General features: G+C 43.6%; 1 protein-coding gene across 4 annotated transcripts; it reads left to right on the plus strand.

Moving 5' to 3' along the window:
- The first annotated feature begins 1800 nt into the window (after positions 1–1800).
- Positions 1801–55558, plus strand: PRR5L (proline rich 5 like). 4 transcript variants are annotated; one of them, XM_051621507.1, is made up of 9 exons: positions 1801–1911; positions 17766–18030; positions 18595–18675; positions 21867–21915; positions 30718–30775; positions 33794–33885; positions 37211–37351; positions 44703–44829; positions 52879–55558. In XM_051621507.1, the coding sequence occupies exons 2-9, from the start codon at positions 17861–17863 to the stop codon at positions 53259–53261; spliced, it is 1101 nt and encodes a 366-aa protein (XP_051477467.1). In that variant the 5' UTR covers positions 1801–1911; positions 17766–17860; the 3' UTR covers positions 53262–55558. The 4 variants fall into 4 exon arrangements, with proteins under 4 accessions (XP_051477467.1, XP_051477469.1, XP_051477466.1 ...); XM_051621506.1 differs by lacking the exon at positions 1801–1911 and adding an exon at positions 2455–2834; XM_051621509.1 differs by lacking the exons at positions 1801–1911; positions 18595–18675 and adding an exon at positions 2454–2834.
- The last annotated feature ends 489 nt before the right edge of the window (positions 55559–56047 follow it).

Here is a 56047-nt window from a genome sequence, read left to right on the forward strand (position 1 = left end):
TTTCACTGCAACTCTATTCCACTCAGGTAAATTTTAGGACAGGATTTACCTTACCTAACTTTGAAAAATACGTGTATTTTGCATAATCTCAAATAGCTAAAGTTAGACAAAATTATTCCCATATAAGTATTTTATCTGTCTCTTCTAGGCTAATGTTTCTAACTGTCTTTCTTGTCTGCCCTTGCTGCATGTTACAGTCTCGGAAGTACCCATGTTTCTGCATAAGGCAACTGGGGACCCTTACTCCCAGGGACACAGACTCTGTTCTTTCCACAGAAGCCTCACTTCTTCCTAATGAGTAAATCAAAGAGAACATCTCCTTTCCTCCCATTGCAGTGGCAGCAATCTTTTTAGGTCTATGCTCCCTCTTCTCTCACAATTAGGAGTCCAGCCATACAAGAGGATAGTCACATTAAATCTATGTTGTGTGCAGTCAGTCTACCCATAGTGGTGGTCATTTCCCAGCTGTATCATGAGCCACAGATTGAGACCACCACTCAAACTCCACTTCAGCAATGCTGTATCTGAAAAATTAGGAACTGTTGCCTTAAAAAGCAGGTGCAGAATGAATGACAATAGGCATTTCTAATTGTTAGTAGATTAACAGATGCACTAAAATTTTATGTGCTGGATAGTATCAGCTCCCATATGCCACATCAGTCTGGGATGGGAAACATGTTTTTGTATGTGTTCATATACCCTGCAATAAAGTCCTCTCTTCAAGCCCCAGGTACTAATTTCATGTTCATAACAGTAAATCCCATTTGTATAACAAGCAGTAGCAATGAGTAGAAGGTGAGGTTCACAGTACCACATTGAGTCTTTGTGGTACACATCTAGAAATAGCATAAGAGGAAGACAGACACGACAATACCTCTTTTACACACAAATACAGCAAGTCTTCTCACCTAAGCTGGCTATGGTTATCTACAGAACAAGTTAAAAGTGTTAGAGGATCCCAGCATGGGCTGATGGATTAACATACTGGCTCCAGAGTAGCATTACTTTTCTCATTTTAAAACCAGATGCAACTCAGTTGTAAAGTTACGATTTGAATATCTTAACAAGCATTGCATTGTGTTACCCAGAACCAGCACTACCATGCACAAATTAATCAACAAAATCCCCTCAGGGAAGACATGGAGCTGTTGGAGCATGTCCAGAGGAGGACCACAAAATTGATCTGAGGGCTGGAGCACCGCTCTTACGAAGACAGGCTGAGAGAGTTGGGGTTGTTCAACCCGGAGAAGAGAAAGCCCTGGGTAGACCTTATTGCAGCCTTCCAGTACTTAAAGGAAGCCTACAGAAAAGGTGACAAACATTTCAGCAAGGCCTGTTATGATAGGACAAGGGATAATGGTTTTAAACTGAAAGAGTGTAGATTTAGACGAGGTATTAGGAAGAAGTTTTTTACAATTAGAGTGGTGAGACACTGGAACATGTAGCCCAGAAAGGTGGTAGATGCCTCATCCCTGGAAACATTCAAGGTCAGTTTTGACAGAACTCTCAGCAACCTGATCTAGTTGGAGATGTCCCTGCTCACTGCATAGGGGGTGGACTAGATGACCTTTAAAGGACCCTTCCAACACAAACCATTCTATGATTCTATTCTCTGACACTAAGCAGTTAGAGGAAATGATACTACTTAACAAATTTAGTTTGTCCTCTTTAAACATGTAATAATCTCTGCACTTTAAATTAATAAATAGCTTTCTAAAAGTTGGCACCACTATTTGAATTATACATTCCATTTGAATGCTCGCTGACTGCAACTTATTGTGGGATTTTAATCTCCTTAAGGACTCCGAATTACACGTGGGGGTTTTTTCAGCAGTTTCCTGTCTGGTATCTGCTGTGACAGCTGAACGGAGCAAACTGCACAGGCTTCGGCTGCCAAAGGAACCTTGAACGGTAAGAGCAAAATAAAATAATCCCTATCTTTAAACGGCACATGCCCTTCCCCCGTGCTGGACGTTTTATTGGCTATACTGACCCGTTTCTTTATATGTATCTCTCTGTGAACACAAATTCCGTGCCCCGAGCCACGCCTGCGAGGAGCAAGCGGCAGGTTCGGCATCCCCCGGCCGACTCGGGGAGAGAGACCCCTGAGGAGAGACGGAGTCGAGGCTGGGGAGGCGCCTCGGGTGGAAGCGGGGAAGGGCCCCGCGGGGCTCGGCACGGCCGTCCTGCCCCGGGAAAGGCCTCCGGTGCTCCTCCATTCTTTCCCTTCCCTTTTTCTCACTAAAGGTCAGAAGAATGTAAACTTCCTGACTATGCCGGGACGGGTCGGGGCGGGCTTCCCCCTCACCGCAGAAGGCTGGGAGTCCTGGACCGGCAGCTCCCGCTGCCCCGCGAGGCCAGCCCGGCTGCGCCCCCTCAGCCCGGCCCGGCGGCCTTTTGTCTGCCGGGAGGAGCCAGCAAGAGGCAGATTGTAAAAATCAAGGCTGGCCGACAGCCAGGAAGTGTAAAATCCTGGCCAGTTGGTGAAATTTTTTGACAGCGGCTAAGAGGCGGCACGTCCCTCTCTCGGCGGCGTAGGGGCGCGGAGTGGCGCGCCCACCGCAGCCGCCCGCTCAGCAGCCCAGCGGGGGGCAGTGCGAGAGGCTCTGCCGGGCGCTGGCCCGCTTGGAGAGGGCTGCGCGGCCACGGGGGGTTCGGCGACGGCCGGGTGGGTCTGCCTGGCCCGCGGAGGCAGCGAAGTGGCAGCATCAAAAGGGCGCCATTGCCGGTGCAAAGGGGATGTTTGCCGCGGAGCGGCTTGCGGAAGGGAGCAAGCTGAGCCGGCTCCGCTCGTACGGCTGTGCCTCTGACGCAAGCGCAGACATAGAACCTGGGTAAGTTCCCCCTTTAAAAATACTAGAAATAGACCCTCTGACTCCCTAGCTCTACCGAGTAATTTCCAAACCAAATGTCTAGTTCTAACCCTTCCCTCCAGAAGTCACAATAATTCTGAAACCGGGAGTGAAAGAAAAGGTATTTTTTTCCCCTCTTCCTCTAAATGAATTAGCATGTAGCTGCTGCAAGAGGAGACAAAAGAGTAGAAATCTGCCTGCTTACAAAAGTGTAGCTCCATCCCTTTCTCTCTTTCCTTGGGCCTCTCCCCCATGGTGATGCCACCCGTGTTTCCCTGGCTAGCACGCAGAGCCTCTCTGGCCTAGGAATGTTTATAGCGCTTTCCATTTTTGTGAACATAATCTACCTCTCTGTTCCTGCCAAACCCCATTCCCTTCTACCTTCTTCTCTGCGTGACGTCAGCCATAGCTTCACATCATGCCAGCAGTGACACCAGTCAACACAGCTCCTGGCTGTCTATCCTGAATAGTCTAAAGCACTGCTATTTTTTCCCTGCCTTTTCCAGTCAGATGATGATTTGTTCATATAAGTGGGCTGTCTCGACTAGGGGATTTTTTTGTCAGGAACAAGCTCTGAGCATATTTATAGGCAATGCTGCAGTTTTGTGATATAAAAGGTTTCAGTTATGCAGAACTCATCAGTACCTGAATCAGCATGCAAGAGCTGTTTACATCTTGCATATTGTACTGTATGTGCATGCATATTTAATGTATATACCCAAAGATCTTATTTCGTGGTAAAGCAGCATGCACAAGGCACAGAGGCTGATGTGTAGCCTACATAGTTTTTTTCTAAAACAGATAGCATAGTCCCACTGTGTATTAGTCCCTAATCTATAAATAGATAATGGAGACCCAATATTGTGCTCTCCCAATAAACTTACTTTACCGAAACTTAGGGAACCACCTAGCTAGGGGTAAAATACTGTCTTCTGACCCCTCTGAAGAACTTTGTTAGCATTTTGGATCTATAGCTAAAATATGTGCAGTAAGTTATGCCAGCTATTTTACAGCTGTGTGAAGGATGTAAAATAGGCTGAGTGCTGAGACATTCCTCTAGGTTTGCAATCTTTCTTTTTTTTCAGCTGTTACATGTAAAAGATTCATTAACTTAAAAGTGCTATCAAAGTCCTGAACTAAAAAAAAATATGATGTTCCAAACACAAGAAAAAGCAGACTTCACATTCCAAGTGAACTGAAATTTCACAGTAATCTCAGACAATGTATGCTCTTGATACAGAGTTCTTAGACAACGTATGGCATTCTTTCTAAGGTTTCAGTGCTGTGAACTTCTAGAACATATTTAGATGGAGGAGAATTCTTGGACTTGGGTCAAAAAACAGCTGCTTTTCAGTGAAGCTAGGAAGAAACTTTTCCAGACATAAATTATTCCATGATTGTTTATGATGGAGGTGTCCTGAATCTCTGACTGAAATAGCTGTCAAGTCAGGTATAGTGCATTGCACTGGGTACTATATGGATAGTAGCTGCAAATTGGCAGTGCCAAGGGTTGACAGAGAAGTTCAAGCACACTCAAGCTCATATAGGAGTATTTTTTTGCTAATTCAATTTAATAGCCATATTTCCTACAAATTGAACACAGTATTTGAGGTGCCGCCTCACCAGTGGCACAATCACTTCTCTACTCCTGCTGGCCACACTATTTCTCGTACAAGCCAAGATGTTCTTGGCCTTCTTGGCCACCTTGGCACACTGCTGGCTCATATTAAGCCATATGTCGACCAACATCCTCAGGTCCTTTTCCTCTGGGATGCTTTCCAGCCACTCTTCCCCAAGCCTGTAGCGTTGCCTGGGGTTGTTGTAGTCCGAGTGCAGGACCCAACACTTGGCCTTATTAAGCCTCATACAATTGGCCTTGGCCCATCAATGCAGCCTGTCCAGGTCCCTCTGCAGACCCTTTCTACCCTTGAGCAGACAAGTACTCATGCCCAATTTGGTGTCATCTGCAAACTTACTGAGGGTGCACTCATTCCCTTCATCCCGATCATTGATAAAGATATTAATAAAAACTGGCCCCAGTACTGAGGCCAGTAGTGGGGAACACCATTTGTGATTAGTCACCAGCTGGATTTAACTCCATTTGCTACAACTCTTTAGGCTTGGTCAGCCAGAGCCAGCCAGTTTTTTACCCAATGAATAGAACGCCCATCCGAGCCATGCAATGCCATTTTCTCCATGAGAATGCTGTAGGAAAATGTATCAAAAGCTTTACTAAAGTCAAGGTAGATAACATCCACAGCTCTTCCCTCATCCACTTGGTGGGTCACCTTGTCACAGGAGATCAGATTTGTCAAGCAGGACCTGCCTTTCATGAACCCATGTTGAATGGACCTGATCACCCAGTTGTCCTGCACATGCTGCATGCTGGCACTCAAGATGATCTGCTTCATAACCTTCCCCAGCACCAAGGTCAGACTAAAAGGCCTGTAGTTCCCTGGATCCTCCTTCTGGCCCTTCTTGTAGATGAGGGTCACATTCGCTAACCTCCAATCGTGTAGGACCTGGTCATGGAATGTGGCATATTGAGCACTTCTGCCAGCTCTCTCAGGACCCTTTAGGTGGATCCCATCTGCCTTCATAGAGTAGTGTTTGTGTCCAACTGGTGTAGCAGGTCACTAACCATTTCCCCTTGGATTATGAGGGCTCTGTTCTGCTCCCTGTCACTGTCTTCCAGCTCATGAGGCTGGGTACTCAGAGAAAAACTGGTCTTGCTATTAAAGACTGAGGCAAAGAAGGCATGAAGTACCTCAGACTTTTCCTCATCCTTTGTCTTCGTGTTTCCCCCAGCATCCTATAAAGGATAGACATTATTCTTTGCCCTCCTTGTATTTGCTTTATGGCAGTAGACAGATTAAGTTCTAGCTGGGTTTTGGCCTTTCTGCTTTTCTCCCTGTGTAGTCTAACATCTCTGTAGTCCTTGTGAGTTGCTGGCCTCTTCTTTCAGAGGCCATAAACCTTCTGTTTTTTTCTTGAGTTCCAGCCAAAACTCTGTTCAGCCAGGCTGGTTTTCCCCACTGGCTTGTTTTTTTGACACACAGGGACAGCCTGCTCCTGCACCTTTAAGATTTATTTTTTTAAAGAGCATCCAGCCTTCCTGGACTCCTTTGTCCTTCAGGACTGCCTCCCAAGAGACTCCATCAACCAGTCTCCTAAACAGGTCAGTCTGCCCAAGGTAGTGGTTCTGCTTACCGTCCTACTTACTTCTCTGAGAATCAAAAACTCTATAATTTCATGTTTGCTATAACCAAGACAGCCTCCAACCCTCCTTTTCTGTTCACAAGCAGCAGGTCCAGTGGGGCACCTTCCCTAGTTGTCTCACTCACCAGTTGTGTTCCACACACTCCAGGAGCCTCCTAGACTGCTTCCTCTCTGCTGTATTGTATTTCCAGCAGACATCTGCTAAGTTGATGTCCCCCATGAGAAGAAGGGCTAGTGATCATGAGACTTTTTCGAGTTGCTTATAGAATATTTCGTCTGCCTCTTCATCCTGGTTGGGTGGTCTGTAACAGATTCTCGTTGTGATACCTGCGTAATTGGCCTTCCCCCTGATTCTTATCCATGAACACTCAACAGTGTAGATGCAATTCAGTTGAGCTGATGATGCCACCATCTTTCTGAGGGGAGAAGTCCAAATTCCTACCTGGTCACTCTCAGGTGCTTCAGCAATTTCAAAGCCATGAATAACCCTGGTGTATTTGCTACTGCATGGCTCTCCATCTCCTGCCTTCACTGAGACAGCAGACTGAAGGACCTTGCTAGCACATGATCACACAAACATTGGCATGCCACCCCCAGTCTTATCTCTAGTGAGCCTGATTTTATCCCCTTCACCTTTCTAATCTACTTTAAAGCTCTATTGATGAGCCCTAGTAATTCCTATGCTAAAATCCTTTTTCCTCTTTGAGACAGGTGTACTCTGTTGCCAGCAGCCCTGGTGTCATGTAAACTGACTTGTGATAAGAAAAAAACCAGAATCCTTCTGGTGATACCAGACTTAGAGCCAGGTATTGATCTGCTGGCTCTTCCCATTCCTTCTCTCATCATTTGCTGCAACTGGAGGGATAGAAGAGAACACCACTTGTGCTCCTGATCCCTTAGCCCAGTCCCAAGGTCTTGAAGTCTCTTTTAATTTACCCTGGACTTTTTGTAACAATTTTATTGCTGCCTCCCTGAAAAATCAGTAATGGATAATAATCTGAGGATTATTATACCCACCAGGGTAGGGGCTTTCTCTTCGTGTCTAACCCAGGCTCCAGGGAGGCAGCAGACTGGGAAGTGGGCCTATTCTGCATGTTGGGCCTTCCGTTCCCTTCAGAAGGGAGTCTTCTATGAAAATGACTTGTCCTTTTTTTCTTTATGGAGGCAGTTTTGATGATGCAGGCTGTAGGATAACAACCTCGGTGACACCTCCAAGCTAGAGTAACACTTGTCTTCCTCATTGTTTGGTGCCACTTGCAGACCCTCATACCTGTTATGCCACATGGTGTAGTCACAGAGCAGATGCATCTGCTGCGCCAGTCAGGAACTTGTTGTCCCCTATCCTTTACATCACTGTGTTTAGCAAGGCAGAGAAAAGATAGGGAATTCTCCGTAGCGTTCATCCTGTCTGTCTACTGGGTCTGTGGCAGGGAAGGTAGATTCCAGTAGTACATCTCTCTCTCACACTCCCCTCAACCTACTCATTTCCTCCTAGAGCTCTGTCACTAAGCAGAGGAGTTGCCCTTTACCTGGGCAAACAAATGACTTGTTAGTGCATCTAATTCAAATTTCTCTCTGACTTCATGCTGATCAACTAACTGATTCTAATGAAGTGTACTCCTCTATTCTCTACCCAAGCATTTTTCAGAGTGTTTTGCAAACATGTAGCACCTTTTAATGGTCATAGCAATTTTTTCCATTTTTGAATGATGTGAGTTGGAAGAATTAACTAATATTTTTGAAGTAACACAGAAAACCTGTGTTGGAGAACAAAATAACTTTATCATCTTAGATGCTACTCCTTTATTACAAAATATCTTTTTCAGTATGGGGTCTACTATGACCTGATCACATTGAACTGGCTTGCTCTGTGCTGCTGCTGTTTTGTTACATTTTTTAATAAGGAATTGTACTATCATGTATATAGATGTGAAGGAGCAGTCTTACTTCTAACTGGCCATCAAGTACAAAGGGGTTGCAGTGGTCTCTGAATTCCAGAGAAGCTTTCTTAGACCATGATGGGATAAATGCAAAAGTTTTCCCCCCTTCCTCTTATCATACAGTTCCTCTTAGTCTTAGCAGAGTTTCGCTTTGAGTTTCAGATTTGCTTTAACCTCAGGAACTCAAAGCATAACTAAGTGGAAACCACTAAGGTGTTTTTTTTTTTTTTCAAATGTTGCATGGCTCTATCAAAGTCAAGTTAGATCTGTTTGTGAATTTGTTTGAAATGTATTACGAATAAAGACATTATGTGGGCTCAATTTGAAGAGGGAATCTCAAAAAGATGGGGGAGGATGGCAGGGATGCTAGGGTCTCATTGTGAAGATGAGTGTGTACTAAGAAGAAAGGGAATGTGAGATATTGTTTTGAGTAGTCAAAGAATATCAGTACACTTGTTGGTTATATGAGTGTATACCAGAGTGTCAGCACTTAGTATTGAGAGGGCTATTTTCCCATATCCATAGAATCATAGAATTGTAGAATGGTTTGAGTTGAAAGTGACCTTAAAGATCATCTAGTTCCAACCCCCCTGCATGGGGAGAGACACCTCCCAATAGATCAGGTTGCTCAGAGCCCAGTCTAACCTGCCCTTGGACACTTCCAGGGATGGGGCTTCCACAACTTCCCAGGGCAGCCTGTTCCAGTGTATCACCACCCTCACACTGTAGAATTTCCTCCTAATGTCCAATCTAAATCTCCCCTCCTCCAGTTTTAATCCGTTACCCCTTGTCCTCTCACTACAAGTCCTCATAAAAAAACCCTCCCCAGCTTCCCAGTAGGCCCCCTTCAAATACTGGAAAGCTGCTATGAAGTCTCCCCAGAGTCTTCTGCAGGCTGAGCAACCTCAACTCTCTCAGCCTGTCTTCATAGGAGAGGTGCTCCAGCCCACCAATCATCTTTGTGGCCCTCCTCTGGACTTGCTCCAGGTGCTCCATGTCCTTCTTATGTTGGGGGTTCCAGAATAGGACACAGTACTCCAGGTGGGGTCTCACAAGAGCTGAGTAAAGTGGGAGAATCACCTCCCTTGACCTGCTGTCCACGCTTCTTATGATGCAGCCTAGGACACAGTTGGCTTTCTGGGCTGCAAGTGCACACTGATGGCTCGTGTTGAACTTCTTGTCCACCATCACCCCTAAGTCCTTCTCCTCTGGATTGTTTTCGATCCATTCTCCACCCAGCCTGTATTTGTGCTTGGGATTGCCTCAACCCATGTGCAGGACCTTGCATTTAGCCTTGTTGAACTTCATGCAGTTTGCACAAGCCCGCTGCTGAAGCCTTTCAAGATCCCTCTGGATGGCATCCCTCCCTTCCAACATGTCGACCTCACCACACAGTTTGGTGTCATTGGCAAACTTGCTGAGAGTGTACGCAATGCCACTGTCCATGTCACAGACAAAGATGTTAAATAGCACCGGTCTGAGTACTGACCCTGGGGGAACACCACTCACTTGTAACAGGTCTCCATCTGAACATCAAGGCATGGATCACCACTCACTGAGTGTGACCATCCACCCAGTTCCTTACCCAACAGGTGAATCCATATCATTCCAGTTTCAATACTATGATGTCATGCAGGACAGTGTCGAAAGCTTTGCACAGGTCAAATAGATGACATCGGTTGCTCTTGCTTTATTCACTGATGCTGTGACCCCATTGTAGAAGGCCACCAAATGAATCACACAGGATTTGCCCTTGGTGAAGCCGTATTCTGTTGATATAACTTGTTTCACACAATTCATCTTGATAGTTAAAATCTATCAAGTTTAATTAAGTATAGCTGAGGCCAGTAGGACACCTCTAGACTATTTGTGAGGCACCAAGTTGCTGCCTTCATGGTGGAGTAGCCCAGCAAAAGAATAATTATTTTAAAAACTGATACCTTTCGATATTGAGTCAGCTTTGGAAAGGAAATGTGTTAGCACAGATGAATCCTTGTTCTCTCCAACTCTGTGGAATAATTTGAAAAGCTACATTAAAAGAGCTTAGAGGGGTATTCTATGGTGAATAGGATCCTGTCTTGGGAGGTGGAAGACCTGGGTAACTCACTTCATAGAATCACAGAATCACACAGAATCACAGTATTGTTCTGGTTGGGAGAGACCTTTAAGATCATCAAGTCCAACCGTTAATCTGACTCTACCAATGATTAACTTAACTCTACCTAAGCACCACATCTAAACATCTTTTAAACACCTTCAGGGATGGTGATTCAATCACCTCCCTGGGCAGCCAGGTCCACTGTTTAATTATCCTTTCAGTGAAGAAGTTTCTTCTAATGTCTAATCGAAACCTCTCCTGACATGACTTGAGGACATTGAATCTTCTATTGTTGCTTGTTACTAGGGGAAAGAGACGAGACTGAACAACCCCAGTTCCTTCAGACACTCTTCATAAGACTTGTCCTCCAGACCCTTCATCAGCTTTGTTGCCCTTCTCTGCACTTGCTTCAGCACCTCAACATCCTTCGTGTAGTAAGTGGCCCAAAAATTGAACACAGTATTTGAAGTGTGGTCTCACCAGTGCAGAGTACAGGGGCACAATCACTTCCCTACTCCTGCTAGCCAGAGCACTTCTGCCAGCTCTCTCAGGACCTTTAGGAGGATACCATCTGGCCCTGTAGAGTAGTGTGTGTCCAAGTGGTGTAGCAGATCACTAACCATTTCCCCTTGGATTATGGGGATTCCATTCTGCTCTCTGTCACTGTCTTCAAGCTCATGGGGCTGGGTACCTGGAGAGCAACTGGTCTTGCTATTAAAGACTGAAGCAAAGAAGGCATGAAGTACCTCAGACTTTTCCTCATCCTTTGTCTCTATGTTTCCCCCTCCATCCAATAAAAGACAGACATTTTTCTTTGCCCTCCTTTTGTTGTTATGATATTTAGCAGCATTACTTGTTGCCTTTGACTGCTGCAGCCAGATTGATTTCTAGCTAGGCTTTTTGGCCCTTTTGATTTTCTCCCTGCACAGCCTCACAACATCATTGTAGTCATCCTGAGTGGCCTGCCCCTTTTTCCAGTGGCCATAAACTCTCCTTTTTTTCCCACCATCTTTGCAACTTCATTTCCTCAGCCAAAAAATGGTGATAATTATTCTTGCTCTTATTAGTAATCCTCCAAGAATGCTTAGTGAAAGGTGTGCTTTGTAGGACTGAGTGACATGTCCACTTTGGGCTGAGCCTGCATGGGATATTTCTGTAACGTGCACAGAGAGCTTGAAGAAGCACCTTGCATTCCCCCATGGTACAGCATCTGGGGCACAGCTGAATGGAGCACTGTCCTTCCTGTCTGAATCCTGCTGTTGTGCTGAAGAGTAGGGGTATGGACCCTGATTGTGCCTACGGCCTGCAATCCCTGTTCACAGCTTCATTAGAGTTTCATATTGCAAAATTTCTGAAGTGGTTTTGTTGGTGGGATTACAGAAACAAGTGGCATTGATATATGGGTAGAAGAAGCTATCATTCAAGGTCTGCAACTGCTTACAAGACAAAGCATCTGCAGTTTTCCTTGCTGTTTCCGGGCTTGACTCAAATCCTATTATCATCAATATGTAGATTCCTATTGTTTTTGATGGGCTGTGGAGTAAGCAATCAAATTTTCATGAGCTAGATTTCCAGAGGTGTGAAGGCATGAAAAGATGAGGGTGTAGAAGAACCATGCCATGAGATTGGGCACTAGACTGCCTCCCAATATTTTTTACACTCTTGCTTACAATAACTTCTGACATACATCTAAGACACAGCTTCTGATCAATGTTAACCAGAAAAATAACTGTTATTGAATAAATCTCAATTTGATAATCTTCTCTCCTTCTGAAAAGCAGACCTTGTTTATTTTTAAGAAACTGAGCAATTCAGGGCTATAAGAGGGATTGAATATGTTGTAAATTTAACAGTGTCAAATGCTGTGTTTTCTTAAAATATAAACCAAGTTCATATGTAGTAGCGATGACCTAAAAGATTTGAAGTTACAGGTTGTGGGCTGCTTTTCCACTTCTAAGTATGGCTGTGTAGCAAATAAATGAGGAATTTGTGTCAGAAATAGTGCCTTCAGATCTTGTCAGTTGAATTTGAATCAAGGATTTTGACAATCACATACTTTGTTGAGGATTTTCTGGGCTGAAAGTGGAATTGTTTAAGAAGAATCTAAACAGCTTCCAACATATTTTTTGGGTCTGAGGAAGGATGAATCTGCTCCTAATGGGTCTCTAGACTTAGTGCAAGTGGGGGATTTTTCTTAAGATTATACTTCTTCCACACACAAAATAATTACAAAAAATTCTGGCGTGTGTTGCAGTTTATGTATTTTATGGTCATAAGTCATCGCTGTCACAATTATGCAAAGCATATAAGGGATGGAAAATGAGCAAGTAGATATCTATCTTCATGAAGGGAGTTGTTTTTTATAACTAAGAAATGTTTAGATGGTAAAACATCACATATCTGGATAACCCCCATTCTCTGTTCCTTTGTTTCAGGAGACTTTGAAAATGCTCATTTGGATTAATTGAGGGTCCTGTGATTTCTCCACTTTCCCTTTCATTCCATTGACATCTGGTTTAAAGTTACTTTTTTACTTGTGGTGTTTGGTGTGAATTTGGTGTGAAATAGCATTGGTGCAAATTTTCTTCTAAGAAGCAAAAGAAGTTTTTAAGTTTTTGCTGCCCTGTCACTTCTGTTAGCAGCTGTTGTTGAGTCTTCCAGGGAAGGCATCAGAGGAATTTAAGTCTGTTCTTTTGTTAAATCTCAGTTACCATGGGCTTTTTGCTTGTTTGGCCCAAGATTATAATGAAGATTCATAATTTAGGGGAATTGTTTCCAACTTTTTCTTCAGGTTATTCTTTCTTTGGTAAAGAGAGATGGATCTAGGTTTTTTCATTAAATAGTTTTATAATTATTTCTCTGTTGGTTTTCATGGCTAATGGAAAACAAACAATAAGAAATTCCCGGCTTGATGACTGTCCTGTTTTTTATAAATGCCTGTCTTTCTGTGTTTGATTCTTGTCTTTAAACATTCAGATTAACCTTAAAGTATTTACTCAGATGTGATGAATGAAAGTGGATGAAAATACATTGATGTCAGTTTAAGTCATCATTCTGATTTTATCCCCCAGTTGAGAACACTGACTTCCAGCTCTGAAGAGTTTGCTCACTCGAGAACCTGGGTTTTACAAAGATGACAGACATGTTAGAGATAAAGAGGGTTTTGATAGCTGGGTTTTGAAATTATAATCAAATATAAGAGAAAAAAAAGACCAAGGGAAGGGAAGGAAGAGCAATATCTATGTTATGATAAGGTTCTTGCAAAAGAAAGACATGCCAGGTCATTGAGTGAGATGAGGAGAGGAGAGTGGGGAATGTTTTAGGATGTATCAGCTGGCAAGCAGTTTGAAATGCCCTGATACCACAAAAAAAGCACTGCCACAGCAGCTGGAGCATTGTATCAGTGGTCAAAGAGTAACAGTCAACAGCTTGATGTCCAAATGGAGACCAGTGATGAGTGGCGTTCCTCAAGGGTCAGTATTTGGATTGGTGCTGTTTAACATCTTTGTTGGTGACATGGACAGTGGAATTGAGTAGGTTTGCTGACAATGCCAAGTGTTGTGGTGTGGTTGACACACTGGAGGGAAGAGATGCCATCCAGAGGAACCTTGAGGGGCTTGAGAGGTGGGCCCATGCCAGCTTCACAAAATTCAAGAAGGCCACATGCAAGGTTCTATACCTGGATTGGACCAATCCAAAACAGAATCACAGCCTGGACAGAAAATGGATTGAGAACAGCTCTGAGGAAAAGGGCTTGGGATGCTGGTTGATGAGAAGCTCAATGTGAGCCTGCAATGTGCACTTTCAGCCCAGCAAACCAACTGTATCCTGGGCTGCATCAAAAGAAGTGTGGCCAGCAGGTTGAGGGAGGTGGTACTCCTCTACTTGGCTCTCATGAGACCGCAAGTGGAGAATTGTGTCCAATTCTGGAGCCCCCAGCACAGGAAGGACATAAAGCTGTTGGAGTGAACCCAGAGGAGGACCACAAAGATGATCAGACAGATGAAGCACCTCTCCTATGAAGACAGGCTGAGACAATTGGGGTTGTTCAGCCTAGAGAAGAGAAGGGTCTGGGGAGACCTTATATCAGCCTGTCAGTACCTGAAGGGGGCCTACAGAAGACCTGGGGAGGGACTTTATATAAGGACATACAGTGATAGGACAAGTGGTAATGGTTTTAGACTGAAAGAATGTAGATTTAGGTTAGGTATTAGGAAGAAATTCTTTACTGTGAGGGTGGTGAGACAGTGGAATAGGTTGCCCAGGGAAGTTGTAGAAGCCCCATCCCTGGAAGTGTTCAAGGGCAGGTTGGATGGAGCTTTGAGCAACCTGGTTGCGTGTGAGGTGTCCCTGCCCATGCAGGGGAGTTGGAACTAGATGACTTTTAAGGTCCCTTCCAACTCAAACCATTCTAAGATTCTGTGATTTTTCTGCCTGCTGCTAGGGTCCTACAGGGCCCATGGCAAGTCAACAGAAGTATTTCTGCCTTGGCCACCCTAACTGTGGTCCCACACCCCTGTACTGCACTGAAAAGGCCAGTTCATGCTCCTTAGCCATGCTGCACTCATCCAGGAAGAGCTCAATGACCAGCTGGCACTCAGGCACACTCATCCTGTTATTTATATTCATGTATGTGTTGGGACTTGGAGCAATCTGATCTAGCAGGAGGTGTCCCTGCCATGCATTGGGGTTGGAACTAGATGATCTTTAAGGTCCCTTCCAACCCAACCCATTCTAAAATTCTGTAATTATCTTGATGTGGCTGGATCTCTTATGCAGTTGCTGCACTTTAGTCTGCAGATCTTCCTGTCTTTTATAATCAATGGTGAGAGTGTTTCTTCCTTGTTTTGCTTCAGGTTCACAGGATCTACAAACTGCTTGTGCCAAAAGTCTGTTTTCCACTAAATGAACTGTTACTTCAAGCTTTATGAAACTCCAAAAATAGTTTTAATGGGCTGTGAGTATGGGGCAAATATAGTCCTTCTCCCAGACTTTGGCATTTCCAGTTTGGATACCATGAGGGTCAATTATCTTTGGATACTATTTGGTGGCTAGCTTGCCTTCAGGGTGGCCATTTCCAAATTTAAGCTTTCCCCTTGCAACTTAATCTAGCTCAAATTAATATAATTGCAACTTTATAAAATTATTTTATTGCTAGGGAGAAAGATACTTGTATTTACTTACAGCACCTGGAATAGAGATATGCAGAGACTTGTGGACTAGTACACGCATCTTAACCACTGCTTTCTAGCCTGTTAAATGCCTACAATGGACCTAAAGTAACACATTGCATATTATAGCTCTGAAAAAGATGTGCTCTTTGTTAAGAGCTAGAAATTTTACTGCACTTCTGGGAAAAGCGAGCTGTCACTCATTGAGTTCCTCATGCTGTCAGCTTTGGAACTTGGAGATGACAAACATTGGTGCAGGTACTTATTTTGCATCAGAAACAACTGTTATACTTACACTTTGCCTTGTGGACATCTTTTGGTGTGTTGTGAGAAATGTCTCTCTGTGGCTCTCCAGGTTGCTATATTTTTTCCTTGGAGGATTTCTCACATGGTTACAATTGCTGACACATTGAAAATGTGTCAGCAATGTCAAATGAACTGTTATTTCAAAATGCACACAGAAGACTGTGCTGTTTTGTTTGTGTTTGTTTACATTTATTCTTAATTTCTAAAAGTTATGACTTTGGGTGTTTAGTTAGTTTGTTTGGTTTTGTAAGTGGAACAGAGCAGCCACAGAATCAATGGATTGCTGCCCTTTCAAGCAATGACAGTCAGGGCTAAGCTTGTGTCATGGGAGACTGTCTTGGCTTTGTTATCTCTGAAGACAGTCAGGATTTGTCTAAAGACAGACAAAAGGTGCACTTGTAGCTGTGTTCCAGTTCCACAAAGATCTGTGCAAACCGCATTTAGCTTGTGGAGGAATAACAGCTGTATTCCAGAGTGATACTACCATGTTTCAGTGACTAAAAAAATTAGGTATTTTGTTTGTATTTTCTTTTTTAACTTCCTTGGTGGCAGGGTGCATGGTATCTGTGACACAGCAAGGGTTTGCGAGGGCTTCATAGCGGTTGATCAGAATCTGACAAGGTCATGCAGAGGTGGGGTAGCAAAGTGAGCTCAGCTTGGAATGGGGCTGGTCAGGTGGAAAGAAAGCTGTTCTCTTACATGTAAAAGAGTTAATTATGGTTTTGAGGAGTGGAAGGAGTTTTCTGAAGCTGAGCACTAGTCAAATTAGAAGCACTGTGCAGATACGCAACATTTCTTGGCTGATCATCTCTCCTTTCACCTCATGCTGAAGATGTAGTGGAAAAGAGAGTATTTTGCTTTACATTTTTTTGTGTGCTGTTCCGTTATACAGCTTTTCTTCTTTTTTTCCCCCTTCTCTCTCCTTTCTCCCACAGCTCTGTTTTTCAAACTTCCAACTACATCTATTGCTTGTATTTGTTGGAATTGGGAAGATTTAGAACTACAGAAGCTTTGCCTAAGTTTTTTTGTGGTTTTCGTCCAAGCTAACTTCTTCTATTACTTGTGTTTTACTTGAGGCTACATATTCATCTACGTGGAGATAATTATCAGAGTGGAAAATGCGGGCATTTCATACTTGGCCTAGCAATTGTCATTTTGTAGGGAAAAAAAATAATAAAATGAACAGCATTGTGTTTGTCTCTTCATCTTTTTTTTTTTTTTCTGTTGCTCATCTTTTTTTTCCCTTTCTGGTGAAATAGGTTTATTTTTCTTCTCTGTCTACTATTTTATAGAGGCTGAAAGGCTAACTGTATTTAAAAGCATTTGTGAAGTGTGTCTGGCAGAAGAGTTTAGGCACCTCTCTTCTTGAATGTCTGCTAACTGAAATGGAAAGAGAGACCATGCTTGTATTTGTGGCTGGCTGTTGCAGGCTCATTATTTAAGGGACAAGATGGAAAATGGAGCTGCTGTTGAAGAACTCTGGAAGATTTGCACAGATTTGCTGTTAAGGGGATTAGATATTTTCGCTCCTCCTTTCCCTTTCCCTTTCCCTTTCCCTTTCCCTTTCCCTTTCCATTTCCCTTTCCCTTTCCCTTTCCCTTTCCCTTTCCCTTTCCCTTTCCCTTTCCCTTTCCTTTCCCTTTCCCTTCCCTTTCCCTTTCCCTTTCCTTCCCTTCCCTTCCCTTCCCTTCCCTTCCCTTCCCTTCCCTTCCCTTCCCTTCCCTTCCCTTCCCTTCCCTTCCCTTCCCTTCCCTTCCCTTCCCTTCCCTTCCCTTCCCTTCCCTTCCCTTCCCTTCCCTTCCCTTCCCTTCCCTTCCCTTCCCTTCCCTTCCCTTCCCTTCCTTTCCCTTCCCTTCCCTTCCCTTCCCTTCCCCTTTCCTTTCCCTTTCCTCTCCTTTCCTCTCCTTTCCTCTCCTTCTCCTTCTCCTTCTTCTTCTCCTTCTCCTTCTCCTTCTCCTTCTCCTTCTCCTTCTCCTTCTCCTTCTCCTTCTCCTTCTCCTTCTCCTTCTCCTTCTCCTTCTCCTTCTCCTTCTCCTTCTCCTTCTCCTTCTCCTCTCCTCTCCTCTCCTCTTTGTAGGACTGCATAAATTCCTTCATCATCTTGTAGTGTGTGTCCATGTCACAACCTGACACTGTGTGGAACTACTAGCCCAAAGCTGACCCTTTGCTTTTGCTGCAGGCTGAGTCCTTGGGTCACTGACATCACTGAGACTGGCGCTTGGACCTTCAAGAGAAGAGACTTTCTGGTGGCCCTGCTCCACTCCACCTGAGCCTATGATTGGAGGATTCACTGTAGAGCCATCCTTTGCTCTCCAGTTCCATAAGATGGGTTCATTCAGAAGGCCTCGACCTCGCTTCATGAGCTCCCCAGTCCTCAGTGACCTGCCAAGGTTCCAGGCTGCCCGACAGGCTCTGCAACTCAGCTCCAGCTCTGCCTGGAACAGGTGAGCAGGACCCACCCAGACTGAGCTCTTGCCCTGCAACAGCCTGTGATAAGGGCCTCATGTGTTTGATCTTCGTGCTTCAGACTGTTAATGGCTAAGCTCATCTGTTTATAAGTATGCATTACTTTTTGGCTTGGCCGAGCTTTGCCAGCATTGAAAGCCTCCACGGAGTTGAAAAAATTAGACCTAGAAGTGTTCAGCCTAGTTTTTGGCCAACATTGTTCAGAAGTACTGTCTTGAAGTCAACAATTGCATCTTTTATGTACCATTTAGGAAAACACGTTCTTAGTACTGTAAGAAAGGCCAGTTTCTTAATGCACAACAGGCATTTATTTATGTATTATGAAGCTTTTACCACAATCAAGTTCCTCTGACAACTGCTAAGCTTGTGGCTTCTACCAGCATTTCCTATTGACAGTCAAATGCTGTCTGCAGTGTATGTCATGCAGAAATGGCAACTGGAAAAGCAACAGGAGGGGGAAAAAGAGTAGAATTATTTAAGTTAAATCATACTGGCGGCTGTTATTTACAGATGTTGTGCTGTCACATTTCTTTTTTTGGCAGTGTTCAAACAGCAGTGCTAAATGTGTTCAAAGGGAGAGGCTTGCAGAAAAATGAACTTTACACCCTCAATGAAAATATCAGGTTGGTTGCTGAAATGTTGCTGCTTGTTTGGTGTTTGCTTGGTTTTTTTCCACTACAGAACAGCAGTTAGAGGATAGTAGTGGGAGGAGCAGGGATTGAAGTAAACTTAAGCACAGATTTGAGGTTTTAGCTAACTTCTTTTTTTTTTTTTTTTTTGGTAATACTATTGGGTGGAATGAATGGCATGGGGCACTCAGATAATGTTTTTCTGATTTGTGTGGATGTGTAGCTTTGACAAGGTCAGGATGTGTATTGACTTGGGTTATAAGGATTTTGTCCCCTCCCAGGGAGTTTGCCTCTTCTGACTGCTTTTTACACATTTTTATCAGGGCACTCATGACGGTAATATCTCTTTTCTAAACTCAAGCTTCTCCAAACCATGGAATGTTTAGTGAAAAACACAGCATTTCATTTAAAAGCTTAATCTTCACCTTATAATTGCAGAGCAAGACCTGAAAATACTAAATGCTAAACCAGGTTTCATGATTATCTGTGGTTTCATTCCAATTATTTGGAAAGTTTGTTTAGCAATATATAGGACCGTAGGGTAGATAAAGAACAATTTATTCTGCCTTGGTTCCAAGTGCTGCTAAGAGGACTACTGTCAGAGCTCATGGATGTAGCTCCTCCTCCCTCTCTTCCACTACATCCATATCATTCATCATGAATGCTGTCATATAGGTCTCCACTTCTCATTTTATATGCTCCCCTACCCCCATCCCTATTGCGTTTCTCCTGAGCATAAAGATTCAAATAGGCAATTTGGGCTAAGCAAATGCTAAGCAGCAATCTAAACTACCCCTTTCCCTACTTTCAAAATACATGCAGCTTGCAGAGCATGAGACTGTCCTACTTGGTCTGGTCCCAAAGGTGAAAGTTTAATGTAATTACTTTTCGGAGCTGAGTGAGGGCAGTGTCTCATGCTTTAATGGAATTTTAGTGTGCTCAGGTCAGAAGTCCTCAAGTCAGGTTTAAGTACTTGTAACAGTCTTTCTTCTCCATTGAATGAGTGCACTTTATCTAAGTGAAAAAACTAAAACAGAACAAAACTAAAAACCAAACCGACCAACCAAATATTGTAAGACTTTGGAAATACGCTAACCCACAGCTTGTTGATAGATTTGAGGACCAGCTTTGGGTTTTGTGACTCGCCTGCCAGACTGTTGTCTGGTATAGTGGCTGCAGCCTGCTTTCCCTCCCTGGTGCAAGCAGGTGCTCCATCCCACCCTTGCAGGAAGGGAGTACAATGGGCAGAATAGCTGTGTTGCCTGGGCTTGGCTGCAGTGACTGGACCATGTTCTCTTCTTATTGGTTGCTGAAGCAGATCTAGACTGTCCAGAGCTAAGAGAAGAGCAGGAAATTCTTTGTGAACTCTGTATGCTTTTAAGTAGTGCTGATGGTGGGAGGGGAAATACCCTATTCCACAAACAGGGAGCCCCAGGCAGCGCTTGGAAGCACTCACCTTGAAATTAATGATTAATGTTCCTGCAGGTGCCCTGAGTATCAGTTACATCTCCAAATGTCATTCTCTAAATAGGCCGCTAGCATTCAAGTAGCTCGTTAATGTTCATCTAAGGAGCAAAGAACATGCATCTGCATGTATGTTTCTATGCACACCTGCAGCCTTGCCCCTGTGACTCTAGATGTATCCCCCAACACAATCTTAGTTTTGTTTGCTCATGGTGACTCTCTAGCTTGACCTGAGGCAAAAAGGCAGACCTGTCTGATGGCCATCTTGTGTGCTATGTTATTTGACAGTTAAAAATGCAGAAGAATTTTAAAGTAAGACCATAATGACAGGACCAGGAGATGAGCAGGTGGTAACATTTTCCTCTGGATTGCTGCCACCAAGTTTTTATGCTGATTTGATATCATCTGACTGGATACTTTTTTTTTTTTTTTTTTTGAACTGGTCTCAAAGTCAGCAAGAGGAAATGTAAGAAATGCCATTGGGAGATCAGGTTTAAGGAAGCAAGAGGTGACCTGGCCATGATAAGGAGGAGACCCCTCCCACCTCCCTTGGGTTCTCTCTAGGGTGCTAGCCACCAGCTGGTGGTCTACCTGTGTCAGGTGAAGTCCTGCCATGGACTTGTCAATCAGCCCATGGGAGAGCTTCTGGCAAACAGAACCCCAAAGAATTACATCGTTTATCCATCTCATAGAAATGTACTTTGAGATGGGCAGGGTGAATATAACCACCGTGAGAGAGAAAAAGTAAAGGCATGTTAGCATGCAAGTAAATGTGGAAGAGTTACAAAATGGTTAGGGAGGGAAGTTGCTGTCAAAATTAACTTTCAGAAAATATGAGAATAAATTGGAGTGGTTTTTTAGTAGGAGCCCAGCCTGAGAACTGGATGGTCCCTGATTCAAATGCCATTTTTGAGCGCTCTTGGTTATGCTGCATGTTGATGAAAAGCAAAACTCTTAGAACAGCAAAAAAATGCAATGATTTTAAGTGGAAAGTGTTGGGCATCTTTCAAATATTAGGCAGAATTTACAGCTGCAGAATTTACTGCTACAAAATTTATGCTCACAGTTACTGAAAGCTGAAAGTACAAATGCAACTTTGAGTTGGGTTTTTTAATGCTTCTGATGTAAAACAATGCTGATTTTTATATCAAAGTTTGAAATGTAAATGCATATTAGAATTTAGAACTTTTATCAACAGTTTTTATCAGAAATACTTGGCGTTTTTTTAGTAGTCATGGGGAAGCCAGAGCTTCTGATTGTGTGTTTGCCTCACTGCTCTTCTCCTTATCCTCCGTTCTTCTATTTCCAAGAGAAGAGCAAGTATAGTATTAGGCAGATACGCTGTTTTCAGTGAAATAAAAGATATCATTTTTTTAACCAAAGCAGAAAAAAAAATGAAATTCAAACAAACTAACTTCAAATGGTCTCCTCAACTTTCTGTGCATTCAGGGAGATACATTTTTTTTTCCTTATTCTAGGTTTATGGCTTATAAATAAAAGACTTCAGAGAAACTGTTTCATTCCTTCAAAATTTGAGAATAGCCTTCATGGGCATTTGTAGATTATATACCTAACTATAAAATAAATTACACTGTCACCAAAATGACACATTCACATAAACTCATGTAACTTTGGTATGACTAGTAGTATAGTGTGGATATTCCTGTAAGAAATGTCCAGCAATGGCTGTTACTTCATGGCTGCATTCCTTCTGTCTACAGATGGCTGCTGAAGAGTGAACTTGGATCCTTCATCACAGATTACTTTCAGGTATTACCTTATTTGGTTTCTTACTTTTCAGGTTTTTCTCTTCAGCTTCTTAGCTAATAAAAAAATTAAGACCCCTTTTTACATGCCTTCTTAGTAGCCTACAAGTTTCATTTTTGCTTTGCTACAGAGGATGATAGAGGTACTGGAGTTCTAAAATGGGGGCCATATAGCCTTAGTAGTTATTGTGGCTTGGGCCTAACATGACAATAAAGAACCAGCCACCTGACCCCCCCCCCACACACACACTGTGGGATGAGGAGGACAAAGGCCAGCTAGAAGCTCCTGGGTCGAGACAAAGATAAGGAGGGCTCTTCACCAATTAAGGTCACGGGCAAAACAGAGTCAGCTTGGGGAAAAATAATAATTTAATTTCACACTAATCAACTGCACACAGGACAAAGACAACACAGAGAGCAGTGCTTGCATACATTAACCCCACCCCTCCCTTCTTCCTGGGCCTGAATTACTTTATTCCTGATTTCACTCCGTCCTTTCCCCCAGCGGCACAGGGGGACAGGGAATGAGGTTTAGAGTCAGTTCACAGGCTGGTGGTTCCTGCTGCTCCTTTCTCCTGAGGAAGAAGGATTCTTTACAGTCCTTACCTTCTTCCCCATGGGGTCCCTCCCATGGGAGAGAGTTCTCCACAAACCTTTCCTTCATGAGTCCTTCCCACGAGGTACAGTCCCTCAGGAGCAAGCTGCTCCAGCGCAGGCTTCCCACAGTCGAGAGGCTGCTTCAGGAACAGTCACCTCCCATGGCACAGGGTCTTCCACAGCTACATTATCCATGTCCACTGGCCATAAAACCACATTCACTCCTCCTGGCGCCTTCAGGAAATGTTCCACCATGCTCCTCCATGAGTGCAGGGGGACAGCCTGCCATCTCGCCGTAGGTTGCAGGGAAACTGCTGCTTGGGCACCTTCTTCCCCTTTTTCCTCACCAGCCATAGGCACTGCTCTGTTTCTTAAGCTCAGCTCTTATTTTCTAACTGCTCACTCTGCTCAGGTCTTACATCAGTTCTTTTACGTGTTCATCTCAGAGGTGCATCTATTCTCTCTCTAATGGCTCCTTGGCTGGGCTTGGAGCTGGGGGGAGCATCTCAGCTTCTTACTGGAGCCACCTGTGGGCCCTCTCCCCCACTAACAAAATACCCACCAAACCAGCACAATAGAAATAATATTTATGGGTGTATGTGCTAAATTAGGATAATCTTACTTTGTGTGTCAGAAGGGCTGCTAGTATTGTGCCAAAGTCAAGAAGGAATTCACTTGAACTTTTAAAAGAAGATGGGTTACCTTTTTGTTTTTGTTTTTGTTTTTGTTTTTTACCCTATTTCTGTGGTATAGAGAATTCAGGAGTAGGTTTTCTGCAAAAGGGACCAGCAAAGGGGAAGAGAAAAGGGCTATTTTCTTTTTTTTTTTTTTGAGCTGGAGGGGCGGGAGGCAGAGAAGGAAGTCCCTATCAGCGGGAAATCAACCTGGGTACTGTTTGCCTTTTAGTTCCACAAATATAAATGCAACTTGTGAAAAAAGGAAAGATGAAGGATGAGGGAAGATCTGATCAGTCACAAATGTGAATAATTTTTACTCCCTTTTACTGATGCTGTCCAGATAGAGTTTCAGATGTAACCAAATGAATGCAGATTGGATAATTTGAGAGAACACTGATGGCCTTCAGTGTTATAAGTTGTTCAGTGTGGTGTTGATTTAAAAAAAAAAAAAAAAAAGACAAGAAGGTTTTCTTCTCTTTGAGGAAGTGAAAGAGAAAACTTCAGTACTTTCTGAAGCAGCCAGTGCTGCTGCATACTGTGATAACAGTAAAGAAAGGGGAAGAAGGCAACTAATGTTGTTTCCTATCAGTATTAGATTACATGACTTCAAAAAATTCCCCATGCTGTGCTATCAAGTGAGAAGCAAACTTCTGCCCCAGGGATATGTATGTTTCCCTTCTTCAGACCCTACCTGCACAAATCATCTACTGGAAGGAGGCGGCTGCTGGCTCTGAAAGGCCAGATGTTTCCTAGACTGCAAGTGGGATCTGGTGAGCCTGTAGCTAAAAGTGTCTGGCTTACGTGGAAAACTGCTCCTACTCCTGCTAATTTAACAACAGGCAAAACAAAGTTTGCAACTAAATATATGTGGTGAATTGAAATTTGAAAGTTTTAATTAGGTACCTGGGCAGTGTTAGGCATGGTGTGCAAGGCTGGAATGAGCAGAAAGTGTCCAGAGGCAATTTAATGCACCCATAAGCCTGAATGAGGCATGGAGCTGAGCAAGGTCCTGAGGGGTGTGAAGTGCTGATGTGTGACTATTATATGATTTTGAAAATTCAGACTGTACTGAAAGAGACCTGGATGGGTTCCAGTGCTGAGCAAGATACAGCTGCATCCTTTCACTGTGCAAGAGGGGCTGACTGCTGCTTGAGACCAGATGGCTCCTAGCACTGAGTTTTGGATGTGTTGTTCTCTTCCTCCAGACTGTAAACCTCAAGCCTGTCACTGTCATACCAGGGATAGTAGCATTAGCTGAGACGCCTTAGATGTCTTAGTAGTAGAGCTGGTGACTGAAGAGACTGCTTGTACTACAGCCTGCTCACTACTGGAGGCTGGATATCTGTGTTGCATCCCTCTTAGCAAGCTGAAGGCACCTGATCTTGTCGTGGGAGAAGGTTCTGATCATCAGCACTGTTTTCAGCAAAAGCAGGAGCAAAGACTGTGCTGCCATGTACTTCAGCCACAGGCCACAATTGCAGTGTAGATACTTACCACTGCATTACTGCTGAGAGAGTGGTGGCCTTTGCCTCAAGGAGCATGCAGTGCAAGCACTCCCCTGTGCTTGCCTCTAAGTTTGTTTTTCTGTCAGTCTGTCTCTTCACACTTGTGCAAATATCTCAGTGTATATGTAGTAGTTCACTTGAAGCTGCTCTTCTCCCATTAAAGCCACTGGGACTTTAATTTCTGGGATTTGTTTTGCTCAGTGTTAAAAGGAGTAACTTGTCACCCATCAGACTTAGCCTGGAGTAAAACTCTTGGTAGTGGCAAGCCATGAGACAAGCTGAGATATAAAGGCTATTGTAAGAAATGAGGATTTTCCCCACTGTGAGCTAAGATGCAAGCTTATTTCTGATTCTAGACTGACAGCATATGGCAGTGATAAAAGTCTTTACTCAAAAATCCTCAGGCCATGGAGTGGGGAAGGACTAGTACTGTGCCAAACAAGGGCTGACAGGCATTATTTCATTAATCTGGTTTCAGTTTCACTCCTGATGCCTGCTGATGCAATACTGCTGCCACCAAAATGAGCAGAGTTGAATCAAGCTGCTGATCTGGCTGAAAAATAACCTTGAAAGAAAAAATAAAGTTTTTAACTTCTTCCTTTGTTGTGCTCATCACCTTTGACATGGGGAAAGTGATAGGAGCAGGTCACAGTGATGGGAAGTCCAGTCCTCTACCTGTTAAAGCCCACTGAAAAACTATCCTGAGAACCAAGTTTATTGTTCTCTTAGATTGAAAGGGGCCATGAGACCCTGCAGCACACACAGATTTCCATTTCGTAAAACACTGCCAAGAAGTAGGTAGGTGTTTGTGTGCAACTTGCAATAACTTTTTAGAAAACACTTGCCAAATAAGTTTGAGTGACGCTTTTTTTATCTTCTCAAAATGACATTAGATTATCCAAGAAACAGTGGCTATGTACTTGTAGAGCCTGTAAAAGTGTGACTTAACACTAAAACACAAAGCCACATTTGACTAGAAGAGAAGGCTTTGTTTAAGAAATCATAGAATCATTAAGGTTGAAGGAGACCTTCAAGATAATTCTGTAATGTGTATAAGAAAAACTACTTTTTTTTCACCCAGAAAAATGGGGTCAATTATTTTGAGTTTGCTGTGGATTAGACTATTCCTGTTATGAGTTGATGTTTCTGTTTGATGATCTTGTATTATTTTGTTAATTTTAATGTGGCTTTTTAAAGGCATACTGGCAGTGTTTGGCCTGGAGACATGGAATGAAAACATAATTTGTCTGTAATTAAGTGGATGTTAATTTAGAGTTTTTTAGACTCCAAGAGGAGTGGTTTATTGAGAAATAGTTGTAATTTTTTATTAGCAGAAGAATTCATTTGTACCTTGCTACACTGCAGACACATGGCTTTCAGATAAGATGTGAAGTCACCTGTGATGGCTGGAGCCTCCTTGCTGTTTTTTTGTGGAGCTGTTGCCAAAACCACCTAGCTGCTTTTCACCCCCTTTCTGCTTGAATGTACCACCCACAGCAGAGCAAGCCATGATGGTGGCAGGGCTATCACCCCAAAATCCTTCCTGTTGGTTCTGCCTGGAGGGCATCACTGCAACCAGGCTGCTGGCAGAGTGCTCCTGACAGGCAGTATCTAATTTGCCTCTGCCAAAGTCAGAGGGTGCCGTTTTGCCTGAAGCATACCAGGAGCCTGCACAGGAAGGGTTTCCATGGCCCCTGTTGTGGATGACCAGCTCCTGACAAGGTGGAGAGAGGGAGAAGGTGCCTGTCATTGCTGGCACTCTGGTTTGAGAAAGGACTCCCAGATGTTGCACCTGGGATACCTTCCACCCTCATTCATTGTTCTGGGGGAGCTAGAATTACTTCTCTGGGTATGGAAGAAGAAACTCACCTCAGTTTCTCTAACAGAGTCAAGGAAAGGGACAATATCTTTGCTGGGAAAAAGAAGGAACTATCCAGCAAGTGTCTACATTTTACAGCATGACATGTGACCTGCCTTTATTTATTTATTTTTACTCCCAGTGACTTCAGCACAGCTTACTTTGCAAGAGTAGCGAGCACACACGTGTTGTGGAAGGGTGTTTCCTGAGGAAAAAATGAAAAGTGATTTTTCTGGAGCTTTGAATCCTGTCTTCCAAAATGCAAGGCATTTTAAAACTTAATTAAAAGCTTTCTCTTAGCTGCCTCTTTTGGTGGTATACCTGAAATGGCTATTGTGGTTTTTTGCACTGAGAAAAGTAGGGGAGTTTCAGCCTGCGGGATTTCACAGACTCACTTCTATCTGCTGTAAAATCTCTCTCTCTAAATTTCTTGACTGCATGCACAGATGGGGGTTAGCCTGTGGCTTTGTTTCTCTGCAGTGCATGCTTCACTGTAGCAAGAATAAGGGCAGATTTGCAGCACCTGCAATGAGCGCATAGTAACCTGTGGTGTCCCAATAGCAGATGAAGACTTCATGCTGGGGATTCAGGGAAAGCTGATTTGGGGAGGAGAGAGAATAATTGCCTCCCCAAATACCCAGTTCAGCTGTAATTGTAAAATGATGGAAGGTGGCAGCTAAACTTTTTCAAATAAATGCACCCTTCAAGCTCACTTGGTGTGAGTCTAAGTCTTGCTTGCAAGTAAAAGATTTATTTTTCCTCTTAGTTCTGTGCTTCTGTGTTGCCTCTGGCAACCAGAGATAAAGCAGTAAAATGAGACTTGTAATCTAGTCAATGTCTGATAAAAGTATCTGCTGCAGCTCCATTTCTTAGTTTATATTGATTTGTCATCAAACCTTGTAGGGTTTGTTAATGAAAATTTACCTGTCTGGCTTGATCTGAGGGAGTAATGTGACTTTAGCAGAAAAGATAGGTAAAATTTTCAGATATTTTTAAGATGGAGAGGAGGGAAATGAAGTGTGGGTGTTGTTTTGTTTTGTTTTGTTTTTTTTAAGAAAGTCTATCTTCCACAGGAAAAGGGAATATTTGAGAGGATAAGTGAAACATAAGCAGTAGCCATGTGGTGCTAAGGTTTCTTTTTTTTTTAGAAACCTTAAGAATGAGATGATGCAATCAATTTAGTACATGGAATTACTGTTAATACAGTCATAAGAGCATTATAAATTCTTTACTACAAGGTAGTGGTAACTGTTTTTATTAGATAGAACTGTACTGTCCATAAAGATGTGCAAATGCAGATTTTGTTTGCTGGCATAGCTGGGAAAAAATATCTCTAAGATTAGAAATCATCAGCAATACTAACGTACAAGCAAAGTAGCTGGAAAATTGTATTCACAGTGCTCAGGAAGCATATATAAATTAAAGCCTAATTTCTAGTGAAAATAGAGAAGGAATTAATATTTCTTGAGAGGAACACAAGAAGACAAGCATGACACCCTCATATATGTACGTATATATATATTTTTTATTATATAGTAGTTTCAAATTAAACAGTATTAAAGACCAGCTGTAAATTTTCCCTGTAATAGATGAGAGATAATTACCTTGAGAAAGAAAGAATTGAAGTACTGAAAGCATTTGGAAAGGCTAAAGTACAATATTACTCCAAACATCTGATTGTTCAGGCAGAAAAATTTTAACAGTGTGAATGAGTTTCCTTTTTTTCCCCTCATAATCCAAATTTCTTCCTCCCTCCTTTTTCACACTTGTTTGTCATGGAAGGTCTTTTTTTGTGTTCTTGTCCAATGTCTGATGTGTAGTAATTTATTTCTTCTGAAATATTTTTGAGTTTGAATTCTGGAAAAAAGCTACCTGCCAAGTTATCTTAATTACAAACATGACCATTAATTATTTTCTTCTTGTATGCACTATACAATATTTAACTGTTACTGCTCCTAACAGAGCTTACCACTGGTGAACTGGATGGCTATTCCTCCCTATGCTGTGACTGAACTCTGGATACACATTAGGGATGCAGTTTTGTGTTTTTTAAAGCAGCATCTCAAAAGTACTTACTTTTGGATCATTTAAGACAAGTAAGACATTGCAGCAATGCATGAGTTGATGTTTTAATGTGGATGAAGTAGCCATGAGAAGGGATGACAGTCAAAAAAAGGTACCTATTTCCTCTCTCTTGTATAGCATCACACTTCTGTCATGCTATGAAGAAGAAAATGTCCATACAGTCTTGTCCTGACTTGGTATGAAACTTCTAATGGAAATTCCTCCTACTACCCATAGCATGTGAGGTGACTGGTGAGCTTGTATGGCTTGTGGGGTTTTTTTTTGTTGTTTTTTTGTTGTTTTTTTTTTTTTTTTTGTTGTTGTTGTTTTTGTTGTTGTTGTTGGTTTTTAATTTTTTTGTTTGTTTTTGTTTTGTTTTGTTTTGTTTTTTTTCCTTTTTTTTTCCCAGGCCCTTTTTGCTGAAATCTTGACAAATATACCAATGGAAAATTTTCTCTCTGGTATTGCAGTGGCACCCAACCCCAAAAGGGTCTCAAAGCTCACCTTCCATGAGATGAGATTCCAAAGCAAAAGAAGTTTCTTGAATTCAAGCCCTGATTTTACTAATTTCAGTATTTTCCTACCTGACAGCTTTTTGAACACAAATTCTCCACCAGGACAATGCATTCAGAGATGTTTCCTTACTGATAGGATGTATGGTGGTCTTTTCAGTCCCTCAGCCTCAATCTACTTGCAAAATACTTCTGGAGTCTGACTGGATACTATTTAAGGAGGAACACTTAATTTCTACAGGTTTCAGTGATGTCTGATACTAACAAGTAGGACTCTTGCATTGCAAGATTTTCTTTGTTCTGGAAAGCAAAGTACATGTACAACTGGAGAATGTCACAGAGCAACATTTTCTTCTTTTTGTTCCCTTCAACAGTACCCCAGTTTAGTATTGTTTTTTGTTGTAGGCAGGATGCAGCAGTGTGCTGCTGTCTTTGCTTGGCATGGCTTACATGGTTACCTGCTTGTCTGTGTCATGAATGAGACAGCCTGGCATATGGTTATAGGAGGCAGGTCTGTCACCCAGAGTAGCAATGCAAGGGCATGTGTCTAGTACAGCAGCTCATCAGGAGGCTGTGGTGGTGTCCAAAGCAGTGGTGTAACAGCATTGTCCGTTGGGAATGAAAAAATATGTGCCTTGTTCCTCAGCTGATGGCAGGTTTAAAGGTACAACTTTGAACTGGTTACCTGTTAAAAGCTGGAGGATGAACATGAGAGAGAGAGGTCTCTGAATATTGTGTGCTACCCTGAATCCTTTCACAGAGGGACAGAAGGCTTTACTTTCTATCCATATGATCTCTGTGATAGGACTAAACCTTTTAAAATGAGCAGCTCCTTTCACTGGGACTCTCAAAGCTTTTTGGCATAACTGAGTTTCTTAGTGCTATTGGGAGAACAAGAAGTTAGGTGTTGTTTTTGTACCTTTCTTATGTCTGGGGAAATGGCAACAGAAAGCTTATTGGATATTTAGATGTCCAGAACTTCAAATAGGCACATCAATATTTTCATCTCTCTGGTCCATTATAATTAAGTTTATCCAGAAAGACTAGCTCCTGGTGCTTCTTCTGCAGCTTGAGACAGCATGCTGAGATGATTCAGCTGCTTAGTATAGAAAAAAAAAAAAAAAAAGTAGCCTCCTAGAAGGAGAATTTGTAGAAATAAAGAAGTAAGAGTTAGGGAGCTGAACTGGCTTACTGTGTGCAGTAAAGGTAGCACTGAGTTATTACTGAGTGCAATGGAAGCAAGTAGGACGTTTTGGTAGGATGTGGTCCTTTGATCACTTCCATCATATGATTAAGTGTAGCTTATGTGGCTGCAGGCTTATGTTAAGAAACATTTTATTTTCTTGACTCCCTCCCTGTGATCCAGGACAAATCCTTCCTTCCCACTTCTGGCAAGCATTTCAACTATCTGCTTTGTCTGTTGTGTTCTCATTTCTGGCTGAACAAGAGGGGGTTAATGAATGTACATTACTCACAGTGAAACCAGATCTGGTGGAGGCCCTGGTGCTAGTATCTGAAAAAAAAATATTCTTCCATGTTCATTTTAAATCTCAGAAAAAGGTAAATGCATGTCTCTCTCTTTTCTCTTGGCAGAACCAGCTCCTTGCGAAAGGCTTGCTGTTTACAGAGGAGAAGGTTAAGCTGTGTGAAGGCAAGTATAGTAAGAAACCCATTTTGGAAGGGCGTTGTGCTTTGATGTTTGGTCAGAAAAAATAATTTGCGTGTCTCGAAGGCATACAGCCCTTTCTGGTACTGTGTTAGAGTGTCACACAACCTCTTGGAAACCAGATTGCACTGCAGCCCTTGTGAGGCTTTAGGGCTGTTTGCATAGCCATATAAGTGCAACACTCCCACCAGCTACATCTCCATTATGAGAGCAGGAGTGTTGGTCTTGTGTGGCAGTGGAACCTGGGCTCAAAGCAGTTCTGGACTGGACGTGGATTCTGTTGTAAAACTACCGAGAGCTGCCTTCTGCCTGTTATATCTCAGTGTGATTTGCAGCTTGATGAAAGCATGATTTTGGTTAATGTGTCATGCTTTCGAGAGCTAAACGAACAGGCTTTGTGTAAATTTAAAGAAATAACAGTCACTTTGATGGGAAATAAATGCTTTAGGAAATAAATTGATCACTCATGAAGTTCTGTCCAGACCACTGGGGTACAGATGCCTGCTGCTGTGGAGCCTACAGACGTAGGCCAGCATGGTGCATGAACTTTCAATGTTGCATGTGTAGGGAGTTAGTCACATTTATTAACAGTTTGCTCAAGTAGAGCAAGCTGTCTACGGCATGTCTTTATGCAAACTAGGCTGTTGTTTGATTTGACCCAGTTTTGTAGCCTGTTGAGAAGATCCCTTGCTAATCACGAGCCTGCTGCATCTAGGTCATTATATACCAATAGATACTTGTAATCTTGTATCATTGTTGCTGCTGGATTCCTCTGCACCATTCTTCACCAAGTGACTTCTCTACCTGGCCAGCAGGCTTTAGGATTTGGAATCTGAAGGATCTGTGCAGTTGCCAGCCACCTGCTTGGTGTATGCTTCTTTGGTACTGGTCCTGTAAGGGAGGAAAAAGGCAGACTCATGCATTTTCCCAAATGTGGGTACCTGCCCTGCCCCTGCCAGCTCTTCAGAATGAGTGCTGTGCAGCTTATTAGAGGTTTTGTTTTCTGTACTCACATAGAATTATTCCAGTATCTGTTTTAGCATTATAAAAATTAAGTTCCAGTCTATAATAAGCTGAAAGCTGCCCAGGAGCAGTTTGCAGCTGCTCTAGTAGTGTGGGTAAGATGAAATTTACCAGGCAGGCAGCAAAACTCTCTTCCTATGCCTCATTTTTATTGTCCCTAGGTTGACGTAACACTGGAGCCACGTTGCCTATGCAGGCAAAATGTGCAAGAGATGACTCATGGGCACATTTCTTTCATAATATGTAGGCTTGTTGCAGGTCTTGTGGTCACAGCCACAAGAACTCCTTGTACGTGCTTCTTGGTTAGCTCAGTCTTCCTGGAAAATTTCTACTGTCCCAGTGCTCAGATGGAATAATGTTTCCGCTGCAGGACATGGTGTTCTACTGTGTCTGTTTTTCAAATCACAACCTCTTGTTTCAACATGATTTTTCTTTATTCAGTCTGTCAGAATTTCTTTCAAGGTCTGTACGTTTTATGATTCCCCATCAGAAGGAGAAGTGATCTGTGATGTGTTATTTTGGTTCCACATACCAAAGCATTGCAGTCCTTGGGAAGCAGGCAAAGGAGGGAAAAATTAAACACTGAATTTGTCTGTTTCCTGTTTCCTTTTTCGCTTACCGTTGACATTTTCTGGTAATGAGTAGCTGTTATGGCAGTGTTGGGTAGTTGCCTGCAGTTCCAGTTTTGAAGCCTGACACAGTGAAGCTTCCCCTCTGAGCCCTCCTGTGGTAGTTGGTGGGCTCTCTGCTTGAAAGGACACATCTGCAGGATCTGTTCTTGTTGGGTCTCTGCTACCTGATTGTGTCCTAAGCAGCACAACCCATGGGAAAGCACAGCGAAAACCCATATAGAAGTCTCCAGATGGGGAAAGGACTTCAGTGCAGAGTGATAAGGCTCCTTTGCGTTGCCATTTTACATATATTCCAGTTCTTCATGTAGGGCTTTTAGGCACCTTGAGGCTGAGCCTTGAAAGCTGTCATCTATTACTGCTCCTTGAGTCTTGTCTGCTTGTGAGCTCCAGCTGAGGCTCCATGGAAGGTATCCTGGAAAATCCTTTTGTCAGAAACTTGTTTTATTTAACCTGGGTCTGTATTTGCACCTGAAATTTTTTGGGAATGTATCTAAAACTTGAAAAAACATTGCAAACCTTTGGCCTTTGGCATGGGAAAAATCTGAAAAGCTCAGAGACTTTGGGTTGAAGTGCTCAGGAACACACAGGTCGGTAATTCAAGCCTGTGAACATAATGTAAAATGTCTATTTTAAAAAATTATGTTGATTAAAGGATTTTTTGTTAATAATAGGCTTTTGACCACACTTGTATTCGTGTTATGGGAATCATGAGTTGCATAACTTAGGCTGCCTTATTTTTCAATACCCACTTACATTTGGGGATATGTGTTCAAGTCAAAGTCCTATGAGGGGTGGCTGCAAGTGAATTTCATTAATGAACCTTCCTAAATGCTACATTTGAGAGGAGCATAGTGGCTTTGTGGCTCATTTGGGGCCTGACTGCTGCGTCTGTGCTTGACAGTTGGAGGATGCCAGAGAGGACTCAGCTCTTGTGAATGGTCTCACGGCAAAACAGGTGATGTTGGCTGTGACCTGCTGTTTTTCAGATTCGGCTGCTAGCACGAGGCTGTGCACCCATGATAGCTGAGCATGATAACTGTGAGCTGTGAGATTAAACTACCCTTAGCTGCCAAGTTAAAGTTTCTGGTTGAAGAGGGGCTTCACTGTTTTGTTGGAAGTGGTCTCTTGTTTTGCATAGAGCTGTCTTCATTGCAGTAAGTGACAGAGCAATTTATGGTCACAGACTTGTGTCTGTCAGCTTAGCTGAATGATGTCCAGATGGAAAAATGTGAATGTGAAGGGTGTGATTGTATCTCTTCTTTGGGGAATTGGAGAGTAGTGGGAAAATTCAGCTTGATTTTAGTATTCCTGTCACTAAAGCTCTTTCTCCCAATCTCTGTCTTCATAGATGAGGATCGCATTGATGTCCTGTCTAAAATCTGGGATCACTATTTTACAGAAACTCTTCCTACACTTCAGGCAATATTCTACCCAGTCCAGGTAATCTTAATTATAATTTAGTCTTCAGTCAGATGAGGAGATGTAACTGCAATGTCTGCTAACGGCACACAGGAGCTTCTTTTCTGTCCCAGCAGCACTGGCCAGTGGCTGAAGAGATCTCACACCCTTTAAGCTAAATCTAGGAGGAAGTGGAGTTTGTCCTAGTCAGCGTTAACTGTGTAAGAAGGACTGCGAAAGTCTATCGGGCAAGCACACTGTTTTGGTTTGAATTTATTGCCGTTTGTCTACCCTCTGTGCTTAGCTAAGCTTGAACACTGAATCTATTGGACTGTAGCTTGTCCCAACTGAAACTCTGAGTCATTTGTATTTGAAATATCTGGGACTTTGTTGGTGCAGGTGGTAATACTGACAACTTATCTTCAGAGGGACAAATACGAAGACTAGATCAGGAACAAATGTGTTTAACTTGTTCTAACTACTTTTGGAGGGCTAATGTCCCAGTTGTGCCTTTGGAAAAATCCTTAGTTGATTTTTTTTTAAGCTTTAATAAGGGGACAAGTAAATCTATGGATAGACGATGAATTAACAACTTTATGTAAGAATTGTTTACGGTGAGCATTTTGGAAACGGAGCATCCCATCAGAAGTGTGGAGCTATATAATTTCTTCATGTAGTTTCATTAAGGGTTTCCATATGAGTAGTTTAATTACCTCCCCAGACTATTTTGATCTTCTCTTCCATCAGAGGAAAAGAGGAATGTACCTCATGAGGAGACTGACTTTCTTGGAAATGTGAGCCTTCTTCTCTTGACTTTTGCCTCTCCAGAAGACATGCTTTCCAGAGCCTTTTAAAATTATTTTTCCCTTGTATTGTTTGAAAGGCAGCAGGTAAAGCTCTAAGGTTGCCCTTTTATTCTAATTCTATTAAAGCTGGCATTTCCTGAAAAAGAAAGGATTTCTGTGAAGACAGACACTAACCTTTCTACTGTATTTTTATTCTTTCCTTGCTGCAGATGCTTAAAGGTAGGTGTTTGGCAGGTAAAACTGCACAATTATAATATCCTCCCTTTCTGTCCTTTTACAACTAATTCTCAGTCATGGAGTGACCTAATCGATTTAAGCAGAGAGTTTTCTGCACTGCAGCTATCTGTGCACTGTGGAAACAGCTGAGCTAACTGTGTGTCATACCCACTGATCCTAATAATTCTGCCACTTCCCAGGAAAATCTCCCCTACTGTTAACTGTCTCAAATGAGAAACTGAACAAGAGTTACTGTACAGTGGGTACAGCTTTTGGAAGTAACTTGATGGTAGTGGTAAAGGCATGAGTATGGGATGTTGAGATCCTTTGAAAGTATAACATTCTTACTGTATTTTTTTGGTCACAATATCTGAGTCACTCAAAATATTTCATAGGAGCTATGAAGTTAGGGAAGTACTGCCATTTTACAGATGAGGGACTGAAAAGTAACAGACAGCATATTTAAAGCTTTGTAGGCACCTATGGCCAACATAAGGGTGTGGATTTAAATTGCCTAAATACGTCCAAAAATTTGACTGTGAGTAAGCTGCCTGAGGCTACAACAGAGATGCTAGTGCAGCAAGAAATAAGAAATTGCTCTTCTTCTAAGCCATTGCCCTAATAGCAAGATTAGGCTCTTCCTACAAATACAGAACTGTATATAGCTGTTTATATTGTGTGTCACTACATATGAAGGGAGCTCATCTAACGAATTTCTTTCACCAAGTCACAGTTCTTGTGCTACTCTGGTAGATGGGAAAGTCAATTTGTTGCATGTTCCACATCCTTTGCTTCAAATGTCAACATGATTATTTAGTTTTGCTCTTCTGTGATCCCAGCAATTGCCCATTCAGACTGAAGGTTAGTCATACAAATGTGTGTGCATATGTTACCAAAGGTAGTAACTAGAAGCAACTTCCTATCTCAGCTAATTTAAACCTGAAGCTCATAACTGTTGCAGAAATATGACCTTTAAGCAGCCAAGTTGGTTAAATTGCTGTACAGAGGGAAACTATGTAAACAGGTCTCTGACTTTTCTGTAATTGTGGCTGTTGCTGTAACAACTTGGTTTGGAAAAAGAATAGCAAATCTTGTTTTGTTTGGCACAGCAAGATGTTTGCATTTTGAAATGGGGTATGAAGTTAATGGGACTAAACTACATGCTATAATTAAAAACTGTGCAGCTGATGAAATACAGTTCAGAGATATGTACCACTTTTTTCTACACCTCTGTGTTTCTAAACATGCAGTGATGGTTTAAAACAGCAAAGTGTTTTTATTATGGCCAAGCTGCCTTCCAGACTATTTGCTTTCATTTGTATTTACATATTGATGATGTGGTTAATTATGACATTAAAACCATTATGAATTAATTATTAACTGCGTTAATTCCCTCCACCTAAATATTTGCCATGTTGAGTGTGTTATGAAGACCATAAAATGGTTCCCAAATAGACCACAGGGCAGAGATTAACATGCTGGGAAGAGCAAAAGAAGCTCTTCAGACTGGAAAATGCTGGGAAGGGCTGGAAAGAAAATTTCTGCTGCTAAGGTGCAGTGGGGCAAGAAAAAGTCGTGCAGATGTTAAGTATAGCAGAGGGAAAGATGGTAGCACCAGAGTGCCAAATGCAGTCCAACTGTGTTGAAATATGCTGACAAATATAACATCATCTTCATCTATTAAACCTGCTCACTTGTGTTGTTGATGTAAAAAACTATCTGGGAGCACATGGAGCACCCAACAGTAGAAATCAAAGTTATTGCATTTAAAAATGATGTTTGGATACAAGCAGTCTTGCTAGTTTTGCTCTAGCCTAAATCCTAAAAATCTATGATGGTCTGAATTGTGGATTTTTGTCATAGCAGCAAGGTCTAAAGTGCAGATGTTGAGCAAAAAGAGGATCCAACACAGACCAGAGGTAGGCTTAGTTAAGGAATACTCTGTACCAAGCTCTTTTCCTTACTAAATCTCTGGTTTCTCAGTTTTGAGTGGCAGAAGCACAAGCTGCATCCATCCTGGGCTTTGGATGTTTGTGACCACATTGGATCACAGTTGGGTTTCATGAATATGTATTCTTTTGGTGAAATACAGGCCCATTTTTTGCTTCACTGCAAACCTAGTGGCACTTCAGATGAGGTGTTACTAATTTCAGAATTTGTGTGAGACAGAAACTCAGAGGGAGGCATTAAAAGAGTACCATGAATCCTCAACCTGAGCACCTGGGGGCTCTTTGCCACAACAGCAATGTGTAGGATAGACCCTTTCTGTCTGTGTGCATACATGAATTGGTGCCGTGCTCACACATCCTTTTAAAAACTTTGATTTTTCCATATGTGTTTTTTAGGGTCAGGAGTTAACTATACGTCAGATTGCTCTTCTTGGCTTCAGAGACTTGGTCTTGCTAAAAGTCAAGTTGGAAGAAATTCTTCCTCTGGTCCAGACAGAGCTCCCAGCTTCCATTGTCCAGATGCTGTTAATTCTGCAGGTACGGAGCATCTGCTCTTCTTCATCTGACTCCACTTGGACTGGAGTATCTTGACATCATTGAACTAAGATGAACTCTTGAAAGCAGAGTGAGGAGAGTAGAGGGTGTTATTACCCGTTGTTAATCTTTCAGGTAGGTAGTGATGAAGTAGTAACAAGAAGTCCAAAGGCAATGAAGAGACACTTCAGGGCCTTAGGACAACTGGTTAAGGGATCAGGAGCAGAAGTGGTGTTCTCTATCTCTCCAATTGCAGGCATTGATAAGGGAATAAAAAGGAAGAGCCAGCAGATCAACAACTGGCAGGACTTTGGGCTCTTTGACCATGGGTTGATTTACATGACACCAGGCCTGCTAGCAACATATGGGATACACCTGTTTCAAAGAGGGAAGAGGATCCTGGCACAAGAGCTAGCAGGGCTTGTTGAGAGGGAGTGGAAGGGGGAAGAGGATGGAGATTCATGTGGCAAAAAAGATGCATGGATCACTGGTTGGTTAGTTACTGGGAAAATGTCTGAGGACATCCAGCTAGGAACTAGGACTTATCCTCACAAAAAGATGACAGGACGGTCAGCCCAACTGAAGTGCATCAACATGAATGCACACAGCATGGGCAACAAACAAGAGGGGCTGAAAGACACTGTGTAGCAGGAGAACTATGATATTGTTGCCATCACAGAAACGTGGTGGGATGACTGGCATGACTGGAGTGCTGTAATCAATGGCTACAAGCTCTTCAGAGGAAAAGGTTAGGAAAGAGAAGTGGTGGAGTCATCCTGTATGTTAAGGAGTGCTACGAATACCGTGAAGTTACTGATTCTGGCAATAGTATTGAATATTTATGGGTAAGAATGAGGAGGAAGGCCAACAAAGCAGACATTGTGGTAGGAGTTTGTCACAGACTGTGAATCACTGGCCCTTTTCCTTGATGGGGACTTCAACTTCCCAGATGTCAGCTGGAAACATAATACAGGAGAGAAGGAACAGTCCCAGAGGTTCCTAGAGTGTATAGACAATAACTTCCTGACACAGCTGGTGAGGGAGCCTACTAGGAAAGGCACACTGCTGCACCTGTTGTTTGTCAACAGAAATGGGCTTGTGGAGAATGTGATATTTGGAGGCCATCTTGGGCATAGTGACCATGAAATGATAAAGTTCTCTATCCTTGGAGAAATAAGGAGGAGGGTCAAAAGGACTGCCACCTTGGACTTCTGACATGCAGACTTTGACCTCTTTCAGAGACTGGTTGACTGAGTCTCTTGGGAGACAGTCTTGAAGGGGAAAGGAGTCCAGGAAGGACTGAAGGCTGATGCACTTAATTCCTTGTATGCCTCAGTCTTTAGTAGTAGGACCAGTTTTTTGCTGGGTACCTGGTCCCTGAGCTGGAAGACAGGGTCAGGGAGCAGCTTGAAGCACCCATAATCCAAGAGGAGATGGTTAGTGACCTGCTGCACCACTTGGACATACAGAAGTCTGTGGGGCCAGACAGGATATACCCAGGAATATTAATGGAGCTGGCAGAAGTGCTTGTCAAGACACTTTCTGTCATTTGCCAGCAGTCCTGGCTAGCCAGAGAAGTTCCAGTACACTGGAGACTGGTAAATATGACTCCTATCTACAAGAAGGGTTGGAAAGAGGATCCAGGAAACTACAGGACTGTTAGTCTGACCTTGGTGCTGGGGAAGGTTATGGAGCAAATAATTTGAGTGCCAGCATGCAGCATGTGCCGGACAACCAGGCGATCAGGCCCAGTCAGCATGGGTTCATGAAAAGCAGGTCCTGCTTGGCTAGCCTGATTTCCTTCTATGACATGGTGACCCATTTAGTGGATTGAAAGCTGTGGATTTAATTTACCTGGACCTTAGTAAAGCCTTTGACACTGTTTTTCACAGCATTCTCCTGGAGAAGCTGGCTTCTCATAGCTTGGAAGTGTGTCCTTTTTGCTGGCTAAAAAACTGGCTGGATGGCCAGGCCCAAAGAGTTGTGGCAAATGGAGTTAAATCCAGCTGGTGACCCGTCACAAGTGATGTTCCCCAGGGCTCAGTGCTGGGGGCAGTTCTCTTCAATATCTTCATTGATGATCTGGATGAGGGGATTGAGTGCATCCTTAGCAAATTTACAGATGATACTAAGTCTGGAGGGAGTGTCGATCTGCCTGAGGTCAGGAAGGCTCTACAGTGGGACCTGGCCAGGCTGGATGGATGGGCTGAGGCCAACTGTATGAGGTTCAACAAGGCCAAGTGCTGGGTCCTGCACTTGGGTCACAACAACCCCATGCAATGCTACATACTTTAGGGAAGAATGGCTGGAAAGCTGTCCGGAGGAAAAGGACCTGGGGGTGTCGATTGACAGTCAGCTGAGTATGAGGCAGCAGTGTGCCAAGGTGGCCAAGAAAGCCAAGAGCATCCCAGCTTGACTCAGAAATAGTGTGGCCAGCAGTAGTAGTGAAGTGATTGTGCCCCTGTACTCGGCACTGTTGATACTGTACCTTGAGTACTGTGTTCAGTTTTGGGCCCCTCACTACAAGAAGGGCATTGGGGTGCTGGAGTGTGTCTAGAGAAGTGCAATGAAGTTGGTGAAGAGCTTGGAGATCAAGTCTTACGAGGAACAGCTGAGGGAACTGAGATTGTTTTAGTCTGGAGAAAAGGAGGCTGAGGGGAGACATTATTGCTCTCTGCAAGTACCTGAAAGGAGATTGTAGCGAGGTAGGAGTTAGTCTCTTCTCCCAATTAACAAGCAATAGGACAAGAGGAAATGGGCTAAAGTTGCACCAGGGGAGGCTTAGATTAGATATTAAAAGAAACTTCTTCACTCAAAGATAAAAAAACACTGGAATAGGCTGCCCAGTGAGGTGATTGAGTCTCCATCCCTGAAGGTGTTTGAAGAGATGTGTAGAGGTGGTGCTTGGGAACATGGTTTAAGTATTGGATTTGGTAGATTTAGGTTATGGTTGGACTTGATGATCTTAAAGGTCTTTTCCAACCAAAATGATTCTATGATTCTATGTGCTTATTTGGGAGCAGTAAATGTAGAAATGAGAGCTGAATTTGAATGTTGTGAGTTTTCCTGGGAACAGATAAGGATGCTGCCATCAAAGGGCTGTTTTTTGCTCTTTGGTGTTTGTATTTTTCTTCATACATCTCCTTCCCAGCAAGGAACAATCTTACGACTCCTTTTTTTTCACATAAATTTTCATCACCCATCTTCTCTGAATGCCTTTTTGTGCCCTAGTTCTGGTTTGTCAGCTTTGCAAAAACAGGGTGAGCCTGCATCACAGCAGTTTGTGAAATTTGAAAGAGCTGTGGCCACTGGCTGCCTGATGCCAGTCCCTTGGCTGTCTGGGATGTTTAGCAGTGCACATGAGAGGAGGAACATTTTTGGCAGCAAGCAAAATGCTATACATCTTCCAAAGAATCTCAGACCTTTTGTGAGGACTACCCTATTTATCTAGACCTCAGGAGTATATTTTCCAAGCATGCCAAATACAGCCAAGTATACTATCTGTTTTTATCTTTTCTTGTCACCCAGGCTGGTGATACATGCAAAATACTATATTCATAGAATCATAGAATCATAGAATCATAGGGGTTGGAAGGGACCTCGAAAGATCATCTAGTCCAACCCCCCCTGCCAGAGCAGGGTCACCTAGAGTACATCACACAGGAAGGCGTCCAGGCGGGTTTTGAATGTCTCCAGAGAAGGAGACTCCACAGCCTCTCTGGGCAGCCTGTTCCAGTGCTCTGTCACTCTCACAGTAAAAAAAATTTTTCTGATATTGACCTTAAACCTCCTATGCTCCAATTTGTATCCATTACTCCTTGTCCTATCACTGGTCATCACTGAAAAAAGCTTAACTCCATCTTCTTGACACTCACCCTTTACGTATTTGTAAACATTGATGAGGTCACCTCTCAGTCTCTTCTCCAAACTAAAGAGACCCAGCTCCCTCAGCCTTTCCTCATAAGGGAGATGTTCCACTCCCTTAATCATCTTTGTGGCTCTGCGCTGGACTCTTTCAAGCACTTCCCTGTCCTTCTTGAACTGAGGGGCCCAGAACTGGACCCAATACTCCAGATGCCGCCTCACCAATGCAGAATAGAGGGGGAGGAGAACCTCTCTTGACCTACTAACCACACCCTTTCTAATACACCCCAGGATGCCATTGGCCTTCTTGGCCACAAGGGCACATTGCTGGCTCATGGTCATCCTCCTGTCTACCAGGACCCCCAGATCCCTTTCACCTACACTGCTCTCCAGCAGGTCAGCCCCCAACCTGTACTGGTGCATGACATTTTTCTTCCCCAAATGCAAAACTCTACACTTGCCCGTGTTAAACTTCATCAGGTTTTTCCCCACCCAAGTCTCCAGCCTGTCTAAGTCTCTCTGAATGGCAGCACAGCCTTCTGGTGTGTCAGCCACTCCTCCTAGCTTGGTGTCATCAGCAAACTTGCTGAGGGTACATTCTGTACCCTCATCCAGGTCGTTGATGAAGATGTTGAACAACACTGGTCCCAGTACCGACCCCTGAGGTACTCCACTAGTCACAGGCCTCCAACTAGATTCTGCCCCATTGACTACAACTCTCTGACTTCTTCCTTTCAACCAGTTCTTGATCCACCTCACTGCCTGATCATCAAACCCATACTTGATCAACTTATCTACAAGGATGCTGTGGGAGACGGTGTCAAATGCTTTACTGAAATCAAGATAGACCACATCCACTGCTCTACCATCATCTATCCACCTAGTAATTTCCTCATAGAAGGCTATGAGGTTAGTCAAACATGACTTCCCCTTGGTAAAACCATGTTGACTGCTCTTGATGACCCCCATGTCCTTGATATGTCTAGAAATAGTGCCAAGGACAAGTTGTTCCATCACCTTTCCAGGGATGGAGGTGAGGCTGACCGGTCTATAGTTACCCGGGTCCTCCTTCCTGCCCTTCTTGTAGACTGGAGTGACATTTGCTATCCTCCAGTCCTCAGGCACCTCTCCTGTTACCCATGACTTACCGAAGATGATGGAGAGTGGACTAGCAATGACCTCCGCCAGCTCCCTCAGCACCCTTGGATGCATTTCATCCGGACCCATCGATTTATGGATGTCCAGATTATTCAACTGATCCCTAACCCAATCCTCATCTACCTTAGCAAACTCCTCCTTTATCTTGACTTCTACTGGGGCTATATGAAACTGGGGCTCATGGGGAAAGCCTGCAGGAGTAAAGACAGAGGCAAAGAAGGCATTCAGCACCTCTGCCTTCTTTAAATCCTCTTTCACCAGGGCACCCGCCTCATTCAGCAGTGGGCCTATATTGCCTCTGGTATTAGTTTTGTTGGCTATGTATTTGAAAAAGCCCTTTCTATTGTCCTTAACCCGACTTGCAAGGTTAAGTTCCAAGGAGGCCTTAGCTTTCCTATTTGCCTCCCTACATTCTCTAACAACAGTCCTATATTCCTCCCAAGTAACCAGCCCCTCCTTCCATGATCTATAGATTTTCCTTTTCCACTTGAGTTTGCCCAGCAGTTCCTTTTTTAACCACACTGGTCTCCTAGCTCCCTTACTAGATTTTCTACCCATTGGGACACACTGATCTTGTGCTTGCAAGAAGTGATCCTTGAATGTTGACCAGCTATCTTGAGCCCCTTTACCTTCTAGCACTCTGTCCCATGGGACTTCCCTTAACAATTGATTGAGGAGGCCAAAGTTTGCTCTGTGGAAGTCCAGGGTTCTGGTCCTGCTGGGTATTCTGTTCCTCCCACACAGGATCCTGAACTCCACCATCTCGTGGTCACTGCAGCCAAGGCTGCCATTGACCACCACTGCTTCAACAAGGCCCTCCTTGTTGGTGAGCACAAGATCCAGCAGCGCTCCTCTTCTAGTCGGCTTATCCACCATTTGCATTAAGAAGTTGTCATCAATGCACTGGAGGAACCTCCTAGACTGTGAAAGGCTGTCTGTGTAAGTCTTCCAGCAGATATCAGGGTAGTTAAAATCTCCCATGAGGACCAAGGACTGTAATTGTGAGGCTGCTTTCAGCTGCCTGTAGAAAGCCTCATCAACTTCCTCATCTTGATCAGGAGGTCTGTAGTAGACCCCCACAACTGTATCACCCATACCACCCTGCCCTTTAATTCTTACCCACAGACTTTCAACTTGCCCCTCATCAGCCCCTGCCCAAAACTCGATACATTCTAGCTGCTCTCTCACATAAAGAGCAACTCCACCACCTCGCTTCACCGACCGATCTTTCCTAAAAAGCACATAGCCATCCATGGCCACATTCCAGTCGTGTGAGCTGTCCCACCATGTCTCTGTTATTGCTACCAGATCATAACCCTGCACACTGGTGGGACCAAATCCTCCTTAGACCACCTTCCTTCAGGCCCTGGTATGTTCCTCTTGGGCTTGTCCCTAACAGACCCAGTTTTCTCCCCTTCCCCCTTCACATCTAGTTTAAAGCTCTCTCAATGAGCCCTGCTAAGTCCTGCCCCAAAAGCCTTTTCCCCCTCTGGGACAGGTGCATCCCACCTGCCACCATCAGGCCAGGTGTCTCGATATTACAAGTAGCTGTTTGCATTCTTTTCTCTTTTATTTCTTCTCCAATATACCTTAAAATTAGTGATGGGGAATGAAATTTTCTGAACTATAATCAAAATTGTCAAGTAGGTTAGCTGGTATTTCTGTATGAGTTCTTGCTGTTCTGATGTTCCCAGTGGCCCAGAGATACTAACGTGCTAGCTCAATTTTCCTGAAACATTTTAATAAAATAATCCTCAGGACAAAGAGGGTTTCAAAGCAAGGTGTTTGAGAAAGGAAAGCTTATGGAGGCTTTGCAGGAAGTTAAGTCTTGTGAATGGTATCTGAAATTACTGTTACATGGTTAGTGTTATTTACCATCTTCACATCTGTAAGCTGAACTACAGAGGGTTTTTTTCCTGCATTCCTGCCTAGGAAAAGAGCGGTGCTTTGACCAAGGGACATTAAGGCTTTTCTACTAAGAGACATTTCCTGATAGAACTGCCCTAGTATAATTATATCACTGTAGTTACACTGTGCAAATCCTCAATGTGTGTGTACTTAGTATGTTCCTATCCCTTCATCAGAAAAAAGACAGCTAGCTGCTTGATGGCCATAGGGGTCATGGCTGTGACTTGAGCAAGGAGGTTAACCTGAATGACACCTGACCCAAGATTTAAGCTTATCAGCTGTGCCTCTCCAAGTGGTTTACTGATACGCTTGCGATATTACAGTGCAGAGATATTTGACAGACCCCAAGCTTTACTCAAAAACCTTACTCAAAACTATGTAAGGGTAATGTTGACTTTTTCTGTCAATTCTGTTTAAATTTCAGAGTGTCCATGAGCCAACTGGCCCCAGTGAGGGCTATCTACAGCTGGAAGAACTGGTCAAGCAAGTGGTATCACCTTACTTGGGTTTGTGTGAGGATCACAGTTTCTCTGGTAGCACCTGTTTGCTTGGTAAGACATACATATCGTACATAAGCTCTCACTGAGTGACACAGATTGGTTAATGTGAGGCAGTGCACATCTGTACTAGAAAAGAAGACAGTGCATTACTCCATGAGATACAGAAAACAAAGGCTAAAACACCTTGGAGAAGGCCTTGATTAGTATTTTTCTGAATGTAGATTTTTGTGACAGGCTTTTTTTGTTTCATGACTGAGTGAACTATTACTATAATCTCAAAAAGATCATAGAATTGTAGAGCCATAAAATGGTTTGAGTTGGAAGGGACCTTAAAGATCATCTAGTCCATCCCCCCTTCAGTAAGCAAGGAAACCTCCCACTAGACGAGGTTGCTCAAAACCCCATCCAACCTTCCCTTAAACACTTTGAGGGAGGGGGCATCTACCACCCCTCTGGGCAACCTGTTCCTGTGTCTTACCAACCCCGTAGTGAATAATGCCTAATCTATATCTAACCTCTTTCAGTCTAAAACTATTACGCCTTGACTTTAGTCTCTAGTAAACAGTCCCACCCCAGCTTTCCCATAGGTCCTGTTCCATTGCAGGAAGGCTGCTATACAGTCTCCTTGGAGCCTTCTTTTCTCCAGGCTGAACAAGCCCAACTCTTCCAGCCCTCTCATCATCTTTGTGGTCTTCCTCTGGACTCCCTTCCATGGCTCCATGTCTTTATGTTGAGGACTCCCGAACTGAACACAGTACTCCAGGTGGGGTCTCAGGAGAGCAGAGTAGAGAGGCAGAATCACCTCCCTCATGCTTCCTTTGATGCAGCCCAGGATACTGTTGGCTTTGTGGGCTGCAAGTGCACATTGCTGACTCATGTTGAGCTTCTGATCAGCTAGCACCCCGAAGGTGTTGATTGCTCAGGACTACTCTCAATCCATTCTCCTCCCAGCAGTATTTGTGCTTGGGATTGCCTTGACCCAGGTGCAGGACCTTGCACTTGGCCTTGTTGAATTTCACACAGTTTGCACGGGCCTGCCTCTCAAGCCTGTAAAGGTCCTTCTGGATGGCATCCCTTCCCTCCAGTATACCAAGCACACTACACAGCTTGGTGTCGTCAGAAACTTGCTGAGGGTGCACTCGATCCAACCATCGATGTCACTAACAAACATTTTGCACAAGTCCAGGTAGATGATGTCAGTTGCTCTTCCCTCGCCCACCAACACTGTGTGGTCCACCAACCCCATCATAAAAAGCCACCAAATTTGTCAGGCATGATTTACCCTTAATGAAGCCCCACGTTGGCTGTTTCAAACCACCTCCTTATTTTCCATGCACCTTAAAGTAGTTTCCAGGAGGATTTGCTCCATGATCTTGCTGGGCACAGAGGTGGGACTGACTGGCCTGCAGTTCCCTGGATCTTCCTGTTTTCCCTTTCTGAAAATGGGCGTTATGCTTCCCTTTTCTAGGCAGTAGGAACTTTACCAGACTGAAATATGAATGAAAGCAGCTTTGCAACTTCATCCACCAGTTCCCTCAGGAGCCACGGATAGATCTCATCAGGTCCCGTGGACGTGTGCATCCTCAGGTTCCTTAGACAGCCTCAGACCTGATCTATCCTTACCGTGGGTGGTTCTTCATTCTCCCAGTCCCTACTTTTGCCTTCTGTGACTTGAGTGTGGCTTGAGCACTTGCCAGTGAAGACCAAGGCAAAAAAGTCCTTGAGTACTTCAGTCTTCTCCATATCCTACATGACCAGGTCTCCTGTTTCCCTCCAGAGAGGGCCCACATTTTCCCTAGTCTTTCTTTTATCACTAACATAGCTACAGAAGCTCTTCTGCCTGCCCTTGATGTCCCTGGCCAGATTTAATTCTATCAGGGCTTTAGCTTTCCCAACCTAATCCCTGGCTGCTTGGACAATTTCTCTGTATTCCTCCCAGACTACCTGTCCTTGCCTCTACCCTCTCTAGGCTTCCTTTTAGTGTTTGAGCTTGTCCAAGAGCTCCTTGTTCATCCATGCAGGCCTCCTGGTGTGTTTGCCTGACTTCCTCTTTGTTGGGATGCAGCGCTCCTGAGTTTGGAGATCATCCTTGAATATTAGCCAGTTTTCTTGGGCTCCTTTGCGCTCCAGGGCTTTATCCCATGGTACTCTACCAAGGAGGTCCCTGAAGAGGCCAAAGTCTGCTCTCCTGAAATCCAGAGTCATGAGCTTGCTATGCACCCTTGTCACTGACCGAAGGATCTTGAACTCCACCATCTCAGGGTCACTGCAGCCAAGGCTGCCCTTGAGCTTCACATTCCCGACCAGCCCCTCCTTGTTAGTGAGAACAAGGTCCAGCATAGCACTTCTGTTTGTTGACTCTTCTTTTACTTGGAGGAGAACAATACTCCCTCCTTATCTCCCCTGCCTCTCCTTCCTAAAGAGCCTGTATCCTTCCATTCCATCACTCCAGTTGTAGGAGTCATCCCACCATGTCTCCGCAATGCCACTAAGGCCGTAAGCCAGCAGGCACATACATGTCTGTAACTCCTCTTGTTTGCTCCCCTTACTACACGTGTTCACATAGGGACATTTAAGTTGGACCCCTGAAGAAGCCTTCTTATGGGTTGGAGTGGCTGGAGTTCGCTTGAGGTATTTCTCTGGTCCTTCCCTGTTGGCTCCCACTACCTCAGGAGCCTCTGGATCATCTGACACTCTCGCTGGCTATGGCCATTAGCTCTGCCCAGCATGGTCCCTCCCTTGTGCCACCAAATATCTATGTGACTGCACAGTGAATAGGACGAGGAAGACAAACTTGGTTACAAAAATTACCTTACCCTCACTCCCCATGGGGAGCTTGACCTGACTCTCTTGTGTTGCTGTCATTGGAAAAAGGCAATTGGATCCATTGTTCTGTGAAAGACAAAGTGATACCAGTCAAAGAGCCCAGGAGAACCTCAGTACGTGCCCGTAGTGTGAGGAAAGCGCCAAAAGCATGGCTTCAGGCTTCTCAGACGTGTATACTGCCTTGTCGTGAACCTGCTCCATGGGGCTCACTTTCAGGTCATTGAGGATCTGTAGGCTGTGCAAATAAAGAGTCACCACAGGAGGTAATTTTGGCAAGGTGACCAACGGCTCAGTTTCCAGCTGCAGATAGGTCTGGTGTTTCATGTATCAGCTGTCTGCTGGCAACAGCTTTGGGTTATATTGTCTTTCAAAGCTGCACACTCTCACTGTGATATCACCTGCCCTGTCTTTCCTTTTACTCTGACCCATAAGCGCTCGGTCAGCTCCTCATCCATTCCCAGGTGGAGCTCCATGCACTTCAGCTGGTCATTGATGTAGGGGGTGACACCCCATCCTCTTCTCCCATGCCTGTCCTTTCTAAAGAGCTTGTATCCACTCATTCCCATGCTCCAGCCATAGGAGTCATCCCACCATGTCTCAGTGATGCCTCCGAGATTGTAGCCCTGCAGGCATGCACAGGTCTCTAACTCCTCCTGCTTGTTCCCCATGCTACATGCATTTGCATGGAGACATCTAAGTTTGGCCCCCATTGAAGCTGTCTTACTGGCTGGGATTATATTCTCCTGCATTTTAGGTGTTCTCCTGTGCCTTGTGATCCTTCTCCAGGCCCAGAGCATCTATTACTGGCACTGGCCTCAAAGTGGTGGCAGTGGGATGGATTGAGGATCCCCTTCCTCAGCAATGCTGGTTTAAAGCCCTCTCTACTAAGTTTGCAAGCCTATGGCCAAAGATGCTCGTGGTATAAGACATCTTTCTTATGGCAAAACAAGTGAATCACTAGGTGTTGGATGACTCTTAGTGGTGAATGGGTGCCAAATCACACTGTTCTAATTACAGGATGTTTCTAAGGTGCCTTCTTTTATCAATCCCTGACTTGCTGTGATTCATCTGTTGGTTTTCATTCTGTCTTTTTTGAACTTCCTACACCTCACTTGCTGACCATGCAGTGCTATGAGACAGAAGCACTCCAACATAGCAAAAGCCACTACCAGGACTGAGAAAAACTTTCTCCTAGTGAGGAAAAACAGGCTTTCCCTCCTATAACACCTCAATGCATTCAGCACCACCACTTTGGTGCAGCTGACGTCAACAAATCGGTGTGGATGCAGCAGGAGGATGTGCTTACCTCCTGAGCTGACTGGCATAAGTAACAGTTTAGTTAGGGGCCAAGAAGAAATCGTGTGTCACACTAGAAGTGATCACAGGGCCCCTGCCTGTATGTATATTCAGAAAGATTGTGGGAGAGACTTAAACTCTCCCAGCCAACCCAGAGCTGGTGGGATGATGACAAGACATGCCTTTTCCTCTCAGAGCAGGTTTCTCATTTGTTTTCATGGGGCATATGCCACTGACTTGGCACAGTGACTGACAACTTATCCCCGCCTTGCAGGGGTGACTCTGCCTTCCTTGAGAAAGGGTGACATGACAGAATGCAGCCAGGTGCCATAGTCTGGATTTACAGGTTTACAGGTTGTACTTACTTACTCTTGACTCCCACTGTAAATGCCAGATAATTTCTTCCAGATATAGCAGTACTGAGGTTGAGCCAAAATAGAACATACCTTTAGTAGGTAAAGGATCTTTTTTTTTGATGTCCAGGAATTGGGTTGTGATGTGGGGGAGGAGGCTGGGGGATGTTAGTGGGGAGAAGAAAAGCTTCAGCTATTTAGAGTTTATCTAAACAGAGAAAGGGACTGGCAGAATTAGTGAGTTATAACTCTCTAACTGGTTTCCTCTTTCTTGACCAGTTAAACTCTTTGGTTAGATGCTCTCATCTGGCATAGAAATGTCAGTGACTTCTCACATAGAAGTGATATATACAGTGAGTCTATACTGTAGGATTAAGCTAGAAAGGCTGAGAGGGCTTGGTGGACAAAAGGGGGTATTTGAAAGGTGTACTGCATTTGAATATACAGAGTAAGACACAAACATCCAGAATATGCACAGCTTGTGGCAGTTATGTGAATAGTAAAGTGAAGGACAGCTTCATGAAGTATTCCTCATGTTATCAGATGCCTCTACTCTTACCACAATGGTAGGAGGAAGATATAAGATGCTAAAAGGTACAGACTGTGTATCAATCTTCCGCACAGAATAAATCTTTGAAAGGCAGTAGGGCCTGTGCACTTGTGGAATTCAGCTTGTGATTGTTAGAATAAATTTTTTTAACTAGAGAATCCCATAAGCACATGGTTATATTATCAGGGTGGCTGAAGTGGCCAATGATGACCAGGGCTTGTGAATGTGAGGCTTCTCCTCTCTATATGTAAAGGGCCTCATCTTGTCAGTCTTTCTGGTTGTGTGGCCTGTAGCAAACTATAATAATATAGAATTTTTTGTGTGTTTATATATAAAACTGTAATCTCCCCTGTCCCTGCCCTGCCTGAAATTCTAACCCATAAGCCCTCAGCTTTTTGTTCATCCCCAGGTGGAGCTCTATGCAGTCCAGCTGGTCACTGGTATACAAGGCAACACCTGCTCCTTGTCTCCCCTGTCTGTTATTCCTGAAGAGCCTGTATCTTACCATTCCATCACTCCAGTCATAGAATTCATCCTGTAATGTCTCCATGGTGCCACTAAGATAGTAGGCCTGCAGGCTCGTACATCTCTCTAACTCCTCTTGTCTATTGCCCATGCTGCATGCATTTGCATAGAGGCATTTAGGCTGTACCCTAGATGAAGGGTCTTACTGCCTGGAGTGGCTGGAGTTCCCTTGAGGTATTTCTCTGCTCCTTCCCTGTTGGCTCCTATAACCTCGGGAACTCCTGGATTGTCTCCATAAGGCTTCAGGTGTGCTGCACTGTACCCAGTACATCTCAGAATAACAGGCTAGCACCCAATCCTTCAAACTGTGGTGTGCCAACCCACATTCCTAACTGAGCATTGACAGGTGCTTCCATGATTTCTAGCCCATCATTACTCTTTGTGCTTTCCTTGCAGCATGGCACTCCATACCTTACCTCCAATGGGATGGCAGACCAAAGGACCTTGCTAGCACACCGCTAGATATTTGCTAGATCAGGGTGGCAAGAAGAGCATGGTGAAATGCTGATATTTCTGGGACATTACTAGCAGAATAGAAGGGAGGAGAAGAGTTAAAGTTTAGTTTCTTAAAAAAAAGTATGCATGGGGGATAAATTGCTTTTGATTGCTTGTGTACATAGAAAATGTGCCACATGAATGCTGACTAAATGTGGATCTACTTTTGACATAAATATGGTAATGCTGGTAGCCAGCTGCATGGTTTAGGTGAATGACAGCTGTGCTGTGGCAGCATGAGCCCCAACACAGGTTGACTGTGTCTCCATCCAGATTCCAGGGTGGCTTTTCAACCTCTGCTCAATTCTGGGCTTTTTTTGTGACAGAAAAGGATCTCATGATCTCTTTACCAGTTCATGTGAAGGCAGGGTCACCAGGCTGGGCAGAAATAATTTAATATTATTGCTTCCTATATTATACTTGCTCTTAGTGGACTTTAATTTTTCAAGTCATCAAGCGTGAGTCTTTCAGCAGCACTAAAAGTTTACATGCAAAACTGGCACTGTTGTTAGTTTTTTTTTTTTTGTCACAGGAATATTTTTATCTATTAAGTGAACATCATGCCAGGGCCATGATTTTTCTTTTTCCTGTGCACCATGGATTTTTGGGAAGGACTACTGTCCTTAGTTAAATGAAGCATGTTTTAATTTTTAATGTGTTTTGTAGGAACAGAAAAGAACAAAGATTTACCTCTTGCCTACAAAATCTGTAGCTGTGGAGTCTGGGAATTTGGTAGCATTTTGCACAGCTCAGTTCAGTTTAATCTCCTCAGACCTCTCTTGTTAGCTAAGACACCTCTACATACCTGAAGCCACTGCAGGCTAGATACAATGTAAATATTAAATCAGAAGGTTGGAGGAGTGCAATGAACTATCTCAAGAGGCTACTGAGCTCTCTTTCTCCTCTCAGCCCAAAAGCTGAATAGCTTTTAAAGATATCTGACTTTACAAAATGAAACCCTGCACCTGAAGGAAGCCGGTGAGAAACAGAAAAACTGATAAGGAATAGCTTTACCAGTAGCTTCAGGGATAGACAACTACAAGGTGTTTAACACCACATCGCAATGCTGCACAGTGCTGGAAGACAGCAGGTAAAAAGTAATACTGTCTTGTTCAACCTGCTGGAGGGTGAATTACAGTGAGCCAAGACACGAACTCAAGACCCTTGCTTTTCTTAAAGCTTTCAGTTTCAGAATTGAAATGGTGCTTCTTGATACAGGGCTGGGGATTGCACCCTGGATTTGAGTTTTAAACCCTTCATATTTTTGCTGAGGACGTGACAGACCAGGCACCTACCAATTCTGTGTCACTGCCTTCACCCGTGCTCTGCGAGTACTGCCTTCCATTTCTGCTCCTTTCTGCCCAGGCTGTTGTGGGCTGTTGCTGTTTAGTGTTTTCAGTGTCTAACTTCAAAACCAGACATTTTTTAAAGTGGATTAAATGTGTGTGTGGGTTTTTTTTCTTCATAATTTAAAAAAAATACAGTGGGATAAAGCTATCAGAGACACCTTTCTCTACGCAGCACTGCTGCCTGGAGAGGCAGCACAACATAAGCATCAGGAATTTCATGTTGACGCCACCTACCGGCATCTCCTGAGAGAAATTTTCCAGAGAAAGGGATGGCAACTCAGGTCTCAACCGAATGTTTCTTCGGGGACTTGTGCCACTGTAGTGTTACTGATTATTATTGAACTTGCACGTGAGAGCTCCTACTCGATCCTCACCCCTCTGGGTAAGAAAGGAGACCGTCAGGATGCTTAAGAAGGTCCCTTTGCTGCACTTGTTAACTTTTGGACTTGCTTCACAGGCAGCAAGCACTTTTGCCTTACAGCAGAATGGTAGGTGTCTCCTTATCTGCGGAGAGGCAGACCTCCTTTCCAAACCCTTAGCAGTATGAATAATGAGCACCTGACCTCTCCCCAGTGATAACAAGGTGGGGACACACTGTAGCTGCATGCTGAGTAGTTTCTGTTTCCTGAGGCCAGCCTAGCAGTTCGAGCAATGTTTTATCTGAGCCCTACTGACTGACTGTTCCTGCTTTCTTTTTGTCTTCCAGAGAGACAGTACTCCAGATCCCATCCTAAGACCAGTGTACTGAATTATTCATCTCATGTGGTGATGACCCGGCAGGCCAGCGAGGTGGCCTTGACCCCACTGACAGAACAGGAGGGTGAGGCTTACCTGGAGAAATGTGGTAGCATCCGTCGCCACACTGTTGCCAATGCTCACTCAGATATTCAGCTCCTGGCAATGGCCTCCATGATGCACACAGGAATGGTGGTTGAAGAATCAGAGAGTACCGACAAATGTCTCCTTCTGCAGCCCAGTTTTAGTCACAGGCAGTGTTCCAGTGAGCCCAGTATTGCTGATGAGCCAGATATAGTCATACCAGCAGGAAGGCAGGACCCTGCAGACTTGAACTGCACACCAGCCAGCTAGAAGTCTTGCTGATGGGAGGAGAACTGTATGCACTAAGCTGGACAATTTATTGTGTCATCCCTGCTGGGGAAAAAAAGAAAAAACAAAAAAATAGAGTTTTGCTTATGTCATTGAAATGGCTTTGAAGAATCTTACATCTCTTTGGGGATACTCTCCTGATCTGTTTTTCTTGCCTGTGTAGGATCATTGTTGATGGAGGTACCAGGCTGCACCCAGATGAACACTGAGGGCTGCAAAGTTTTTGTTGTTGAACTGCACGGTCTGTCTTCTGTAACCTTTCTTCCTCTACTAGGAAGTAGAGGAAGGAAATCCTTTATCCTCCGGTTTCCCTCTGTTTCTTTGGTATGATACAAATTAGCCTCTCTCTGCTTTTTTCCATCTTTCCAAGCTCTGTGCAGCTTGTTTGCTCTTTGTTCCTGCAGCAGAGAGCTCTGTGCTAAATGTTGCTTTGCTTCTTACATTAGTGTGGTGATGGGTGAGGACTGCATTTTTCTCTTTTAGTGTTGAACTCAGGAATGAAACTATTTGCATCCTGCAGAAGGACCTGCTTAGGTGGCTTGTAAGAGGACTTTGCCTCCCATGGCCATGGATTAAAAGTCCAAATCCAAACAAATCAGACTTTTTTTTTCTTCAGACCTGAAGAAAACTGAGTATACATGGAGTCCCTACTGAGTGCTTCACATGTACTTTATTTGATTCCAGTCATATCTTTGGGGTGGTGGTGTAAATTGGGTGCAAAGGAGAGGTGAGTGTGTAAATTGGGAGCAAAATATAGTCCCGAGTATTCTGGCATTTGGCAAAAATTTGCTTTCAAAATTTAAGTGGTGGAATGGCTACAATGAAAGGAGAACTCTAAATGGATTCCTTTGGGAAGGAGACACTGGACAGAGTCTGCATGTGTTCCGGAGACATAATGGTGCTTCTTAGCACTGGGCCATCATGATTGCAGACCAGGAGGTGATACACAGGATTTTGTATTTGGGCTGCTCTGGTACTTTTACCACTTGCAGATTTCATGAGACCAAAGATAACCAGTGGGATGTAGAAAGGAGTCCTATCTCATTAGTATATTCATGAAGTGCCCCTGACCTCCAGTGACTCAGTGCAGTGTTGCTTTTAAAGTAAAGCAAGGACTCTTTACAGTCTTTGTTTTTGTTTTTGAAGGTTAGGAATGGGTCCAGTTTGCAAGTGTTTGTCATGCATTGCAGTCTGCAGTGTTTGCTTTGTAGCATCACTTGGTAGTCAAATGCTGCTTTCATGGGAACAGAACCAATCTCTTTGAGCAGTGCCCTGGGATATGCTGCTGATGTCTTGCTAAGCAGATTTGTAAGTGTAATTACAGGCTTGCAGGTGAACCGAAATACTGCTTTAAATGTCAAATCCCTTAAAAAATATGGATATAACACCACTGCCACTTGAAACTAGTCCCTGCGGTACTGACTGTAAATAAACCTGTCTTAACAAGGAAGCAGAAGGTTAGGAGGAGCATTCAGGATGTTGGGGTTTTTTTGCATTCTATGATATTAACTGCAGAATTTGCCCTTCTTCTGTGGGCATTAAGTATTTTCTGCTCCACTGCCTGCACCAAAAGTACATCTCCTATTTGTCAGTATTTGGTCTTAGCAGCGTGTGCAGCAAAAAGAAAGCAAATTATTATTTGATAACGAAACGTCAGAAATACCAGCAATGAGCAAAAGTCACACTGCCTTTGTAAATGAGAGTGTTGCTTTGCTTCCTGTGGTTTGCAAGTGTTGGAAGAGATACTTGAAAGGGCCTGTGGTGACAACCAAACCTAGTAGACCATGGGAGTGTCACCTTGGCATGGTTCCTCCAGCATGGGGCAGATGATGGCATCCTGCTCAAAAGAAATTTTTTTGGCCCCTTGAAGTGATTTAAAGCTTTCCTCTAGACACAATGGGGGATGTGAGGAAGTGATCACACTGCAGCGTTTCAGTTTGCTCTTATTAATGCTCTTCTTCTTTCTGTTTCTCCTCTAACCCGTTTATCTTCTGCAAATACCCAAACCATTTGGATTAGTGAGCAGTACCCGCCATTTTATGGTAAAAATGAGAATGATTTATTTATTTCCTGACATATTCTTGGATCATCTTTAGGGCTAACAGGAATACAGTCCTGGTTTCAACTTGAATTTAATTTGTTTTACATGTATGTATAATATGAATTATTTTGATTTCTTGTCTGTTAACAATTTGCAAAAATTTGCACCAAGCCACTTTGAATCATGCAGTTGTTTTGATTTTTAAGGAGAATTAAAGCTGGTGGCTTTACTTTGTAAACTGAAGTAATCAAAACTTGTTCTGTAAACCACACCAAGGGTCTGGACATACCTAGCACTTTAACAGACATATGAGATGCACGAGCCTCTGCAAACCCACAACTTTTACAGGCAGACCGGGTGAACCTGGAAGTGGTCAGAAAACTGCACCCTTCGGCTGCTGTGACAGCAGTGTGAGGCTGGCACCAAAGGGCCCTGAGGGTAGACCTGAGGGACAGCACTGAGTGGCTGCTCTCTGCAGAGGATGTTTTGAGCATGCAGAGGCTCAGTCCACTGGAAGCAAAGAGCAAAGACTCTCCTCAGGCCAGAGTTGTGGCATGAGAAACACTTGCATTTTGGATACGGGGTCCTGGTCTGGGTTTATACTTCTTCACTGCTCACCATGTCACACAGCTGTGACAGGGATACAGGGGAAAGTCTTTTTTACCCTCATGGTCATTCACTTGAGAAAACCTCCTGGAAGATCTGCCGGAATGGGAAGATGGGATTT

Source organism: Apus apus, chromosome 5, assembly GCF_020740795.1.
Source record: "Apus apus isolate bApuApu2 chromosome 5, bApuApu2.pri.cur, whole genome shotgun sequence".
NCBI classification, from domain to species: domain Eukaryota; kingdom Metazoa; phylum Chordata; class Aves; order Apodiformes; family Apodidae; genus Apus; species Apus apus.

Excerpts from the sequence above, each read along its gene's own strand:
- PRR5L (XM_051621507.1), top strand. The coding sequence starts at position 17,861 with ATGATTGGAGGATTCACTGTAGAGCCATCCTTTGCTCTCCAGTTCCAT. Across the intron at positions 21,916-30,717 it reads TCATCACAGATTACTTTCAG|AACCAGCTCCTTGCGAAAGG; the intron begins GTATTACCTTAT and ends TTCTCTTGGCAG. Across the intron at positions 30,776-33,793 it reads GAAGGTTAAGCTGTGTGAAG|ATGAGGATCGCATTGATGTC; the intron begins GCAAGTATAGTA and ends CTGTCTTCATAG.